General features: G+C 50.8%; 2 protein-coding genes across 2 annotated transcripts; both read right to left on the minus strand.

The window, feature by feature from the left end:
• Positions 1-220: 220 nt before the first annotated feature.
• CLEC19A (C-type lectin domain containing 19A) lies at positions 221-9,244 on the minus strand. The gene is made up of 5 exons (XM_038151374.1): positions 8,926-9,244; positions 2,970-3,135; positions 2,377-2,470; positions 1,480-1,612; positions 221-739 (listed from the first exon to the last, which is right to left on the minus strand). Exons 1-5 carry the CDS (start codon positions 9,014-9,016, stop codon positions 660-662), a joined length of 564 nt encoding a protein of 187 aa, XP_038007302.1. The 5' UTR covers positions 9,017-9,244; the 3' UTR covers positions 221-659.
• Positions 9,245-12,313: 3,069 nt separating this feature from the next.
• SYT17 (synaptotagmin 17) lies at positions 12,314-47,996 on the minus strand. Its single transcript, XM_038151769.1, has 8 exons — positions 47,851-47,996; positions 44,614-44,631; positions 43,158-43,306; positions 37,968-38,116; positions 36,933-37,552; positions 27,686-27,806; positions 26,888-27,043; positions 12,314-13,412 (listed from the first exon to the last, which is right to left on the minus strand). The coding sequence occupies exons 1-8, from the start codon at positions 47,863-47,865 to the stop codon at positions 13,216-13,218; spliced, it is 1,425 nt and encodes a 474-aa protein (XP_038007697.1). The 5' UTR covers positions 47,866-47,996; the 3' UTR covers positions 12,314-13,215.
• Between the last annotated feature and the right edge of the window lie 2,872 nt (positions 47,997-50,868).

Below are 50,868 nucleotides of genomic sequence, written 5' to 3' on the forward strand. Positions count from 1 at the left end.
TGTGCCTGCTGGGGCCAGGCAAAGGGCAGGGTGAGCACACAGGCTGCCCCACACACCCCGAAAAACAGTCAGGGTCTATAAAATAAACTTTCCTAGGCAGCTGCTTCCCCCAACACACGGAGCAGGTTGGGGAAAAAACAGCTTTCAAATGAAACCCCAAGCCCCCAGGGAATCACTGCTACTCCAGTGCAAGGAAGACAGAGGAGCCTCCACCTGCTGTTTGCCGTTTATTTTAGCAGAGAGAAAAATAACATGGACAAGAGGCATTTTGCATAACTTAACAGAAAATAACGCTTTTCCTCCACTCTTTGTAGATCAACAGGCAAAAGCATTTCCTACACACGGCTATTTTTGGGTGCTAACAGTTTGGTGTACTGGTAAAATCACGGGTTTCCTCTAACACACTGTGATGGCTGATCTGAAATCCAAAGCCAGACTCGGGCTTGGGGGCTCCTCTGCTGTTGCATGCAGCTCCTTTCAGTGCTGAGTGCCAGGCTCATCCCCACCATCCTCCCAGCAGGGATTCTGCAGCCAGGGGCTGGCTGGGGATCCAAGCAGCTCCACGGCTCTCCCAGCCCATGCCGTGTCCTGACTGCTCTATCCCAGCACAGCTGGAGAGGTGACCCAGAATGAAGGGGGTGTGGGCAGCACCAGCAGCCTCAGTCCAGGGCCAGTGAGGGGATCTTGCAGACGAAGGGGAAGGCTCTGCCACAGGCATTGTCATTCCAGGAGCGCAGTGCTAAAAAACACAAGGCATTAGCTGAAAAAAGGCAAAAGGAGGGTACCATGCACTGCCCTTGGGACCAGGACCTCCTGCCACTGTGGGAGGCTTTCCCTGGATGTGCTCCCATTTGTGCCATTCACTGTCATGCTTGCTCCCAGCGTCCTCATCTGGGGGATGTGAGAGGGGAGGCCAGGCCCCAGCTTGGACTTGGCAGTAGAGGGGCAGCTGCAAACATAGCCCTGTTTCCCCAAAATTATCCACAGGCTGCCCATGGACAGAACATTTAGGTACATCTGGGGGGCCTGGACACACCTGGCTGGTCTCACCAGCAGGGAGGGTGTGAAGTGGGATTTTTGCACAGGCAGAGTCTTGTCCCACTTCAGCAAGATATCCTGGCCCAAGCATGGGAGAGATAAGCTGGCAAAACAGTGAGTGCTCCCACAGGTTTCCTGTGGGGGAGGGGAAATGGGAAAATTTGACCTTTGACTAAATTTGGTAATTCTTCAAGGCAGCTGATGCTCCTGCCCTGCTGCTACTATGGGAGAGGGAGATGGGAGCAGAAGGAAAATGAGTATGTATGCATGTACGTGGTGAAAAGGAAAACACATTGTCACTGTAAAGAAAAGAAAAGAACGTAATACTAAAAAATTAAAATGCAAATCCTCTGCCTGCCAGCAACCTCTTCAGAAAAGCAGGAACCATGGTGGGTTGGATTTATTGCCACACAAGTAACACAGGGTGCCCTGGGCGCTCACCGCTGCTGTGTCTGTACCAGATCTGCACGCAGTCCTCCTCCTCGGGGATGGAGTGGATCCCATCGTCTGGCTGGCTGCCATCCCAGTAGTGGTAGTCATAGGAGGAGCCATCTGTCCACTCAAAGTGACCCTCCTGACACAAGGCCAGCAGAGAGAGGCTGTCACCACAGAGCTGTGACTGCAGAGGGTGGGAGGCCACCCCCATGTAGTCCCCACCCCCATTCCCAGTGCCACACAGTCCAGGGACACGGACAGACATCACTCAGCAAAGTCCAAACAGCATGTTTGGGTTTTACAACTGGAAACTCGCCAAGAACAGCCCCAGGTTTCACAGTGTTCTCACCAGGGAAAGCCCAGAAATCAAATCTATATATTTTTTTAACACCCCCATCCAGTTCTACATTCCTTTTCCTTTTCATTTTCCATTCTTTTTCTAGTATCTACAAAAAGTCTGCTGACATGAGACTGCTCTCCTGATGGTCTCCATTTTTCTTTCTAACATATTAGACTATATATTTCCAACATGTCAGCTTTCAAAAGTCACAGAGTAGCACAAGAGAGCAATGGAACTCGGTGGTTTTTGACTCAGAAGACCTTTTCAGTTTATTTGCTCTTCTTGGACTAGCAGTACAATACTCTTTCTATTAATCCAGTAATAAAATGTGACATGAGTAATTTTTGGTTAATCTATTAATTCTAGTAACACCTCTCTTTTAAAAGCAGACTGGAATGGGTGAAATAACGAGTTTCTCTATGTGCTGCACCACAGACTCTATGCCACCTCCTGATTAAAGGAGTATAAAGAGCAAAGAAGAAAACCAAGTGGCTTTCCAGGAGGAAAACACAGAGAGGTGAGTTTTTCAAAGCCTGTTCCCACAGGATTCCAGGAGCTCCCACCTGCCGTAGGTCGTTGAGTCCTGTCCAGATGTCGGTGGGGATGCCGGGCACGCGGCTGTTCACCAGGTCATACACAAAGACGTTTTCTTCCCAGCTGGCAAAACAGAGCAATGCAGGGCAATAAAGAGGATATGTCAGCAAATGGTCAGGCATGGCCCTGAGCACTCATCCTACCACAGGACCCATGGGGAAACGGTTCCCCTGCTTCTTGCTGCTGGTGGTTACTCTCCCAGGTCTGTGCAAGAGGAGAGTAGTGTTGGTGAGAGCTGGCAGAGAGGGAACAGGGAAAAAAGCCTGTGTAATCATGTTGTGCTTCTATCCCTTTTTCAAGAGAAAAAAAACACAGTTTGGGGAAATTTATGGAATACCATGCCAGTTTTCCTGCCAGTCCAGGAAAAGACATTTATTTTCTATATTGCCTTTGTGTGACCTGTGCATCTGCCTTGACTGGGCCGCTGCTGCAGAAGGATGTGTAGGCTGGAACACGAGCCCGCAGCTGACACAGAGGCTGTGATATGGGAATGGGACTTCGGCCCCAGTTTCCTTCCTCCCCAGGCTGTGCCAGCGTGGGATGATGTTTCTGCACAGCTCACCTGTGGATGGAGGCCAGCTTGGCTGACCTGATGCCAATGGAGAACTCGGCACAGTAGAGGTCAGCTTCAGCCCAGGTTTTGTTGATGGGGAAGTAGCGGTAGCAGTGGCCTTCGTACTCCGTCCAGAAGAGCGGGCAGGAGTAGGCATGGACAGGCTCGGGCATGGCTGGGGGCAGAGCACAGGACATCCAGCAGCTGGTGGTGAGACAGCTTGGCCAGGAAGCTGAGCAGGTGATGAAGGCAGCAGTGCCTAGCCCTGCTCTCTCACCTCACCCAGGCAAATAACCACCAAACACATCCAGGGAGCACCCAGCTGCTGCAGGAGCCATGCAAAAGTTTGCAGAAGTCAAAACATGTTTTAAACAAGTTGTGGGTTTCTCGGTTTCAGCATCTGCCTAAATCAGGAGGGACATTCCAAGCTAGCTTGACATCATTTTAGGCAGAGGATGCTTAAAATAAAGGCACTGACATTTGCTACTGGGAAAACCGAGATAAGGGTTCCTCTTGTCTCTATCAGCACCACTGGAGCCACTGTGCTGGGAGGGGAGCTGACAGCCAGGGCTGTGGGGTTATGGCCGTGTTCTGCCCTCCTGCAAGGACAGCCTGTACCTCCTCCCCACAGGGGAACCCCTCCCCATGCCCTGTCCCTGTCCCTGGATGCAGCCGTGCATGTAGGCACTGGATCCCAGCCCAGGAGCAGCTGCCGAGGCACGTGCAGTGGTGCCAGCCTATCCAACAGGTATCCCACCACAGACAGCAGCCTATCCAACAGATAACAGCCTATCCAACAGATATCCCACCACAGACAGCAGCTTATCCAACAGATAACAGCCTATCCAACAGATATCCCACCAATAGATACCAGCCTATCCAACAGATATCCCACCACATCTAACAGCCTATCCAACAGATATCCCACCACAGCTAACAGCCTATCCAAGAGATAACAGCCTATCCAACAGATATCCCACCAATAGATAACAGCCCAGCCCCACTGCTGCTCCTCCTCCCCTGCTGTTTTTCAGCACAGTGGGGAAGTTGTCCCAGAAGAGGCCCCTGTGGGGGCAGGATGTCCTTTTGGAGCCTTTGGGGTTGCTGCTGCCTAAACACAGCAGTGGCATTAACACATTGCTCCAACCTCCTCCGTTCTGCTCCCCCTCGTGTGGGGAGGATGCAGCACTCGGGACCCTCAGGTCTCGGGGCACACAGACTTAACTCTCTTAGCTGCTGGTTTGTGAAGGTGGGGGAGTTGCCAGCCCCCCTGAGCCAGTTCCCACATCCCCAGGGAGTGGCTGGGGTCAGTGCTGCTGTGAGGCGAGTGGGGCAGTGGGCAGCGTGCAGGGGGTGAGGGCAGACGTCAGATGCCATCAGACCATCCAAGCAGGTAACAGCCTCGAGCCCACAGAGGTCAGGGTGGTGCCTCCAGCACTGAGGGGCCGGGGAAATGGCTTTCCCTGAGGGTGGGAAGAGCAAAACTGCCAACAGCAGCAAGGGATGTGGCTGTGGCAAAGGAAGCAACAGCATGGAGAAAAAGAGAGGCAAGGTGAATCCAAAGCAGCTGTGTGAGCACTCATAGAGCCAAATCATTCCCTGTGCCAGTGCTGGCAGCTCTAGGTGATAATTTAATCTTTCATCAGCTCTTTCCACATGGGGATATCTGAGTGTTCTACAGACAGCCACCAGCCAGCCCACGGGGTCCCTGATGTCACACCCCTCTCCCAGGTGACAAACCACTAATGCAAAGAGCCTTTTTTTTCTCCTGAGCAAGGCCAAATCAACTGCCAAGCCCTGTGGGGCTGTCACCCCATCAACCTGCCTTGGGACCCCCAGCCACCCCTCCAGAGGAGCTGAGACTGGGGGCACCTCTGCACCCGACAGCAACAAACCCTTGAGGAGCTCAAGGGGCTCTCCCATCCTCAGCAGCACCAATTATGGGCTGGAGGATAAAAGATAAGGCCTGCTGGGCTGGAAGAGCAGAATAGCTTTTGGGGAGAGTGGGTAAGATAAAGAAAGCTCAGCAGCAATGCAGAGTTCAGTTCTCTGATTCACACCTGGCCATGACTGCACTGGGAAAAACCTTAGAACAGCCCTAGGAGACACAAATTACTTCACAAGAGAGCAGGATTAGGAACTCCGAAAGCTGATGTGATTCCTGGGAGCCAAGCCCTCCTCCCCTCATGATGCTGGCCAGGGTTCCCTGTCTCCACCAAAACCAAAGCAGAACAAGGGTGAAACCTTCAGCATGAGGCTTCAGCTTTACCACCAGGTCACAGGTGAGGCATGTACCCCCAGTAAGGACAACCTGGGATCTGGTCCTGCTTGCAGAGACTCGAGGTTGCTGTTCCTTCCTGCCAAGGACAGCCCAGAGGTCTGTGCCAGACAAGGCACCACCAGCTGTTCCAGCAGTTGGGGTTTTATTATAGTGCCTTGAGAAAATCCTCACCTCTGGCAGCGTGGTGGCAAAATTCACAGGGCTTCACCCAGCAGCATCCCCAGCAAATGGAGCCTTCACTCCCCAGTGCTAATTGCAGTGGGTGTCCCACTGTCCTGGCTCAAAGCCAGGCACCCCAATTCCAGGGAAAATCACCCTCATGTTTGCTCAGAGCAGCTGAGAGCAAGTCAGAAATTGAGACAGCCCTGCTTTGTTATTCTGTACTGGTTCCCATTAGGTAGCATTAATTTGATGAGCTTCAGTGAACCAGAGGTGCCTGAAGGAATTTAAGGTTAAATATACCAAAAAGGAAAATATGGGAGGTCAGCTTTTAATTAGCATCTTTTCTGTTAGGTCAGGATCAGAGGCTTTGTCTGTCTCTTTGGAGGAGATCTCCTGGTCCCAGTGTTTCAGGCAGGAACAATTAGGGGAGCTGCTTTATTTGAAATATTTGTAATAGAAAAACCATAGAAATCTGATGTAGGGTTGTGAGTGTAGGGGCCTACTCATGGCTGTACAGGAAAGCCTCACAACCCAAGCCAGCAGCTATGTGTGGCATTTTGACCTAGAAGGTGACAGGGGAAGCATCTGGGGGCTTTTTAGACCCAATCCTCAGAGGTTTGGGTCTAAATGACCAGCAAAACATCAGCTCCTCCACACAGGGCAGGATCAGCACAGCCAGTGCCTGCACCATGGGGGTTCCTGCCAACCTCAAGTCACTCCATCCATTTGTCCCCAAATTCCTGGTGAAAAAATGATTGCAAGAATCCTTTCACCCTTTTTCTATTTACAATACAGCAGTTTTAAGGGCAGTACCATGTTTTAAAGCAGTTTCAGCAAAATAAAAGTCCAGACTTGGCTGAGGATAAGATTCAGATCAAGCAGCTGTTACTAACTCAGAAAAGCTGGAAAACAAATATTTGGGGTCAGAAATAAAGTTTTGTGCTCTCTGCATTTGTGACAGTGCCAGATTGGAGCCTTTCTATTTATTTACTAGCTGAGCCCCACTGTAGAACTACCAGGAAAATCACTTTTCAAAATCTTACAGAAGCTGGCACTGCTCTGCCAAAAAAGTTTCACTTCCCCAGCCAAAAAAGTTTCACTCCCCCAATTATGTCTATTTCCAACTAGACATAATTAAGTGAGAAAATCCTAGCCAGTTTCACAAGGGCTTCTCTTCATTTCAAGATGCTACAGGAAAAAAAAACCTGCCACCAGCTGCATGGCTCCCCTGGACTCAGCTAGTGAAGAGCAGGTTTGGTCCTGAAAACTCCATCCCAAGGAGCAATGCTGCCTCACTTGCAGGGATCTGCAGGTCTGAGATGTGAATTCTGAGGCTAGGACAAGGTTGGCAGGAGATGCCCAGGCAAGGAAAGCTCCTGAGGGGCTGCATCTCCATCAAAGGGTTTTGGACAGCAGACCAGCTCAGGTCAGTGCTGGCAGCAGATGCTCTCTTGTTGCAGAGAATCAAAGAGCTCCATTTCATCAACAGCTGACAGCTTTCCTCAAATCCTAGATGTGCTAGGAGATACCCCCTTGGCACATCCATAAGCTAATGCTGCCATCTGACCTGAAAAGGCAAGTGAACCTCTTCAGCTCTTGGCAAGCAGCTGGGTTTGGAGAGCGCCCATCAACACCCAAAAGGCTCATCTGAAATTCATGTCAACAGAGAGGAGACGAGGAGATCCTGTCATGTGGAAGCCTGGGTCCTGCCCAGGGCAGAACCCCTCCGCCAGGATCCGAGGGCTGTGGTGGTGAGAGTGAGGGATGGGCAGTGGTCCCAGGTGGCAGAGCTGGGGCTCAGGACCAGCTCCTGGGGCTCACCAAGTCACCCCTCCAGCAGCAGGGCTTTACCCTGGCTCAGCACTGCTGGACTGAGGGGAGCTAGAAGGGATGGGTGAGACAACAGGGATGGGACAGAGAAACCCCAGAACCCATCCCCAGGATGCCTTCAGCAGAAACTGCCTGTGGCTAAGCTGGGGTGCCAGCTGAGCCAGAGGTCCATCCCACCACATCCTCCTTATTGAGCAAACCCACAGAACAGGCATTTAAGCAGGGGGTTGGAGGGCGGGAGCGTGTGGCAGGGACTAAGACAGTGCTGTTGTGTGATGTTGGGATGCCTCCACTCACCCATGGCTTTAGAAGCAACTCCTGAAGCCCTGACATTCCAGTCACCATGGGCAAACAATGCCACCTTCATGTTACTTAGAATATTTGTTTTTCATTAACAGATGAAAGAGTCTCACACTGAGCATCCACCTTTGAAGGATGTGATCAGGGGAGGGACCTTGGTCTCAGTGTATCTGGGGGTTGTATGGAGCTGCAGGGGAAGGTATGCCCACTGCTGGACATGAATCCCACAACAGGGCAATATTTGACACACCCTGAAGTGTTTTTAAGGCACATGTCACAAGTTTTCAAGTAAAATATTAAACATCAGATGAAGCACATTGGGAGGGACATCGTCTCACACCAAGGGCATCGCTTTGTAAAATCCTTTAATGAAACCAAGCTGGTTTCACAGCTTCAAATCCTCTGTATGTTCAGAGTTGTGAGGCTACAGCCAATACCAGCAGCAACGCTCTTGCAGCTGGCACTGACAGATAGAAGTTATCTTGCAGTTTTTCCTGCTTAATTAGTTTTGGCAAAGCTCCCACGGATTAGGTGGCTGGCAGGAAAGCCAGCCTTGTATCGATCCCTTTTCTCACTATCTCACCAAACAGCACCTAAGGAATCCCTCTCCACTCACAGTCCTAGTAAACCTAACAGGGTTCTAACAGACTTGGTGCAGCAACTCTCACTTGCACTGACACCGTGGAAAAGTTTGGAAGAAACCCAAGAGACATTCAGCAGTCAGCAGCAGGTCAGAGCAAAGAAAGGGAACAAGGGAGAATCTCGTGTTTGTTTCACACGCAGTAAGTGTGAATAAAGGAGGAGCCCTGCTGGCCCTCGGTCTGTCCTGCTGGCCTGCATGGCCACAGCCCTGCACCCTCCATGAATGCCTCATTCCTGCACTGCCCTGCACCCTCCATGAGTGCCTCATGCAGTGATTCCTGCACTGCCCTGCCCTCTCCATGAGTGCCTCATTCCTGCACTGCCCTGCGCCCTCCATGAGTGCCTCATGCAGTGATTCCTGCCCTCTCCATGAGTGCCTCATGCAGCGATTCCTGCCCTCTCCATGAGTGCCTCATGCAGCGATTCCTGCCCTCTCCATGAGTGCCTCATTCCTGCCGCCGGACCCACGGCAGGGCCACGGCCCCGAGCGGCGGCAGCGCGTGTTGGCAAAGGCCAAAGAGCTGTCCTGGCACCCAGAAACGAAGCCAGCCCAGAGACCTCCGGCATCCCCAAGTAAGGACCGGGGCTGCCCTTGGCACGTCCCCACGGTGCTAAAGAAAGTTGATTTCAATTAAAGACAGGGATTTCTGGAGCAGGGGAAAGCCAGCTGCCGGCCCTGCGGGAGGCACACGCTCCTTCCCTGCCCCACCACGGCCGATGAAGTCACCGCGGCCAGCGCCGAGCACTCACCTTGGCTGATCTTGATGTTGGTCTGGGGGAAGGCCTGCGCGGCCAGCAGGGCGGCGGCGAGCAGCGCGCACAGCGCCCGCCCGCTGCCCATGGCCGGAGCCGCCGCCGCGGGGCCCGGGGGTCGCGCAGGGCTCGGGGGTCCCGCCGGGTGCGGGTCCCGGGGAGGTCCGGCCGGCGTGGGGGTCCCTCCGGCTGCGGGGGTCGCGCTCGGGCCGGGCCCCGCGGGTTCTGGGGCGGCCGCCGGGCGGGGCGGATATAGGGGCCGCGCTGCCCCCTCCCCCGAGCGGCGGCTCCTCCGCAGCCCGCCCCCGGCCCCGCTCAGCGCAGCCCACAGGGGACCCGCACCCGCAGCCCGCCCCGGCCCCGCTCAGCGCAGCCCACAGGGGACCCGCACCCGCAGCCCGCCCCCGGCCCCGCTCAGCGCATCCCACAGGGGACCCGCACCCGCAGCTCTGCCCCGGCCCCGCTCAGCGCAGCCCACAGGGGACCCGCACCCGCAGCTCTGCCCCGGCCCCGCTCAGCGCATCCCACAGGGGACCCGCACCCGCAGCTCTGCCCCGGGCCCGCTCAGCGCAGCCCGGACGGGGCCGGGCCGGGGTCCCCGGCGCTGCCCGCTGCCCCCAGAGCGCTGCTGTCACCCGCCGGGGCCGCAGGCGAGTAAGGATCATCCCTCCTCGCCCCCCCAGGTGCAGCCCCAGGCGGTGTGTAGTGTCCCCATCCCGCGGCGCCCCTCGGACAGCCGCCACCTCGGGGGTGACAGACGGGACCCGCTGCCGGCAGGGACCGGGCAGGGGCGGCGAAGGGCGAGGGCCGTGCTGACACCGGGGAGCGGCGGCTGCGGCAGCGGACGCCCGGGGAGGGAGGCCGGGGAAAGGCTCCCAGGGCTGCAGGGCAGTGGGGTTTACTAACACGTCAGTGCCCCATTGTGTGGCGCCTTTGCTTTGGTTTGGTTTTCGATCGGGGGGTGGGCTTTGTTGGGTTTTCTCCTGTGTTTGGTTTGGGATTTTTTCCCAGAGCAAGGCAATGCGCTGACACGCTTAAACAGCCTGGAAGAAGGATCCCCCAGCTGTGCCCGGGGCTCCAAGGCTATTTCAGGAATTCAGTCTGTGCCCATCTGCCAGGTCCGTGCTGGGTCCATGCCGTCATGCAGCAGAAAACCTGATACGATACAGCAGTCTGTACCAATACAATCCAGCACGTCTCCTTCCTGTGGTCAACATTTTGTTAGACATAAACTTCAGATTTTTCAAAACACTGTATAAAATCCTTTTCTAACTGTTGCACTCATAAGGGAAATAGTACAGGCACAGATACTATACAGTTTAGTGGTCCTGTTCAATTTCCAATTTATGCCTTAAATCAGCACTGAAGGAACTGCTTAGGAACACTCCCAATTTTGTTCCCTTTTTATTATTAGCTACACATTAAAATTTTCAGCATTTTTGACCCATTTTTAGAGATTCAAGTATAAACAATTTGGGGTGACACCAAGCTTTCAGTACAGTAAAGCATCCAGACTTCCTCCAGAGACAGTAACTCATTCAATCGACTTTTCTATATTAAGTTTTCTTCATATTAAATAAGCCTTTTAAGAATACCTCCCCCCTTCCATACATTGATCTGAAATTATCTGGCTTAAGGAAAAGCCTACTGCTACAGCAGAACACTAAAAATGAAGGAATTGGGATTATTAGAAGTCAAGGCATGCCTCTTCCCTTCTTTCCTGTGTGCCATCCTCAGACAAAGCCAGTGTTACAAACAACTTTTAGCAAACTATGGAACAAAAATCTTTGAGCATAATAACCTACTCCCAAAGCACGAATATTCGTGTTTAAAGAGGGAGCAGAGATCCTGAATAGTTTTTATGCTGGTTTCTAACATCCAGACTCGTGGCAGCAGCATCCCCCAGAGCAGTGGGAGCACTGAGCTGCCCCTGAGGCACAGCCCTGAGCCTGGCACAGCAGCTGGCCACCAGCTTTGCTCCCAGCACAGGGACAGCGCAGGCACGCCGGGCATGCAGTGCCAGCTGCAGCTGCACTGGGCGCTACCTTCCAACTTCACAATGTGCTTCACCTGCCGGCTGCAGCCCCAGGAGCACGCCACAATTCATCCCTCCTGCTCCTCTCCCTCCCACGCTGTTCTGTTTGCTCTGCAGGCCAGGAGCTCCCCAGTCTGCTTCTGTTCCGCTCCTACTGACCTTCCCTCTGGGCACCCTCACCAATTTTTGGCATCCTGTGTACATGACTGTTCCTCCTGTGGAACAGACACCTTGTGACTTCAAGGACAGACCCGGGCAAGATTACTTTTTGTTCACATTTCATCCCCAGCGCTGAGCAAAGCATGTGTCTGCTCTCATGGATGTCCTGAGCTCATTCTGCTGTCCACAGGCCCCACGTGGAAGAATATTAACGTCAAACACAGTAACTGTGTTCAGGCCCCTTGCCTGAACCTTTGTGAGCTGCAGGAAGAGATCAGCCTCCTACAGCAAACATTTGCCCAGGACTGCCCGCGGGGTCCCTCTCCACGGTGATTTTTTGATGAGACAAACCAGGAGGATGCCAGAGAACAGAGATTTGCCATCAACTTCACTGCAGGACAGAGAAGAAATTCACCTTGCAGAGAGGCAGGTTAGAATTGATAGCCAGCATCCAGAGTGTGCTCAGAAAGAGGATGGCCCTGGACAGCCCTGCAGGCACCACTGCCCTGCTGCTGAGTGCTGCTGACACAGAGCAGCTGTGCTGGGGAGCAGCAGGGAGCCAGGTGCCACGGGCAAAGTGCTGAAGGGATGCTGATATCAGAGTTACTACACAGAGCTGCCCTGGAGCAGGAACACCTGGACAGCAGCAGGGATTATTGACCCACACACTGACACCTGCCAAAGCAAGCACTGAGCTTTTTTTGTTTGGGGTTTTTTTTGATGTGGTTGGATTTGGTTTTGTTTTGCTTTTTAAGACTCACCTGTCCCTAACTGTAGCAGCTAAATAACAAACGGGTGAAATAGTCACGTGTGTTGTTTTTTCCTTTTTAAAAATCAAAATATGAACAGCACAGGAGGTACTGGGTTTAATTCTGGCCTTCATTTAATGAATAGAGGAGGGAGATGAGTGCTGTCCATCCGGCCACGTGCCATCTCTGGAGTCTGACACGTCCAACCCCCAGGGTGTTATGTGGGGTTTGGCTGGGAACCACCATGGCCAGACCAAGGCATCCAGCTCGCTCTCCACACCCACCTCCAGCAGCAGGTGCCCAGTTTCTCTCACATTGCTCCCAGTCCATCTGCAGTGAGCAACCACGGGGTAACTGCCAACATTTTATCCTTTTTTCTGCCATAAGCATAACTGAAGGAGCTCAACACAAAGGTGAATTCAATAAGTATCACCCCAATCCATGTGGCACAATTAAATAGAATTTTATTTTCAATAAATATACAATCTCCATCATACCAGACAATACGCTGTGGAAAAATAAAATGTACAGAAGCAACCAACAGGACAGCTTGACTGTAGCTAAGTTCACTTGGTGACCTGAAGAACTACCTGGGTAAACACACACAACACAGAAAGAGCCACTGCAGTCTGTGAGAGAATTAAAATTGTGATTTCTGAGTCTTCTTAACCACCAAAGTCCCTGGAGCAGGTGTTTTTTTGCACAGCACATGTTTGAAAGGACGCGAGCTGGTTTTCCCAGTACAGATGCAATTGGAAATGTTTATTTTGCTATATCAGCACTGAATCTACTACGCACACAGACTGCTATTGAGACTGGCAGGTCACTGCTGAGGGGACACGGGCTCTGTCCCACGTGGGCCACACACTGCCCCGGCACACAAACGCACACGCTAACAGCAGCTTTATTCTGTTAAAACTACTACAAGGACAAAACTGCAGTCAGAATCGATTTCACCACAGGTTCTACCATTTAAAAAAATATTCTAGCCTAATTACCACGTTCACCAATGAGAGCACACGGGTACTTATATCTCCGAGAGGATGAGCCATGGATTTGGACCGGAAGGACAGCAGAGGCAACTCCCAGCTCCTCCACCCACTCCGTGCTTCCCACGGCACGGCCACGCTCAGCCCGAGCCGCCCGGCCCCGGGATGGGAACAGCCAGAGCTGCGGCCCCAGGGGCACAGCTGGGCCCAGTGGGACGCGCACGGATCACTGAGGCCAGCACGAATCCCACGGAGCAGCCGTGGGGCGCGTGCAGGTGTGAGGTGGGGTGCTTCAGTCGTTGGCTTGGTTTCTATCTCGTCCGCCCGCTCGCTCTGGCTGCCGTGGTCGCCCAGCTCATGTCACCTCGAGGGAGGCGGGCGAGACGCGGTCGCAGTCCTCGCGGGAGCGCAGGCTGTGCCACTGCTCCACGGCCGTGCGGTGCGCGCTCAGCATGCGGCGCCAGTGGTTGGACTCGGGGGCTCCCGTCGAGTACTGCCCGATGACAATCCTGCCAATGAAGTCGTTGCTGCTCTTCACGTTGTGCCCGTACACTGGGGAGAGCAGAAGCAGACACTGGTCAAGGCAAAAGCGCCACTCGCCCAGCCGGAGCCCTGCCCCGGGGAACCGAGCGGCCCACAGATGTCCCCCCACAGCATGTGCCAGCATTTTTGGTATGGAACTCAGCATTTGAAAAATGTTAGAGAAACAGGAGCTTGGAAAGAATAAAATAAGCTGTACTACAGACTGAAATACAATTCAAATAAACAAGATACAAACCCACAGTTGCCACGGTATTTACCATGAGTAGGTAAAGTAGATTCATAAAATAATTTGGGTTGGAAGAGACCTCAAGGATCATCCTATTCCAACCCCCTGCTGTGGGCAGGGACACCTTTCACTGGAGCAGGCTGCTCAAAGTCCTGTCCAGCCTTGAAGGGAAATTACATCATATGAAGAAGTGCCAAAAGCTCTGCCTGGGCATCACGAAATCACAAAAGCAGCCCAGCAGCCTGAGGAAATGCAGAAGCAGCATCTCAAAGCACCCTCCTCCAAACGCACTGCACAAAGCACTCCAGTGCTAATCCACAGCCTGCCCTGCTCCAAGACAGGAATTACACAGGGCCAGGCTGTCAGCAGGATGTTTACACAGCAACAATCTGCCATAATTATCACTGCAGCTAATTGTTAAATGTCCAGGAAAGCAACTGAGGGAGAGACACCAACCCACCACCCTGTCCTTTGGATTAGCCCAGTCTCCTGGAAGGAAAGAGCACAGACAGCAGCAAACCCTAATGATGGGCCTGATCCTGGGAAAGACTAAGTCCTCCCACCAGACAGGAGCAAAAGCACTTCTGGTGTTGCAAACTGAAGCCCTGCCTCAGCTCATTAAAAAGTTGAAATGAAGTCTTTGCCAGCTGAAGCCAGGATATCCACAGGCACTGCCTGGAATATTAACGATTAAAAAATCTCCTCAGGAAAGAGAGGGATTTTTAAGGACAAATGTCTACAGGAGCTCCAAATCCAGCTGGGCTGGTGCAGCCAGAGCATGTTCAGCCTGGCATGGAGCCCCTGCCAGCAGCACCAGCTCTCCAGGGCTGCTAGAAACCAGCACTGGCAGCAAAACAACGCCATGGCATCACCCCGATGTGTGCACACCCTCACAGGCAGGCAGGACACGAGCACAACGCACTCAGCCTCACTTCTAACCACACACCTTTGTCAGGGCTGTGCATTTCCAGTTGTAACACACCCCCCAGGTGACCAGCACTACTTTAACCTGCCCCTCTGCCATCTCCACGCTCTGCAAGGCTGGTTCCTCACCTCTGTACCAGTCTGGGATCTTGCTCTGGGTGGCTCTGGCACCACCTGCCAGTGCAGTCCTGAAATCAAGCAGTGCCAGGTTACAGCTCACTTCATCCCTTCTGACAGCTCTTGCACACACAGTTTATGGGCAGAGATGCTTCTGCTCACCAAATTACCTGTGGATATTTTAGGTGACAGCAAACCTTCAAATGCTCAAGTAATTTTTTCAAATAATTGCTCTAAAAAATCTACCCTGCAACTCAGAGCCCTGTAATTCCATCTTCAAATGACATTTAGAAATGATCTGGGGTTCACCACCCCAGCAGGAAGACTGCATCTCTTCTGCCTGTCACCATCAGTTATCTGGGGCTGATGCCATCAGGACACGTTATCAAGTAAGTGCCTCAGTCAAGAGGCCAGGTTGGTGTTTTTTGGAAAGGCCACCTTCTGAGGACACAGTCAGGAATTCTATGCCATCCATCTCTAACTAATACACGGCTTGTCTGGGTTATTAATGAGTTCTCCTACAAGGCAATGGATCACAGGTGTAGCTAGCAGGACTATAATAAATGTTTTGCTATGATTTATTAGCCTACAGAAATCAAACATTGTGATAAAACCACGTAAAAATACCCCAAAACCAAAATTTTCAATAGGTTGTTTTTTTCTTTGTGTGTGTGTGTGGGTTTTGTTTCTTTGTTGTTGGTCTTGTTGTTGTTGTGTTAGGGTTTTTTGTGTTTGGTTTTTTTTGGGTTTTTTTTGGTAAAATTAAGGAAAACAAAGCCTAATCCTGGGAGACAGCACCAAGTAATTTAAACCAAGAAGCCTTACAGGCCATCAATTAATCACAGGATAAATTAACAGTGGAGAAGAAGCACCCCAGGCATACTGATTCTTCAAAAATACTCCATGCCAGGACTGTAAAACAAGCAGGTGTGCTAACTAAGGGTACCTGCCATTCTACTGTTGATCCAAGTATTTTGAATTCTTGTAATGCAGCTTGCTAATCTCATTGTGTCAGGTAATTAGCATGCTGAGTCCTTTGGGGTATTAATGGGCTAATTATACAAGCATTGTTGCTTCTGTCATTAAGTACTGTAGAGAGCACTGAGACTTATTGCTGAGGGACAGGGAAAACATTTTGCAAGGCCAAATGCTCATTCACACACAGACCATAAGAGGCTGCACTAGACTGACCTCAGGTTTACACACTCACAGCTTCACCACAGCAGCTTCCTCAGAAGAGAAGTCTTTGTGTGCCAAAAATTCAGCTTTACCCATCAGGTCAGAAGCCTTTTAAATTCAAGGGCATGCCTTTCTGGGAGGCTAACTGCTGTATCCCACTGCTGAATGGCCACGATTTGCTGAGCATTCTGCTGATGGCTGAGCTCACCAAGCTGTGGAACAGACCTTACCCGAGAAGAGGCTGGAGACGTCATTGAGAAAACAAAGCCTTTCCTTTGCTCACATTCAGGAGCAGCACTTCTCTGTGGCTGCCACCAGTTCTTCCAAGAAAGCTTGGAAAAGAGAATGCCAGGAGCCCACAGCCCAGGCGAGCAGCTGGAAGCACAGACTGGTGCTCCTGTCCTGACACGGGGAGGGAGGGGGAGCATCTCCCCCAGTCCTCCCTCGGCTCAGCAATCACTTCCCAAACAGGGGAGCACCAACTGCAGGAGCCACTGCTGCACCCGGGCCTGACCCGGCAGCCGCTGCAAAGCCCTGCGGCTGCAGTGCCAGCCCACCCTGGGGCACTCACAGAGCCCTGTGTGCCCCCAGGGACCCACAGCACTGCGGGGGCTCGGGCACAGCCCCACGGCCACAGCCCCACGGCCACACAGCCACAGCCCCACAGCCACAGCCCCACAGCCCCACAGGCACAGCCCCACGGCCACAGCCCCACGGCCACAGCCCTGCAGCCCCACAGCTACAGCCCCAGAGCCCCACAGGCACAGCCCCACAGCTACAGCCCCAGAGCCCCACAGGCACAGCCCCACAGCTACAGCCCCACAGCTACAGCCCCACAGGCACAGCCCCACAGCTACAGCCCCACAGCTACAGCTCCACAGCCCCACACAATCTCACAGTTACAGCCCCACAGCCACAGCTCCACAGCCACAGCTCCACAGTCCCACAGCCACAGTCCCACAGCTACAGCCCCATAGCCCCACAGCTACAGCCCCACAGCCACACAGCCACAGCCCCACAGGCACAGCCCCACGGCCCCACAGTCACAGCCCCAGAGCCCCACAGCCACAGCCCCACAGGCACAGCTCCACAGCCACAGCCCCACAGCCCCACACAGTCTCACAGTTACAGCCCCACAGTCCCACAGTCACAGCCCCACAGCTACAGCCCCACAGTCCCACAGGAACAGCCCCACAGGCACAGCTCCACAGTCCCACAGTCACAGCCCCACAGTCACAGTCCCACAGCTACAGCCCCACAGTCACAGCCACGGCCCCACAGCCAGGGCCCCACATGACACAAGGTGAGGGGCACTGCCCTGGGGGGCTGGCCTCTGCCCCAGCTGCCAGGTGACCTCTGATGGCAGCAGGGGAGCCCTGGGAGCCCCCTGGAGCAGGAAAGCCCTGCAGGGCTGAGCAGCAGCCAGGGCAGAGCCCTGTGCTTCTGCACACAGTGACACTCACACCCCGGCTGCAGCCCCACCTGCAGAGGGGCCACTTCCACACAGACTCACACCTTCAGCCTTGGGGGGTGAAAAGCTCCTGCTCTTTCCTTCCAGCTTGTCCCACAACAGGTGAAGGTGGAGAAGCGCCAGGGGCAGCAGTTGAGCGCTGTGCCACACACTGAGTCCAGGTGTGTGACTGTACAAGTGGGCTGAGCTGTGCTCCCCGATGTCTGAACATCCCCTGACAGAGTCTGAAAGGAGCTCACAGTAAATTTCAGATTCAATCTGCCCTTGGCCACAGAAACAGTGACACCGTGGAGCTGCTCAATAGCAGAAAATAAAGTAATTAACATTTGGGATTTTCAGACTGACCCAGACTCTGGTTATGAACTGGTAGATGCTGCTTTCCATTTGAGAAGCATATTTTCCTGATGGAAACTACACACCTGATCTCATGAGCTCTTTTTCCACTGTCACAGTAATTTACACAATAGCAACATCCATTTCTAGGCCAACGCAGAGCAAAAAGCAATTAAAGAAGCAGAGGTCAAACCAATTCTTTCTGCAGCTGCTCTTCAGAAGGACACATTTGGAAACAGAAAGGCTTCTTAAAAAGACATTCTTTATAATAGAAATGCTAAAATACAGAAGAAAAATCACCTTTACTTATATGCATTAAAAGGGTTGAATTGTTGAGGACAAGGTACATGTAAATAAAACATATAAATAAAACATTTTCATGTTATGAACTCATTGATGCAGCATTCCTAAATGATCCATATCCAGCTGATGGGGGCCTGGGTGCCACATGAACTGTTCCCTTGGGCTCAGGGCCCAGAGGGCTCCTGCACAGGAGGGAAGGCTGAGCCCCCCAGCCTGGCTGCCTGCTCCCTGCAGGGCTGAGGGCACTGCACACCCAAGAGCTGCTGCCCAGCAGGGCAGTGACTTCCAGGGGATGCAATGGGCCTTGGAGCTCCAGCATCTGCTCTGGGGACAGCTCCAGCCTGAGCTTTCCCTTGTCTCCCACCAGCCTCAGTCACATGGAATCACTTTTTGCCAGTCAGCTGTTTCCCATGGCACTATGTAATTAATCCCTGAGGCTGCCTGGGTGGCATCAGCCCTGGCACCAGATCCAGCCAAAATGCCTTTCACCCTTCCCTCTACACTGAGAATTGCACACTGAGCACTTGTGCAGAGCACGACTGCAAATCATCATCATCTATGAGTCACGTGCAGTAGCAGAATTTCAGCTGGCATTTCAAAAAATCATTCATCCTTTGACTGAACACATCAGCATCCTCGGAATGACCAGGGAGGAGCATTAACTAAGAAAACTTCCTTAAGCTAACTTCGAGGCTATCAGTATCATTTACAAGATGGGGACACGCCTGAGCCTTGCAGCTGGGGCCGTGAAACATCTGCATCTCCTGCAAACTCTGCTCTGCCAGGTGTGCCGGGCCATTCCTCAGCAGCTACTCAGCAGTTCCTCAGCAGCTACTCAGCAGATCTGGCTGTGCTGCACTGCCCGGCACAGCCACACAGCGCCTCTGCTGCTGCCTATCCGGGAGTACCAGCAGGGAATGTCAGCGTGCTGCAACAGCTGAGAGCTCCATACCAACAATCAACCCTTCTGCAGTGTTCTACACCATCACCTGCAATGCAACTAAAGCCATGTAACTCAGAGAAAAAACCAGCAAAAACGTGCCCAAGGCTGTACACTGGCAACTGAGGGACAGAGTCCCCCTGAGGACACAGATCTCATGGGACTGTGAGCTCTCTCTGGCAGAACCACATCCCTGCTGACACTGACCCATCAACACTCCAGCCCTTTCCACTCAGCCTCAGCACTTGGTGAGGTCTCACAAAGTGCCCCCTTCACACACCTGCCCATTCAGGCAGGCATGAACCAGTGCCCAGGAGCCAGTGCCCAGCCCTTTCCATGCCCAGGAGCCAGTGCCCAGCCCTTTCCGTGCCCAGGAGCCAGTGCCCAGCCCTTTCCATGCCCAGGAGCCAGTGCCCAGCCCTTTCTGTGCCCAGCACTGCCTCAGCCAGTGGGGCTGAGCTGCCACGTTAAGCAGGACTGCAAACTGCTTCTGAACTGCTTGACATCACTATTAAAAGACTGTTTAGCACAAAGAGGTGCTACAAGGAGCAGCAGCAGCTGGGCTAATGATGCACACTGAGAAGGTCACAGGCATGGCCCAAATCCTGCCCCTGCTCCTCGAGCATGGCCTGGCATATTTAGTGGAGAGGAGAGAAAAGCACAGGAGAAGATGCCGTGGTTTCCCATTTATCAGTTTAATCTCCATCAGGGTCTGATGGGCACATTAAACTCTCTTTCCAGCCTTCCCCTGCAGTGGCTGCACCTGCCCAGCTCCAGAGGGAACTGGAGTACAGAACTGGCACTGCTGGAGCACACAGCCACACACAGACCCAGCTGCTGCCCCACAGGGGACAGTGCCACAGCAAGAGACTCTTTGGAAACCTCCCACAGGCACAGGGATCTCCCCTGTGCTCTGGCTGGGCTCCCTGCACGTGCACCCCAAAGCAGGTGTGTGCCTAAGCACAGCCTGCTCTCACTCAGGGAGGGGAAGGTCCTGGAGCACACAGCAGGGATCCAGGGTGCAGGGGAAGTGTGAGTGCACAAGCGTGCCTTGCAGAGATCTCAAGGGCATGCAGGGATGACACCTCATGAAATTCCCTCATCAGGAGACACTGGAATCGTGGGCTGGAATCATCTATTGCAACAGCTCAGAGGATACTGAAAAGGAGTGTCTATGGCTGGCTTTCGCCACTTCCAGTTCTCCTTTTTTTTAAAACTGCATCTTAATTCTCTGCACTCTGAGCTCCAACAAAGCGCACAGATGACTTCATGCATATTTACACACCTGACAGGAAGAGGCTCCAGCACCAGTGCCACACAGCACCTGCAAACACAGGCAGGGGCAGCCATGCAGGAGAGGCAGTCTCTGCCTGCACCATCATCCATCTCCTGAGGCAGCCACGGGGCCAGGCACAGACATTCCATTTCCAGACACTGCTCTGCTGCCCACAGCAGCCCCTGCCACCCAGACTTTTCTTCATTTGATGCACAGGCAGATTCTGGCCTTGCAAGACGTCTGAACAATTCCTTTCACTGCAGTGTGAGCCAAACAAGATGAAGGGCTGAGGGCAGGAGAGCCATGGCACTGCTTAAATTAAGAGGCTTGGCAAAAGGAGCAAGCACCTATCATCAGCCTGGAGACAGGAGGGTTTGCTCCTTTCTTTGGGAGAAAAAGATTATCAAAAGATTCCAGAGAACTCCAGGACAGGCAGTTTCTGCCACATCAGATGCAGTACATTTATTAACTAAGTCAGGCAACTTGATTAATCAAATTTTGCCTTCTAAGCAAGCAACAGATCGGGTCAGGAAGGGTCAGCATCTTGTTGCTCTCACACTGATTAATGGTGTTTCACTCCTCCTTGTTAAAGCAGTCAGTCTGCTGCAAAAAACCAAATTCACCCCAGAGCATCTTCCCTGAGTGACCCCAAACAGGACTGGGCCTGCAGGACCCCACTCAGCATCTCTGACTGCCCCTCTGCTGTCACCTGCTCCAGGTGACCACCAGCACCTGCCATGGAGAGCAGCAAGGCACAGAGGGGACCGAGATGGAGAGCAGTGGGGCCCTTCTCCTCCCACAGGGGATTTGCACACCTGGAAACGCACACGGAGCTGCTGTGAAGAGCCTCTGCTGGGCCTCAGGGGTCTCCCCTGCCAGCACATCTCCCCAAACCCCTCTGCCAGAGTCCCCACAGGACCTGCTGGGCCACCAGACCTGGAGCAAGGCCTGGGAGGGCAGGAGGCAGCAGCCAGGAGCTCACTGCTCTCCCCAGACCTGGGCAAGGAGCAGATGGTGGCTGCTGCATAAATGAGTGAAGTGCTTTATAACACCAGACACAAAGGCCAAATTCTGATCTAAATTAAACAGGTATAAATCCCCAGAAAACACAGTGCTGACATCAGTGGGTTTTTTTCTATTTTTTCTCCTTTGACTAAGATAGGATTACACAGGTTTAATCAGGGATTACATTTTGCTTCTGAGCTCTAGATATGGGAAATATACAGACGGTCCAATACTTCCAAAAGACATGTTTAATAGATGACAAGAAACAATTTTCTAGCAGTGAGTTGTCTAATTATCCATCAATCTAAGAGATGTTATGATAGTATTTCAAAAGAGAAACCAAATCCTCCTCCTGCCTCCCTGCATGGGGGAAAAAAACAGTTTAATTTGACTCATATGAGATTTCTTTCCTATATCTGTGTGCAAAAGGCAAAGTGCCTGAATGTTTGTTGGGTTTTCACGTGGGAAAGCAAAAGCAAGAGGAGAAAGGAGAGACGGGCGAGTCAAAGTGCAGATGTGTGATGGCTCCAGTCATGGTGGCTTCCATCCCTGCGATATATTTCTGGAGAAGCCTCAGGACAAAAACTTTATCAACTTTCAACCTGCTCAGCTGATTGGGACATTTGGAAATCAGTCTGTTAATTAAGAAAACACCACTGAAAAGCCCCACTAGCTCTGCATCCTGCTGAAACAGGCAGCATTGCTTCAAAGAGAAAACATTCAGTGAAAGCAACCCAATACCCAGAACTGCATCATTATCAATACACACCAACAGTTACTTTTTCTTCCCCTTTCAAAATATCAACTTCATTAAATGGTCCCCATGTTTTCCTAAAGGCCAACTGAAAATGAGCCAACAGAGCAACCAGGTATATTGCTACTGAACAGCAATCTCTTATTTTAATCAAGTACTGCCTGTTAACTGCAAGTTAATTAGAGCCCTGGAATAAAGCATTAAAGCTATCCAGGGGTCTGAAGACACACATTACAGCACTTGGGGCACAGAGGTGGCTGATAGCATTGCCAGGGCCCCTCTGCTGTAGCCACTGAAACCACAGGTACAGCTCTGCAAAGTCTCAACACTCTTGGGAACAAAAATACTCAAAAAAAGAGAAATAAAATGGAAAAATGGGTCCTAAATCTTTACAGAAAACAGAGACATTGCCAATTTTTAAAACATATTGAAAAGTGAGGAGTATCAGCAAATCCTACCAGAAGACTGAGTGCCCATGAGCTGCACCCTCAGGCAGGACTGACTGTGAAGATGTCACCAGTGCAGGTCACACACATTTCGAGGTCAATCTCTCCACCAACAAGCACACCCTGCCCAGCCTGCTTCCCTCTCTCCCAGGCAGAGCATCCTGCCCTGCTGGAGCCATGGCCCCTTTCCAGACAGGAACAGAGCAGCAGGATGAGCCCCACTGCTACTCTCCATCAGCCCCAGGGCTGTCCTAGCTCAGCTGCCCTTTCAGCCAGGCCAGAAGGAAAAGCAGATTTTCCCTCTACAATTGCATGGAGATGATTTCTCCCTCTCTGGGGACTCTGCTTGTGTAACAAGCCCTAAAGATCCTGCCATGCAAACATGTCCAACAGTTCATTTAAATGGAGAAAGACACACAGCCACCACAAGGACCTCAGGGAGACAAACATCCCCTCACTGTGAGTGCTGAAGGTTGTCTTTTTTTATGGTAAGTGATGAGAAGATGCTAAGGAGTCCCTGAGACACAGTTTGCCCTGGAGTGCTGCTGGTTTTTATTGGGCCATCTGGGCTTTACTGCAGTGCAAACAGCATTACTGATGATTGTTATTAACAACATTATAATCGTTAACAAAATACTACAGTGCTCAGGTTTCAGGTGTGGTCTGCCTTCCTGCTGCACAGCCCAAGCTTTGACAGACTGAGATTTATTGGACAGCCCAAAATCCCTCAGTGGGGAGAGCACAGGGTCTCTGGGTGCCCATCATCCAGCCCTCCCAGCACAGAGGCTGCACTTGCATCTCAAATACTCTTTTTTCTTCATGGAAATGATCTTGGCAGCAGCTGCCAGTGCTGCTGTTGGGGCCAAACTCCACCTTCCCCTCGCCATCAGGCAGAGTAACACCTTTGCTCACAGGTTTTCACAAGGTTAGGAGAACACCCCACCTTTCAGAGCCTGCCCCATTTCTCCGCAGGAGGTGAGCCCATGGCTTGGCTGCACTCAAGCAGAAGATGGGGGATATGTGTCAGGTTGCAAAAAACACCCCGGAAAGTGCAAACACAACCATCCAAAAGAGTGCATTTCTGCTACAATATGTATATGGCTGCTCATTACCTAGACAACATGTTTGATGAAGTAAATGAAAATCAAACATCCTCTCCACCAGCTGTTGCCTCACTCTTTTTTTTTTTTTTTTTTTTTTTTTTTGTCAGGACATTAGACTTGTTATGAGTGTCAGTGGCTTTCCTGGTTTCAGCCTCTTTTGGGGAGAAGCTGTTAACAGACAACACTTGCAGCAGCAACCCTGACCCTGGATGCTTTTTCCTGGAGAGGACATTTCCACCAGAGCTCATCCCACCTCATTTTGGGCACAGGACTGGGACTGTGAGTTAGTGACAGCTCCAGCAGCATCTGAGGAAGGAGCAGAGGGAAGGCAGGAAGACAGCTGGGACAAGGTGTCCTGCACCAGTGTGGAAGGAGAAGCATTTTGGTCTGTAAATGCCAGTAATTGACAGTATTGAATCCTTGTGTGCCCAAGGAGGAGGAAAGACCAAAGAACCTGCCCAACCAGCCCCTCCTCCAACCCTGGCTAACACAGAGCTCTTCCTGGGCACATCCTCTTGGAGGCACCCAGGGCCCCTCTCCAAATGCAGCTGTGCTTCAGCCCTGAGCTTGGTGTGGGGTTCAGCTCTGCAGAGCCCCACCAGGAAAGCAGGGATGGTGCTTTACCATGCGTCTCCTCTGTCTGCACACACAATCCTTGGTAACTCGCGGCAAAAGGTGGAGAAATCCACACCAGAGTGCACTGAACACAGACAGCTTGATTCAAGATGCACAGGAGAAAAACACACAGGGGGGAAAACAAAATTCATCTTACTTGGTGTGGCTAGTGCCTTACTCTGCGGTGTGGTACCAGCCCCACTGGGAGCCAGGAGCCCCAGCTGATGGGAACTGGCAGAGGTCCAGGGCTTTCCATGAAGCCAAGCCAATGTAAAGACAGCTGCAGACTGGGTCCAAAATACAAAGCCACAATAAAGGTTCCTTTAAATTATTGAAGACATCCTCACTTCTGGCTCCCATGGCTGCTTTTACAGCTCTCTCTCTCCATTCAAAGCATCATCACCCACCCTTCAAGCAGGATTATTTTGTTTTTCAATTGGACTTTGACTCAACAGCAAATTTAATTAACTGACCTAATGGACTAAATGTGGATTAGAAGAGAGAAGAAATAAGAAACAATTCCAAACAACACACACAACAGAAAGAACCAGCCCTGCGGCAAAAAAGAACCCCAAAGCACCTAAGTTAAAAAAACAAGACAAAACTATGCCCCTGCTATGCAGAGATGCAAAATAGACATCTCACATTGCAAGATACCCATACTGCCAAACATTTGTTCTTGATTATCTTTTAACAGAGGATCCCAAAGCCCTTCACAAGCCCTTAAGCTGCACAACACTGTAAGGTGCCAAGAAGGAGCTCTGTGGGGAACACCACAACCCCCTTCCCAGAAACTCATTTCAGCAGAACCCCACAGATGCACACGGGAACAAACTGGTGCTGCTCTGCCTGTTGGGGACACACCTCCAGCACCATCAGGAGCCAATCTGTCACCTGGATGAACACTGAATGTGGCTCAGCATCCTCACCACCACCACGCCCCCTGATGCAGAGCTTGTGACAGACAGTGCAGGCACTGACCCAGCAGAAGGCTGTACACACAAAAACATGGCCAGCACCCCTGGCTCCAGCTCTCTGTTGGCTACACCAGCCCCACATCTCACACCAGAGTGTCCCAGCAGAAGCCCCAGCCCAGGCAGTGCTGTGCCCACCCTGCACCTCACCCCTCAGGCCAAGAGCAGCCAGGGGAACCTGGCCCCACTGCTCCTCCCAGAGCTCTGCACGTTCCTTCCCAGCTGTGGGGCTGCTGGGGACATTTCTGGCCTGGGATTATTTATTGCAAATTCAAAGCAAGCAATGTGTCACTCAGAAAATGAAGCCTGCCTCAGGAGGCTCGGTGCTGAAACCCGGCTGTGTGACACAGGGTGATCAATCAGCCCACTCCCCACTGGCTCGCTGGGAACACACCCTTTGCACAGGGAAAAAAACCCAGAGATCCACCCATTAATCCCAGCCTCATTCACTGTGCTGGGCAGCAGGGTTCCCCTCCCCTCCCAAGTGCCAAGTGTTTGCCTTTTCTGCTGCCAGCAGGAAAAGGGGAAAGCAAAGAGTGGAGTGATTCAGGCCTGTCACAAGATCACCTGATGGAAGCCCCCAGGAACAAACTCATCACTGCACGTGCAAGGTACAGTCAGGGTGACATGCATGCAAAGCAGTCATCAATTAATAAAATACAGGTGTTTTGCTGAGGAAATTTCTGAGCATGAAGGGCAACATTTAAGCTGCTAATCAGCATCACTTTTTGTTGTAACATGTTTGAAAACAAACTAATGGGTTGGAGTAAGCCTCCTTGAACCAGCTTTGACACCTGTATCTTCCATGTACAAAGTAAAATTAAAAAATACTTCAAAATACAACCTTTCAGAAGCAGATACTTTTCACCCAAAGAAATGATGGAAAGTTGTCAAAAGAAGTGTTTGTGAAGCATGAGAGCCCACTGTGGTAAAAGAGCGTGGGCCCAGCCCACCAGCCAGCCCCCGTGATCCTGCAGAGGGCCAGAAGCTCTGACCCTGCTCCTGATGGTGCCTGAGCTCCATGGTGGGGCAATCATGGCATGGGAGGGAACCCCACCCTTCAGAGGGTCCCTGCAGCCCTGCTCCAGACTTTTAGGGTGGGAAAAGGCAGAGAATGCCACCAGCCTCAGCAGGTCCCTGGCCTAGGACAGCAGCCCTGTGCTCTACCACTCCTGCTCACAGCACCAAGGCTCTACTGCCTGTCTTCATGCCTCAAGAACAGATACAGGAGACCCAGAAACTGCTTAAAAATAGAAATTCCTGTCCCAGCCAAGCACCTCCAGAGCTCTTGAGTGAGGTCAGCTCTGAGCCTGCTCGTGGTCCCCAGGCTCTGTGGGCTCTACCTGGGTCCATCTCAGCTGTGCCATGCACATGGGATATGGAGTCCCAGCCCTTCAGAAACAAAGGCATGAGCAAGCCCTGCCCACAGAGCAGCTGAGGTCTCTGTAGAATGCCTTTAGGGGCACCCTCTCACCAGCAAACCGCATCAAGTACCAGAAGTTATTTTGCCAGTGCCTGGGCTCTGTGATTGTTCACTGCTGACCTCTCACTCTCCTGGGGTTTGACTCCATGACCAGGCTGGGTGCCACTGAGAAGGGCAATTGGTGCTCCTCCTCTTCCTCTGCACAGGAGCATTTTGAATGGGACCAGTCGAGCTCAGGACCAGCTCCCAGCCAGGCTGGCAATGCTGGGCACAGCTTCTGCAGGGGACAGAGTGCTAATGAAGCCCCCAGGAGACCCCAGTGACGGGCACCCCCTGTAGGGTGGGACAAGCAGTCTCTGCGCACCCACAATTGCTGCTACCAGCACCACACTCACCTGTGAACACCAGGCTGGCATTCTCCAGCTCCTCCTGGGGAACCTTGAAGCTGAAGGACTCGTTGTAGAAGGGATCTATCGTGCCCCGCATACAGGAGGTCTTCTTGGTTTTTGTTAATTTTAATCCGTGAACAAGCTGAATTTTCACAAAGGGATCTGGCAAAGAGCACAAAGAGCACAAAGTGTTATGGGGATCATGAGTCAGCAGCCCTGCTCACGAGGGCTGGGCACAACAGGGATGGACTGTGCTGGGAAATGGCCTTTGGAAATGGCTGGGACTTGTACCCCACGCTGCTCCCAGGGATTTGCAGTGGGCACAAAATCAGGCAGCCAGATTAGAAACAGTCCCTGCCAAAACCACAGCTAATGTCAGCCTTGACATGCTGTTCTTTTTGGGAAATGCCAAGATTCTGGCAGCAGCAGAGGCTGGGGCAGGAACATGGGAAGAGCACCTGAGGACAGAGGCACGAAGCAGCTCCCAGCCAGAGTGCCCAGGGCCAGCAGGGAGCAATGCCCAGGGGCTGCCAGGGGGATCGAAGCTCCTGGTTCCTCACCTCAGCCTGGCTCAGAGATCTTTTCTTTAAACTTGGCAAACCCTCTGTTGTATCCCAGAGTAAGTGTTCCAAATACTTTCATTATTGTTGTCTATATATACAAGAGGGACATCCAGAGCCTTGCATTAACAGGAACTGAGCATCAAATCCCCCTGGGTCCCCCACAAACTGCAGCCTCACTGATCTGCTTTAAAGGCACATATAATCTGTGCATGAGTAATGTGAGAAATGCACTGCCCTTTACCTGAACCTTGGCTCATGTCTGTCTGAAGAAGCTGTTTTGCTCTAATGATGTCCACGTTCAGTCTTCCTGCACTTGGTAGGTAGTTCAGTGACAATAGCAGCTCTCCCAGCTCCACTTCATTCTGCAGGGAAAAGAGAATGTGAAGATTTAGAACAGAGCTCAGAGGGGAAGAGAAGGGAGAGAAATTAAATAAATCCCATTTGTCTAAGTGCCTGAAAAATGAATTTTAGTCACGCTCTGAACTGCAACCAAGAACCATCTGTTGGTACCTTGTGCTAAATGGGAACAAGAAAGGAACTATCCCCAAAAGAAGATCTTTCTCTAATCACCAATCCTTCTAATCACCAATCCACAGCTTCCCAGCAGCCAGGCAAAGAGGACCTATAAGGAGGCAGGGGTACAAGGTCAGCAGCTCCTACCTGCTCCATTTTTAATGGCTCCAGGTAGTTCTGATCTTACCAAGGTGCAGAACACAGACCCACTGGAGAAGACCTTCTCTTTCCTCCCCAGTCCCCAGGAGCCACAGCAGCCACTTGGGAAGTTCAGACATGCAGTGGTTAATGCACCCCTGGGTCCCAGCAAGGTGGCTCAAAGCCCCTTGGCATCTGCCAGAGACCATGGCACAGCCTGGCTGTGCCCTTGCTGCTCACCAGCCTGCCCCATGGCCACAGCTCCACAGCAACACAGCTCCACAGCTCTTCTGCCATCATTCCTTCTCCTTAATGATGCTTAAAACTAGTAATTAAAGAGCTGGAGAGCTCACATCACAGCTCCTCAGATGTGAGGGTTTAAAATAACCTCTCCCCCCTGGCCATGACCTGGCTCTGAGAGGCTCTTACTGTCAGATGCAACATGCACACACTGAAACCACTCTGCAGACTGGGAGCACACCAGGCAGCCCAGGCAGGAACTGACCCAACTGCCCAGGGCCAGGTCTGTGCAGGAGTGCAGAGCGAGCACTTCATCCCAAACAGTCAAACAGCCCAAAACCGACCTGGGCCAGGTGTCAGAGCCCTTCCAAGGGGAAAAGGAGCTGCAGTGGTATTGCAATCATAACAAAAGGCTCAAATGTCTTTACTGCTGCCCCAAATATTAGATTACAGAAACCAGAGACCATGGGTAGACAGTAAAGTAAAAGGTTCTCAGAATATCCACATTCTGAACTGACCCAAAGAACCAGGCTCATCAGCAGATGGGCCAGCACACCAAGCACAATCCTTGGCAAAGAATCAGTGGCTCAGGGAAACTGAGGCTGGGAAAGCCAACCAGGAAAAGCACCTGATTTCTTAACTCAAATTCCTTTTGTCACAGCAGCTTGTGGGTCACACTGTGGGGCAGCATTGTGACTCCACAGCACCCACACCCACATTTACCACATGCATTTTCTTCTGTTGCTACAGTACTTCTGCCTCTCCCAGAAGGAACTTCTCCCCCATCGACCTGGGCCAGCTCCCACATCACAGTGCTGGTCAATATAAGATGTTTTAAGTTCTTTCCATCAAAAAAGCCACTCCCCAACACACACCTGACCCAATACACACAGTACTCACATAACCACATACACCATGGTGCCCTGTGGTGGCACAGCACAAGGACCCAAGAGTCTCACTTCCCAGGTGGTTTAAACACCATCTAATTGATTTAAACTATCATCTTTCATTTGAATTTGCCCAAAAATGCTCCTCTCAGGTCTGTGGCTGGAACAGCCTGCAGACATGTTTATCATCAAGAACAGTCAGTGATTTTTAATCCTATTAGCAGGACAGGATGGAAGCACCACAGTGCCCACACCACCACCCTCAACAGGAGCCACACGAGGCAGCCCTCCACCCCAACTCATTTCTTATAACACATAAACAACATTTTTAACAGCCCCAGTTCTGCTTGCATTCACTGCTGGTCAGGTTCCGTTCAGGCTTCAATTCCTAGTAATTCAGGTGCATTTGGACAGTGCAAATTAGGAAACTGCTCAGTGATTTTATTACCTGCTGGGGAGAGACAAACAGCTCCAGCTGCAAATACCAAACTTCTGGCACAGCCAGGTGGCAGGCTGGCATGGGGCACTGGTGTAGGACCTTTCCAGTCACCTCAGGCTTAGAGTGCTGAAAATCTGCATTAAGATTTGGGATAATTACTTGTGGAGCTGTCCCTTGATGGAACCTGTTGACCTTATCCAAGAACTGCAGGAAATAAGGCGTTTCCCTGGGCTAGAGATGCGCCATGGAGCTCAGCAAGGGAAGGCAGCTCTCCCTGCTTCCAATTCATTTGCATTTCTGATCCATTTACAAAAAAAAAAAAAAAGCCTGATGATGAACACTGAGTGTCAGGCTGGCTCTGTAACACCCCCTTGGGCACTGGCAGGAGAACCATGTCCCATCACCCCTGCAGAGATGATGGAAGGAGCCCCTACAGTGTAACCATCACACTGCTGCCCAACCCACCCAGCCTTCCCCAGGTAAGGGCAGGACCTAATTTTCTGTAGGACCTAACCTAACAGGGATTTCAGCACCTCTAGAAAAATCTTTTTGGCTATCTAGGCTTAAATTTGAGTAAGGAGAGGCATAAAATGCTATATTCTGTGATCCGCCGAAGACAGCAGGCATACCATGAGCGGCCTCAGTCACTCTCAGATCAAGCCTGACCTCACCAATCTCAACAGCACCTTCTCTGCTCTCCGGGAGTGCCACACTTGTGTTAATTATTTCGAGGGGAGGAACACAGAGCCCCTGCCCGAAGGCCAGGGCAGGATGGGTGTGCTCGGAGCCCGCAGGGAGGAGCAGCCCCAGGGCAGGCAGGGCAGCAGCAGCCCCAGGAGGGGTGGCCAGGAGGAAACCCAGGTTCGGGAGAGCTCAGCTCCCCGGACAGGTGACTCAGCCTTTCCAAGGCACCCCGTGCTGTGATGTTATAAATGCATTACTGGCAGCTGGGAAACGTGCTGCAGGCGCTGCCCAGCGCCCGGGGCTGTCAGCCGCGGGAGGATGGGCCAGGGTGGCTGTCACACCGGCTGCCACTGTCCCCGCCGTGCCTCGGCCACCGCCGCGTCAGCGAGCGAGCAGAGAACGCCCGGGCTGCCCCAAGGAGCAGCAGGTACAGCAGGGGGGTTCGGCTCCCCGTGCCTTTCCCGACAATGCCATGGCTCCCTTTGGTGATGTGACAGTCCCGTCACCCGGCTTGGAAACACTCCGTGCTGCCAGCAGCAGCGAGCCCGAGCCCAGCCCGCGCTCAGAGGCAGCCGTGGGGACACAGGACATCGACACCCTGCTCTGTGTCACTGGGGCAGCCCCAGAGCTCCGGCCCTGCAGGGGCCGAGCCCGGAGGAGGGGATGCATTCGCGCACAAGAGCTGCCGTCGGCACACCGCTCACCCAAGGGCAAGGAAGCGCCTGGATTTTGTGTTTCCCAGGTCTTTCCATCAGGAAACCACAGAGCTGTTGGTTTTGCCTTCGGCGTTTTGCTCCCAGCAGGCAGCGTGCAGAGGTGCCCCTCTAGGCGAAGGCATCATTTCAGCTGCCATTATTATGCTGATGACGAGCTGATTCGTGCCGAGATCCCAGATGACCCTGGAAAAGCAATTTCCTGTTTGATGAGATGCCGGAGTGACACCAAGTCTGGGATGTCTGAGACTCTCCTGAAGCTTTGATTAACATTTCACTCCCGGCTGTATTATACTGCCAGGTTGGATTTGCAGCCTTGGGCTCGCCTGTGATCCAGAACCTTCTCCAGTTACTGCCTGGGCTGAACCCAGAAATTTTGAACCAGAATTTTTTTCTGCTCTTTTCTGTCATCTCTGAAACACAAAGAGGCTCCCCCAAAGGATGATGAGGTTTTAATTAATGCATATCTTGTTTGGACCAGGTAATTCCTTCTTCACAGCCCCCCAGACTGTTCCTTGTGCATTGCTACACCACCAGCAAAATTCTGCAGCTGAAACCCTTCCCAACAGGACCCAGAGCACATTGCATCAGCACTGACATCTATGCATTGCCCCTAATGAAGTTTCAGATTGATTTTCCTCCTGAAGGTTATCTGTGTTGGTACCTCCAGGCACATTAGAAATCTGATGGTTTAGAACAGTTTGCTCTAACAGGTTTTCTACAGCATCCTGTGACAGGCATTGTTTGGGGAAGGTTCAGCTATCAAGGACCAGAACCTGAGAAAAAAATATACCTACCAATGAATAGGAGCAGCGTTTCCTACATAACTGGCTCCAACTGGATGTAGGATGAAGAGAGTCACAAAATCCCTTCGAAAGCCAAATTGTCTTTTATTCAGTTTGAAAGGCCATGAGAAAGCCTCTCTTGTGCAAAAAGCTTTAGGAAGAAAATATCCTGTGGAGAGGTCCTGCTCCTGGACCCCACCAGCCTCTCCTCTAGGTTCCTCCTCCACAAAATACACCCCCAGCATCCCAGCTCTCTGCAGGAAGGGCAAGGAGTGAACAGCACTGAGGGGAAAGGATGAGGTGACCAGGAATACAGATAAAGAGAGAACAGTCAAGAAGAAAAAAATTTCAATGCTGGAGCTTTAAAGACTCAAAAAGGAAAGGGGAAAAAAACCACTGAAATGGAACTGAGGAAAAACAAACATACAGAGTGAAATAAAAGAAGATAGAACAACACAAGCCAAAATATGAAAATAAACCACAGGTTAAGAGCTAAAAATCTTGTTATCATGATGGACAAGCATCCATCACGGTGACCTAACTCCAGTGACCTGCAGGGTGGGGGTATCCTGCAGTCTGCCAGGCTTTGCCCAGGCCATCTCCTCCACTGGCCACACGTAAACTTCCAGGGTGATTTTAACATCCAGCCGATGAGCAAACATGGCCCCATGCAACCACCTTGTACCATCTTGAACATCAGAACTGACAGGCCATTCCAGTGCACTCATAGTATGAAGTTAAAAAAGCAAATCCAATACACATTCCCTCTACTACAAAAATGGCTTAATTTGAGGCAAGAGGAACTTCATGCTATTTTCCCACCATAACTAGGCTTTTATTTTTTTTTCCTTTTGCAGAATGCTCTCCAAGCTCTCATTACTGCTGGTCTAAAACATTTATTCCTGCCCACTCAAATCTGCCAAAAGAGAAATGAATCATATGTCAATAAAACCTGGGGTCCTGAACATGTGCTTCAGGATTCGTTTCAGCAGCGAAACACACGAATGCGAGCCCAGCTCCAGCGAGGCCTGCCAACTTCATTCATGGCAATTAAGCAAAGCCACACACATTTCAGGGGATATTTAAGGAGTGCAGAATGTTCCTGTGGGGACTGGACTCAAGAGCCTTTCCATGAGCAGCCACTGCGTTTTAGAAAAGCAATAATTACCCTGCCAGAGAAAGCCTCCCAGAACTACCAAGGATAAAGAATTTGGCAATACCTGCGCTGACATTTTCCACAAGAAATCTGCTCAGCTGCTGGCTCTGATGATGCATTGGGCAGCAGCTCCCCCGTGCCTCTGCTTTGGGCTCGATCCCCTGTTGTATTTGAGTTGCCCCCAGATGAAGGGAGGAATGATGAATCTGACTCCATGCTCTCAGAAGGCTGATTTATTATTTCATGATACTATATTATATTAAAGGATACTAAACTATACTATACTAAAGAACACAGACAGGATACTTACAGAATGCTAAAAAGATAATAATGAAAACTCGTGATTCTTTCCAGAGTCCCGACACAGCTTGGCCCTGATTGGCCAAAGAGTCAAAATAATTCACAGCAGAAACCAATGGAACAATCACCTGTGGGTAAACAATCTCCAAACACATTCCAAAGCAGCAAAACACAGGAGAAGCAAATGAGATAACAGTTGTTTCCCTTTTCTCTGAGGCTTCTCAGCTTCCCAGGAGAAAAATCCTGGCAAAGGGATATTTCAGAGAATGTGAATGCCACAATCCCCCTGAACGCTGAACGCCGACCCAAGCTCAGAAAGTGTTTCTGTGCAGGTACAACCTCCTGCCCGGGGCTTGGCACCCAGCAGTCTGTAGCTCTGGCTGCTCAGGCTGAGAGCCCAGCCTGCTGCTGAGCTGTACTCGGGTTCTCTGGGCACCCACTGCAGACAGGGAGCAGGACAGTGCTGCTCAGCACCTCCTTACACCAAGGAGATGCTCTGCTTGTCACTCACAGCAGCCCCATGAGCTGGTGATGAACACACTCCTCCAACAGTGAGGAGCTGTACATCCCATCCACAGGCCTAAGGAGCTGATCTGGGTCCAGGCTCCCAGAGGAGCCAAGAGTTGTTGGCTGAAGAAGCTGGACCATGCCACACCTGGGAGAAGCTCACTGTCCCTGCTGACACTGCACGCACCAGAAGATTTCTGGCTTTCCCCAGCTTTTGCAGCTCACAGCCCTGTACTTAGGCAGGTTCCAGCTCTGGGATGAGGGAGCTCAGTGTGATGGTGGTGATGGTGGGACAAGGACTTGGCACCTGGCTTTATCAGCACACTGTGTGTCAGTAGCTTCCAGGTGTAGACAGCAAGTGCAAAGCAGATGTTCATCTTAGCTCATGTCATCTGGCCACTTCCTGTGCTCTTTCACAGTGCCTGCCACCCTCCCACTCCCACCAGTATGAAGAGAAAACTTCTCCACAGCTCCTGCCATCTGGATTCACTTTCCTCCATCTCTCTCCAGCTCATGATGTTTCTGTCTATAAATTCTATAAAAAAACCAAAATTCATGTATTTTGTGTCTTTCATCTCCACATATCATGTCTATGACTGTCTGTGTTTCTCCCCCTCCTGTTACTGCTTTTCCAAGCACCTGCTTCAGCCTTTTCTCCTGTGGCTGTGGGGGTGCTGCCAGCTGCTGCTCCGTGTCACAGCCCCAGACTGGCAAATTTTCCTGACTAAAGATCAGAACTGCACCACAGTGGTTTGTGGTGCTCTCCAGGATCCAAGGACGCCTTCTGCAAAATAAAATGCAACTGCACGTAGATATTTATTTTTGTCCCTGTCTATCAGCATCTCTCAACACAAAGCACACTTCAGCAGGCTCAGGTTCAATCCAACAAGAAACTGATAAAGGCTGTCTGTCCCTCAGCTAATCAAGCAAAAAAGTGAGAAGTATAAAAGAAATTGTCAACATGTCAAATCTATCATTCCACAGGCAGAAGGTTCCAACTACTATTAAAAAATCCCTCAGAAATTTCTAGCACAAACATCACTGTTACCAAAAGACATTAAAATGTATTTTTTCAAAGCAATAAGCTTTATTGTTTTACTTCTTCCAGGATTTATCTCAACCCTTTGATCAACTAATTTAATCACCACTAGGATGAAACATGCCTTACTCAAGGAACTTTAAAAATTTTATCATTGAGAAGATGTGGGAAGATGATGCCAAACATCATCCCTGGATGTGCTGTACAAGCACTGTTGATCCCTTTACAGCTGCAGTCTGCCAGCTGAGGTAAAATCAGCAAAAAGGTATGAAAGGACCACTTTACTGATCAAAGTGTGGAGGAATTTTTGCCTAAGTTTTTCCATATGATAGCAAGGGGATAAATGCAAAAGGCTTTTAAGCCTGTGCATTCAAATGGAGTTTTGTCTTTCTCCTTCCTTTTATAAATATCAGAAATGCCAACTTCTGCATAAAAAATTTATCTTGAATGCTGGTGAAGCAGACAGCACTGCTGAAAACAGCAGCAGCTTTCAATGAAACTTTGGAGAGGGGGAAAGGAAGAGCTGGCTCCGAGCTTGGCACATGAAGGCAGAGATGATCTTTTCTAATCAAGGTCTGTATTAGCTGTGGAATGAGTCCATGTTACTCATAAAGAGATGCCAAATACAGAGAAGTATTTATCATGCAAAAGGAGGGAGCAAGGGGAGAAGCCAAACTGCATGGTGGGAATCACAGGAGGCTAATGGGATGCCAAGACATGCCCTACATAAACACACATTCAGGGACCCCATGATTTTGACTTGTGCACAGCTCCCAGAACTTTCCTTTCTTGCCTGAGCATTGCTGAAGCTAATCCCACAACACTCCTACTTCTGTTTCAGGAAATCCAGCTGGCTCTCCTGCAGTTACCTGTGGCCCTGATCCTCCTCCCCTTTGTGCAGTGCAGCAGGTCTGAGCAAGAGAGGAAAGAGCCCCCAGTCCCTCTGCACACAGAGAGGGGGCAGAGCCAGCCCCAGCTGGCTTCACTTCCAAACACTGCTCGGGAAATACATGTTTCCACAAGTGTCTGATCAGAAATCTCCACTCCAAATCAGACCCTTGAACCCACAATGTAAAACAGCAGTGAGGCAAATTATTTACTGCTCATTTCATCCAGTAGCTCTGGCTATGGCACCCTTTTGTGAGCACCTAAAAATCAAAGAAAAAGTGAACCATCCAACAGAGTTTAATTCAGCAAAGACTCCTTGGAAATTGCAATTTGTGAACTGGGAAGGAACTGGGAGAGGAAAGCTTGTTACACCAATCTTGTGTGATACTCCTGTCCTTAGTAAAACACTTGAGATGCTGTTCACACTACGTTCTTGGCTTTTCACAGGGTTCTGTGCCTCTGGCTATGTGGGTGATACCACCAGTGGCAAATTTGGTAGGCAACCACCTGTTGCATCCTGCATTCATAGCTGCAGAGCTCAGATCTTTCCACTGAACAGCCCTTTCCTGAGAACAGAGGTGAAAGCACACAGACCCTCTGATCTCCCCATCCCATGGAATGGCTGAAGTGCCCAAAATGCATGCAACATCCCACTTGCATCAGACAAATATTTATGGCAAGTTTAGTTCCTTCAGGGATCTGATGAAAACAAATCTACCACTCCTTGTAGATTGTTGCTTATGCATTATGCCACAGGTCTGGGTAGATTTCATCTTCTACATGTTTTATTGAATCAAATCATTACTGGCACCAGTGGTTCCCCTCTGTCCTCGGAGCACAGGAATGACCTGGGTGGGACAGGGTCACAGCACTCCTGAGAAGGGACGCAGGTCACTGCAGTGACACGAAACACCTGCCCAAAGGTGCAGACTTCCAGAGCAGTCTTGAGTTGTTCTCGTTTAAGCTGACATAGGATCTTTGCTCGTGACTATAAAAGACAGCTCCTCTACCTCACACTGTTAGTATAAAACCAGTCACAGGCCCACATAATCCCAACCCAGCAGATGCTGCTTTAACAAGATGACAATTACTAATTAGAATCAGCAGTACTTGCCAACAGGCAAAGGAACCACACACACACACAAAAACCCCCAAAACAGCAAGAAAAACTGTGGCAATAATCTGATAAATTCTGTTACCTGAGAACTAGGCACAAGGGCTTTCCACCAGTGTCCACCTTTCACAAGGTCTACATCACTCAAGGGCATTGACACTTTGCCAATAACACAATGGCGTGAGAATTTGTCAAAATCCACTACAGTTAAAAGCAGAGTTCTTCTCTGGGCTTCTAAAAAGGGGATTTCAAATGTGTACCTCTCCTCAAACACTGGGTTCTGCGTTTTGCGCTTCACTCCGGTCTGCTTGGAGTTCTTCTGGTCAGGAAGAAGGCAGATCTTCACATAGGGGTTGGAGTGAGCCATGTCTTGCCTTGAACCATCGTAAGAAATTGGAGGAGGCAGATCTTTAGCCTCAATGACTCGCACTATTAGATAATTATGCAACAGATCATACTGTGTGCTAAAATGCAGCATGCCCAGCTGGTACTTGGACAAGATCTCCTCATCTGTCAAGGAGTCCATGTCATCACTATTTGAGTCAAGAGAGTACAGCCTTGGTTCAAATTTTCTAAAATAGTCATCTGGGGTGTAGGTTTTTCGCAGGATAGTTGGCTGAACTATTTCTTTCTTAGCCCCTATTATTCCAAACTCGATGGGTTTGATGTCAATTAGTGGAGAACTTGGCCTCCTCGACTCCAGACCTGGACGAGAGAAACACACAAATGTGATTGTTAGAAAGTCCACCGAAGCAATTACAGGTGCACATCAGCTTTGGGTGCAGCTATTCTGTGTCTGTGCAATGCCAGCACAGGCTCCACAGCGGGGCTTTTCCCCCTTGCCCTGCCAATAATTAACAGCACCCTGAGCCACGCTGAAGCACGAGCAGGCCTGCACTCCTCCCTCCCTGTCCATCTGCACGTGCAATAACCACACTCGTGCTTCAGCAAGTAAAACAGGGCTGGCCCCTTCCACCCTGCTCCTGCAAAACAGGATGGGATTTTAATCAATGTGCCCTCGACTTGACTTGGTTCCCTGTCCAAAAGATGAAAGAGCAAGCACTACAGTCTGATTTTCTCCCCCACAAGGATTCCATTAATGGTGGAAGGACGAGCTTACTTGAAATCCGCCGCGTGAGGCTGTAAGTGGACCGTGATGTATCTGAGGACGAGCGCCTTCTGTCAGGGGAAACATCCTGAAGAGTGGGAGGCAGCTCGCTGATTGCATTATCTGAGTCTCCATCTTTGTCCTCATTTTGGCTGCTTATCCTGTTACAATGAGAGACCTTTGGATGATTCAACCCAGTACAAGGAGCATATACAGGATAACAACGTGTTCTGGCATTCTGGGGCTAGTCTTGGGTGCTCGTCCCTCGATGCTCTGGGCTATCTCCTGATCAGTCTGGCAAGCAAAAGGCTGAGCAACTACTTCAGACCTATGTAAAAAACAAATTCTTGACCTTTCTGCCTGTCTTTCAAACAGTTTTATCAGCATTACAGCATGACACAGGCCACTAAGGCACATACATCTCAGATGTTGATCAGGAATATTATACTTCTCTCTAAGGAAAAAAATCAAACCAAAACCCCACAAACCACAAGCAGTAGCTTCCTGCTGTAATTCACAGCTACACTTTGGAAGCACAGACTTCACTAGGAAGGAACCAGCACAGAAAATCACCAAGCTCAGATATCCCAAACGTACCACACACCTCCTGGTAAAACACTGCAGGTTTGCCAGTAAAGTTTCAAAACTTGATCTTACAGACAAAATTCATTAGTTGCTGTTTATTGGCATGCCTTTTTTAATATTTGGCTGCTTTTTATCCACTTCTATAAACTAGATGTAGCTCCCAGCAGACAGTAATTGTACTGCCCAGGGATCTTGGTGGGACCAGGGAAGTTGGCAGGACCTAAAGGGCAAAGCAAGTTTGTTGCATCTTGAAGAAGAGTCCACAGAAGGCTGGCACCATAGAGAAGTCCACATATATACATTTAAACAAACTGAAAGGGGAGTTACATGTACAGACAAGTTGTTTTTATCTAAAACAACATTCTGGTTAAAAACCCCAACGTGTCCCAGCTGCAGTGGCTCCTGAAAGAAGTGAGGATCTCCCAACTTTGACTGGAAGCAGGGCAGGAGCAGACAGTAACAACTGCAGGAGGTAAAGTCTGCAGCTGTGCGCTCAGAGGGGAGTGCTGCTGATGGAAATGGAATCACACAATGGGTCCATGACGTGTGGTGCATCCTGCAAAGCAGCCAGGCCAGCAGACAGAAAATAGCAGCAGATCACAAGGAAAGCATCAGCACAAAATGAGCAAAGCAAAAGGGAATTCTGTGTGAATTTTGCTTCCAAGCCACCCTTTCTATGAGCACAACTCAGCTGGGTATAAATGAAATATATTGAATCATTTTCATTAGTAACCAATGACTGGAGCAGAGCAATTGATATATTCTGCTAAAAGCAGTAAACTTGCATAAAAGCCCAACAAGCATTAAGAAAACAAACCAACCCCAAAACCAACTGGAAATTCTTATCCAAGCCACAAAGTTCACAGCAGGATCCATGCAAATTTCACCAAGTCAGACTCACACAACTCATCCACACTAAAAAAAAAAACCTGTTAATAATCAAAACCAAACCCTCTGCTAAAAGGGGCATACAATATTTGCACAGCTCTGCAGCCCATTAAAGGCAGTCCAAACCATACCGTTTGATATATAATCAGTACTTGGAACACAAATAGCTTTTTCATGCCTAAATGCAGGTCCACACAATCACAGGTGGCATTTGGATATGCCTGTGTTTGAGAAGCAAATGCACAGAACAAGGCAGGGTGAAAAGGGAATCAGGAAGAGAGGCATTAAGGATGTTCTACAATGGGTAAACGTAATAGTGAGTTAATAACATACAGATGACCTTTAGTAAGGAAATTGCTACTGAGCCACAATAATTTTTCCTCAAATAAACTTTGGCTCTGGTTAAAGCAGCTCTGTTTCTGTTTAATCCAAACCTTTGGAAAGAGGAGTCGTGTCCTGATTTCAATTCAGTCTCACAGTGTGCACTGTTTATCTTTGGGGTTTGTGTAGAATATTCCATAACAAGCAGCTCAAACATCCACCCTCATTCCCAGGCCATTTCTGCAAGGCCCAGGATGGAAGGGCTCCTCATGAAATAACAAAAGTTACCATGCACTCAGGTTATTGCAACTGGACTCATTGCAAGGCTTTGTTTTTTTTTTCTCCTAAGCTGCCACTGCAAAAAATTCAGAAAGTGAGAAAAATCCATATTCTCCCAAGAGGAAGGGCTTGCAGCTTTATCATCCACTCCTGAATTTCCAGGACAATAAGGTTTCTCAGAGCTGCCAAAGGGAAAACCTAGGGCCAAAATAGAAAGGATGGGTCATTAACCACGGGCATTTATATGTTTGCTCATTCACCAATGAGGTCCATAAAAACAGTTTTCCCCTGGGGAGTGGGTAGGAAGGCGAGGAAGGCACAAATTGCATTCTACATCACACCAGTGTCTCAGGCCCTGAAGAACAGGCAAGATGGAAAGACCTCAGCTGAAAATGTAGATCTATTTTTAAAACACTTTCAGGCTGCAAGCAAGGAATACAATAAATTGATTTGTTCCCAAATTCAATGCATGCATCTCAATGAAACATAAGGTGACGTCAAACCTGTTTGCCATTGTAGGGGTTTCCACTAAATACAAAATCCCCCTCTCCAAAAATAAGAGAGGAAAAAAAAAAAAGGATGAGGGGTTCTGCTCAACTCTGTATACACAGATCTCTGAGCACTTAAAAACATTAAAAACCTTATTCTAAGAACAAGTCCAAATTCTTACTCTGAGTAACTACCTCATCTAACTGCAGAGATCATTCCCTACATCCAAAAATGCATCTAGAGATATAAAAATATAAGATCAACACAGTGAAAACAGAATTTTTCTTTGGTTTCTGAATTCTGAGTCAACATGGGATCATTTCCACCTTAAACATGCCCACAGGAAGTTCGGGTCTCCTATTTGTCAGCCAAAAAAAATATACCAAATCTGGCTCCTGCCTTTTACTTTCTTTCCCAGACCCTTGTTCCTCTACAAGCTCATTTTCTCCCCCTCTCCTCTCAATCACATCTCCTTGGGGAGAAGTAGAGGACCTATCTCCATTTGTCCTCCTCACTTAAATAATTTTTGTGCTCCCTCACCATTTTGCAGCCTGGAAGCACAAAGCACTATCACACTGCCTGGCACCACTCTGGGTCCCTGCCAGCTCAAGAGGGGCCCACAGCATTTTCAAGCCAGCACAGCCTCATCTCCAGCTTACACATCCCTGTGTGTCAACAGGCATCCTCAGAGAGCACAGCAGCTGTGTCACAGGAGATGGTGGCTTCAGTGACCCTGAGGCATGGCAGTGTCCAGGTCTCCTGGCAAAGCAAAGCCACATCTGTCCTGTGCCCTCCTCTTTGGTGCCTGCTGCCCCTCTCAGGCTTCACCTCTGGGAACTCACCTTCTCTCAGCATGGAGCAGAACAGGGAGACCCTAACTGCACCAAACCACCCAGAGCTGGATGGAGAGATGGAAAAATGGCCTGGGCTGGGGTCACAGGGACCCTTCCCAGAGCTGTGAGCATCTGTGGGTGAAGCATGTGCAACAGGGTTGAAGAACTGGGTTGTTTTTCACCAAAGAGTGTTGTCTTCTGCTTATGGCCATTCCATGAAGTTATTGTAGGGGCTTTCAGATAGAGCAGGACCAGGGAGAAACCACAGGCTGCAGAGGGCATTTTACGAGTCCAGAGGTCTCCATGTTCTCTGCCTGTGGCAAAGTCCAACTCATCTGCAAAGCCACCACAGAGCTGAGATTTGAGATGATAAGAACAGAGCTTCAGCACTCACATCAGCCCTTTAGCCAGACAGAAGAATCCCAGAGTCAAAAACTACACCCTGGTACAATCACTCCACACCCCAAAACTCACAGGATGTCCCTTCCACTGCTCAGCACACCAGGTAAGCTCTGAATCACCCTCTCACCACAAGCCCAGCTACTTGCTCCCAAAATGTAATTGCTCCTGCACCAATCTTTCCACGTCCAATACTGCAGCCTCATCACTGTGCTCTCCTGTGCGTGATGCTTTCCTATTTAGCATTGATTTTGTTTCCATTCCCCATTAATTGCAGGTGAATCAGCTTCTGAGCATATAGCAGACTCTTAAATATGCTGCTCCACATCTAAAAACCACTCTAACACATCCTGAACAGCTCTATTTTTATTGCTTCAGTATTAATTACCATCCTGTTCTACCTGAATTCAAAAGAGTACGTGGACAAGACTGCGATTTAAACATGAGAAAATTTACTTCATGCAGCAGCAAGACATGACCCTTCCAGAGCTGACACAGAGTAACAGCACAGACTGACAGGAGTAGATAAACTCACCCGAGTGCCCCAGTGCCCAGGTACCAAAGCCTGAGCATCACACGATGCACTGGGCAGGCCTCTGCTGTGCCACAAGTTCTGGACACACCGAAGCAGTGTCCATCAAATGGTCTGCTCCACAAAGCCAGCCCAGCTGACAAGGCAGCCACTAAAACACCAGAGAGCTCTGCTCCCCTCCTGGTTCCACTACTGCCTCTGCAGGGTCACCTCTGTGCTGCAGACTCTGACTGAGAGGGAGTTAAAGAGGGAAGACTTCACTGACTTCCTTTGTAGTGGATCTGCAAACATACTAATCAAAGCTCCAGATAAGACCTGGTGCTGTGGTTCTTTAATGATTTCAGAAGAAATTCTGAAGAGTACTACGATGACACAGGAGATCAAGTCTTGCTAAATGAAACTTTAAATGAATTTCCCCTTCAGAGCATGTAGGAATTATGTCTTTCATCTGCCTATATGATAACCACCTTCACGCTAGGATAAGCAAGTATTTCAAAACAACCTCATCAGCATTTCAGCCAAGTTGAAGTGCTCCAAAGGGTTGGTCCATCTGAAGAGGAAACAGGACTGAAGATGAAAGGCATCTTTAGAGAAGGGGGCACAGCTAAACCAGCTGTCCTTGTTATGCCAGCTTACAAAACAACTTCTGTCTTACCCATCAGAAACGGTTTTTACAAAGACTAACCTTGCTATTTGAGTTAACAGAGCTGCCCTTTTTCACCATGCCAGGAGTAGCCTGCATTCCCACCCTCAGGAGGTTCCTGCTCTCCAAGTGGCATCCTCTGAATGTCCCCCTGCAATTCATGTCAATGCTCTCATCACAGCTGAGCAGTCCTACTCCTTGGTTAAAGCTAGAAATTGTGCATCTAAACTTACAGCCAGGCTGGAGTTTGAGCAGGAAAAGGTCCCAGGATTTCAACTTCATCTTCATTTGTTTGGCAACAGCTACAGTCAAAACACTTCTGACAACAATTCCTGCAAGTCCACCGGCACAGCAAGAGATCCGAGATCCGAGCGAGCAGACCCTGGAGCCATTGCAAACCAAAGCACAAGATTACAACCCATCAATAGCTATTGAGAAAAAACACTCAGCTGTATTTGTGTTTGTGTTTCTGCAACAGAACATTAAGAACTGTATTTATTTCATCCATACCAACAGACAAGTGCTATGCAGTTAGCAGCCCAACCCCACTGATGCCATAACAAGGCAGGGAAATAAGCATTCTCTGCAGGTATTTCCCCCTCTAGTAGCAATGTATTATTATGTAGGTTGGCAAGAGGGTGATTTACAAAGCACTGTGGCACAGCAATATGTTGGAGTGGAAACATGCATATTCCTCCACACACATCAACAATCTAATAGATCAGCAAACACACAACAGAAGGAATTAAAACCAGAAGGTAAGTGAAGGCTTCAATTTAATCCAGCAAGGATCTATTTAATTAACACAGCAATGTGAACACACTTCATCCCTGTAGATGTCCCAGTAATATTTGTACAATGCATACACATGGAGCATTACAGCCCAACAAACTCACCACTAAAATGGATTAGCCAGAGCACACTATCCTCATGCTTCTGCTCTGATACCATGATTAATTTAATGAAGAACCTTCCATGATATTTTTTAGAAGAACAGTTGAACCAGAAGAGTCTCTCCTTTCTTAGGTTTCTGTGGTGGCAGTGGCAGCACCACTTGTACCAGTGCTGTGCCAGCCCCCCACGGGAGCAGCAGCCCTCAGTGGCCCCATTTCCACGCCATCCCCACAGCCTTCCCCCCACTTCAAAGCTCTGCTTGGAGAGGAGCAGAGAGCCAAACCTCTGCTCATTTCCCACCCACACCAGCCCCAATTTCTGCTGTTCATGAGAGGGCTGATGAAGCAGCACAAGGGCTCTGTGGGCAGTGTGGGGGACACACAGCTGCAAGGGCACAGCACCTGCACCCAGGTAAAGCTGCTTTACAACTTATGTGACCTTGAGATGCTCCTGAGAAAAGGAAGAAATAAAGTGTATGAGAGACTCTCCATAGTTATCTCCCCAAAATATTCCAGACATTTGCAGTATTCATGAGTGTGGACCACGTGGAGGGGTTTCCTCAGAGGAACCTGATCTGCAGAGAAGACTTCATAGGAACATGGCTTTTTGCTACAGTAAAACACATATTTTTTTCCATAAACAAAATCTGGGCACTGCAAACCAAAAAATTACCAGCCCAAAATGCAGTGCATTACTTATATCTAGGACATCAGTAAAGAGTCAGAAAACACGAGACAATCCCCTCAGGATGGAGCAAGGAGACAGAGCGGGGAGTGAATCATCAGATTAACTCACCTCATTTATTGGTTCCAACTGTCCTTTTAGACATCCAGGATGAAGCAAAGGGGAACAAAATGAAAAAGACAAAAACAAGTTAGCAATGCTCAAACAACTTTAAATTTTCTGCCATGACATGCCCCAGCCTGGGATGAGTTTGAATTTCTGGCAAGACAGTACCTTGTAGATGCTAGAGGAAGGAGAGATCTGACTGGGCATCACCTTCTGCCATCTCCAGTCCTTCCCTACAAAGCTCCTTCTGCTCCTCCTTTCCCATGAGCAAAACTCCCAAGCCCATTCTGAAGTATGAAAATCCTGCTCATTGCTTCTTGCTTATGGGTATCACATGCAACCACTTATCCTGTTTTCTTCAGTAACCTGACTCTAGTTGCAGCAACTACTTGCTGCTGACAGCAAACCATATCCAAATTTTTCAGCAGAAAAAAAGGCTTTTCTCCACATTCAGCCCTTATCAATGGAGTTCCAATGCCAACTCACTAAAGCAACATTTCTAGGAAGGGATACAGACTGAATACTCTCTCTCTATACATCTCTGGGCACCTTCAGCCTCATCCTCAGATGTGACTGGAAGAACACAAAAGATAGAAGTTAAAGGCTTGAGTCCCACTCCCATTCAAAAATTTGCCCTGCAGAGACCTCCCCCAAGCCATAGGGAAAATCTACAGCAAAGGAAGAAGGCATCACAAACCAGTTTTTTATTCACAAAGCCACCCTTGGAACTTTATATACATATATAATGGACCCATGTCCTTTGGAGACTCACTAGCATTTCTGATACCTTCTGAAATGTCTTATCTATTGCATTACCTCAATAATGTCTAAAAGTTTCCTATTTGCCCTGGCTGTGTATGGGGAATCCCTAAAAAAAACACAAAACCAATACAAAACCACAGAACAAAACAATACCAAAAAAAAAAAAAAAAACCCACAAAAAACTCCATCCTGCTCTTTCAAACGTAGAAATTGGTTCCTAGCTTTATGCTCATGACATGGCATGAGCAGCCTTCTCTGAAGAAGCTGGGATGCTGAAGTTGTCTTTAGTTCCAAGAACTCTTGCCGTGGACCACATTTTGGTGCAAGCCTTCCTTTTAAACTTCTTGGAAGCCAGTGCTTGTCAAAAAAGCCACCACTTGTTAGGAGCAGTTAAAAGACTAGAAGAGCTGTGGTGCAATGAGACAAGACAGTGATTACAGATACCCATGGGCCAAGTGTTTAAGAAAATGCTAAATGGTTAAAAGGGCTTTATCATTCCTTATTAATGCAAAGTTGCAGCCAAAGCTCCAGTGGTTTAGCAGAGCTGCAAGGAGGATATTTCAATTGCTCTAAAACAAAGCAGCTGGATCGGTGCCACGCGATCGAAGGCGAGCACATGTCACACAAAGAGAGGGCTTTTCCAAAGGGCCCCGGGGACACGGCAGGCTCACAGCCAAGAGCCCTCCTGGCCACCATGGGCCACGGCGGTGTGAGCCACCCCTGAGTGCCACCAGCCCCCAGGGCACAGGGCCATCCCGCAGGACCGTACACAGCGAGCCTGTGGCCACCCCAAACGGGAGGCCAGGGCTAAGGACCGAGGGTGATAGTGCTGGAGAGGGAAACAGTCAACAGCAGCAGGCAGGGCTGAAATGCAGGGGCCCATGAAAGGAAAGCAAACACGACCACCTGCTCACCCACCTCGCTCGCACCAGGCACGAGGGGCAGAGCTGGGGAAGGGCAGGGGTCTGGGCGAGGACAGGGGTCCGGGCGAGGACAGGGGTCTGGGCGAGGACAGGGGTCCGGGCGAGGCTGCAGCAGCAGGCTGGCGCTGGGGGATCCCCGGGAGCACAGCAGCTGCCATGTGCTCAGCAACCCCTGGAGAACGGCTCAGTCTCCAGGGTCAGGGAGGCACCATCATGCTCTGCCACGTCATCCCAATTGGCCGAGCAGAGAACAAGCCAGATGGGAGTCTCCAGCCACGAGCGAGCCCTCATCAAGGGCGAGGTTGGGGGCAGGGCTCCATCCCCACAACCTGCTGCAGGGCCCCTGGGCGGGGGTTACCTGCTCCAGGTTAGCAGAGCCACCGATCCCAGCCAGGTCCTCAGAGCAGTGACAACAAACCACCGTGGCAGTACCCCCAGGGATGCTGCAGCAGGGTGGGGTCCTCGCTGGTCACAGACCGCGTTTTGCCCCCGCAGTTCCACGCCAGGAAAGGCTCACAAGCTCCATCGGCAGCGGACACCGCAGCCTGGGGACAGCGCGGTCCCCTCCCACATCCCCCACCATCCCACCATGGCCGGTGTGGGGATAACGGGGTGCTGCTGATGCCCTGCTCCGCACCCGGGTACCCCCCTGGTACCCAGGGGCCCCGACGGCCGTGCTGCCGAAGGCCTGCCCGGCCCCACTCGAGACCCCGCCGAGCCGGGGGGCGCCGGGAGCCCCGAGCCTGGCAGGACATCTCGGGCGGGGTCCAGCCGCGGCTGCTCCAGCCCGCCTCCCGGGACAGCTCCCTCGGCATCCCCGCTCCCACCCCGCGGGCGCGGCGGCGGCTCAGCCCCGAGCGGGAGGGGAGCGCGGGCACGGCGGGGCGGGCGGAGGGGACACGGCCCCGCGGCACGGGGGCACGGCTGGCGTCGGTAGCGGGGTCCGTACCGGCGCCCGCCCGGCTGGAGATGCCCCCCCGGCTCGGGTTCATCGCCAACCGGGCGGCTGCGCTCGGGGCAGCGGCTGGGAAGAGGGCGGCTCGGGGGTCGCTCAGGGTCTGAGCCAGCCCGACATAAATTCAGCCCCACCATGCCGGGAGAGCCCATCCATCGCGGCGCAGCCCGGGCTCCCCGCCCGCCGGACCGTGCCCGGGCTGGGGCGGCCCATCGCGTCTCAGTCCGCCCGCGGGGCGCAGCATCCTCCTCCCTCCAGTAAGTCCTTGTGCGGCATCGGGACGGGCTTCCTCGTCCCCGGGGCCACGCCGCTCCCCCAGCATAGAGAGGCCCGAGGGCTGCTCGCCAGCCCTGCGGGGATCCTCTCCTGCCCCGGTGTCTCGCTATCAACAGCTGCCGGCCCCGCTCCTGCCCCGGCCCCGCCTGGCCCTTCACCGGGGGCTGCTGTCGCCTCCGGGAACTCCTCCCCAGAAGTTAACCCGAAGTTGCGCACCCGCACCGGGCACGGAGCACGGGGGGGCCCCGCCGCGGCACCGCGGCCGCCCCAGAGAGCCCCCCATCCCCCGGGGCTGTGCCCCGGCCCGCCGCCCCGCTCCGCACGCACCTGGATGTACGCCATGGCTCCGCGGGGCTCCGCGGGCGCGCACGGAGCCTCCCGCCGCGCGGCCCCACCCGCGCCGCAGCGGCACCGCCCCGGGCGGGGGGACGGGGGCGGCCCCGCGGGCAGCGGCGGCTCCGCGGCCGCGCAGGCACCGGCAGCGCCCGGCCCCGCCGCCCCGCGGGCGAGGGATGGGGCGGGCGGCGGGCGCGGGGCCGGCGCTCCGAGCGGGCGGGCGGCTCCCGCCCGGCCCGGCCCTGCCCGCGGAGCCTCCGCGGGCCCGCAACAGGTCCGCCGCAGCGCGGGCGAACACTGACCTCCAGAGGGCCCCGCGCGGAAATTCAGGGATGCGAACCCCTCCGGGCCCCCGGGACGCGGCGCGGGAGGTGCCGGTGGAGGCGAGGGACGGCGGGGCAGGTGCGAGCGGTGGCCGCCGGGGCTGATAAAGCGGTTTCACGGCAGCGCTTTCCCGCGAAGAGTTCGCTGGATGAGAAGGCACACCTGAGTTTCAAGACAGATGCGGTTGTTTTCTGAGCTTGAGTGAACAAAGTCAGAACATACAAACTCGCACCTTCCCCAGCCGAGACGAGGAGCTGGAGCGAGGAATGAGCTTGTAACCCACAGACCACAGTGAGCATCCTGTCCCCGCCTGATGTGTTGGTGCAGCCAGAGGCAGGGTGGGAGGGAACGTGGTCCAGCAATGGGCAAATCCCACCACGGGGGTGGTTGGACCAGGAGAACTCAAGTAGCAAAACATTCCTGAGGTCAAACTCTTGAAAGGGAAAGCACAGGAAATGTGGAGCTTTCCTGCCGTTCTCTTGATCACCACCTTGGTGCCACACAAGGAGGCTTCCCAGCATCCTGGTGTAAACAAAGGCTTCTGCCCTCGGCTTTGGAGGAAGCTCAGGCTACACTTCTGGCACCCTCCTGATTCACACTAAACCCTGGACGGAGGCAGAGAGGCACAGCTTCCACCTCAGCCCAGCTGGGCAGTCAGGCACCTCCCTGACTCAAAACAGCTCTGAGTCACCACATTTCAGTTTACTGTGGTCAGCGGTGAAAACATCTGCTGCTCTGGAGAAGGGGACACTACAGCTTCAGATATTGGCCAGCCGAAGAACACTGGTGACTGCTGCTCCCTGTGGTCAGGAGGGAGCATCTGGGCCAGGATGTCTTTGGAAAGCTCTTGCATTACTGATCTCATTTAATGGCCCTTTTAAGTTCTCATTGAATTCAATGAAAAACTGCCATTGACTTCCGTGGGAAGGGCCAATACTCTGAATTTTAAAAAAATGAACTCTCTTTTTTCCCCAGGGAGAGCAGCTACTGCTTTAGAAGAATAATTATCACAATGGAGATAAGCAAGGAAAAAGTCTGTAGTGCTTACTTGTTTCAGGCAGTTTTGAGCATATTATTAAGTGGTGGTACAAGTTATTTGTCAATTTTTGCTCTGCAGTTCTTTTTAATTTCACTTCTTTCCAAGTGCCAGTGTTTAAAATGTCAACCTTTACTTTGACTATTGTTGCTCTTTTCACCACCGCCTTGATGCAGCTTGCAATAACCAAATGCAGATTCACAGATTTTCTTTCTTTTTTTTTTTTTTTTTTTTTTTTTTATGGTTCAACATAATGAGGAGAGAGGCTTAAGCTTTCAGACTGATTTTTTTTGACTCCTTAAAGGCAGAATGTTGTGAGTCACAAAACTGTGGCAGGCACTACACAAACATTATGTGCATGTTTGTACTTGCTGCTTTAAAAACTTACAGAAGAGAAAGATCAAATGCTGCATCACTTCACAGTGACTTTTCTGGCTGACACATATAAAAATTGTGAGCCAAAAAAGAAGAGCAAAAGAAGTTTCTGTGGGGAGTCGCCAATACTATTGATTTTTACATGAAAGGAATGCCCTCTTTTCCCCTTCACATGCTTTGGTAGCAGCTTGTAGCACAAAGCCATGAGATACATGTGCTCCCCTTGCACACTCATACATATACATGCATTTAAGTGCTTTCTACATCATGGCATGAAGGCTCTTAGATGATTTTCTTCCAGCACACACATTGACTGAGCAAGCACAGCTCTAACCCAAGGAATATGACAAGGATTCAAACCAGTAGACAGGTGGTTATTGTAAAATCTAATTTCAAATCTGCATATGGCTGATGCTCTGATTAAGCTCTGCTTCTCCAGCACTCAGAATAAACAGATCCATTTGACGTGATGACAACATAACCTTTGGATGTCCTTTGCTGTGCACGCTCTGTGTGATAAGACACATTCCATACTTCCCACATGTAATGGCTGTGATGCAGATGGCGAGGCTCGCAAATGCAGGATTTTTAAGCAGAAAACTAGGAAATGAATACTGCTTTTGCAGAACATGATTTTATGGCAGATTTCTATTCTTACTAATACACACTGGGAATAACATCAGCTACATCCAAAGCACGCACTCGAATCGTTCCAACCAGCCCAGCAAGCAGCAAGATCTACCTCCAGCACAGCAAATCAGTTCAGCAGCTTCTCAGACAAACCAGACCAGGGATGTTGCTATTCAAAATGCCATGCCATGCCCAAACCTACCCAAAGACTTTCAGCCTCTTTGTGCCTGAAAGTTAAGAGAAAAGAGCATCACTCTGAAAAAGTAAAGAAAGCAAAGGAAGGCAGTCTGATGGCTATTTCAGAGCATTTTCATTGGAATCCCACTAAAGCAGTTGACAGTGCTTTCTGCTGCAAGGGAGAAGCAAGAAGAACAGAGGCTATGCAAGGTAAGATAAGGTGTCTTCCTCTCCTGTTCTTTTGCCAAATCCTTATTACCACCACTTGAGCTGCTGGAATAGCCAGCTACCACTCTGCCAGAAAATAAGCTTCTTATCTCCAGATGTTTTTATTAATGGCAAGCCACTATAGCTGGTGCTTCCCCACTGCTGGTGGCAGCTGATAAAGGTCCAGCTTCTCTTGTCGTTACAGAAACGACTTCATTTCCTCACAGCAGCATCCCTCCAATGAAGGTGTCTGCCATTAA

The sequence above is a fragment of the Motacilla alba genome, chromosome 14 (assembly GCF_015832195.1).
Source record: "Motacilla alba alba isolate MOTALB_02 chromosome 14, Motacilla_alba_V1.0_pri, whole genome shotgun sequence".
Taxonomy (NCBI): Eukaryota; Metazoa; Chordata; class Aves; order Passeriformes; family Motacillidae; genus Motacilla; species Motacilla alba.

Bases quoted from the DNA above. Each gene is read 5' to 3' on its own strand.
- CLEC19A (XM_038151374.1), bottom strand. From the start codon at position 9,016: ATGGGCAGCGGGCGGGCGCTGTGCGCGCTGCTCGCCGCCGCCCTGCTG. The intron at 1,613-2,376 runs GTGGGAGCTCCT...GCCTTGTGTCAG, and splicing joins GACTCAACGACCTACGGCAG to GAGGGTCACTTTGAGTGGAC. The intron at 740-1,479 runs GTGAGCGCCCAG...TGTGTTTTTTAG, and splicing joins CTGGTACAGACACAGCAGCG to CACTGCGCTCCTGGAATGAC.
- SYT17 (XM_038151769.1), bottom strand. The intron at 37,553-37,967 runs GTAAGCTCGTCC...TCTCTCGTCCAG, and splicing joins CCTCACGCGGCGGATTTCAA to GTCTGGAGTCGAGGAGGCCA. The intron at 13,413-26,887 runs GTGAGTGTGGTG...TGCTCTCCCCAG, and splicing joins TGCCAGCCTGGTGTTCACAG to TGTACGGGCACAACGTGAAG.